Consider the following 72,089-nt stretch of genomic DNA (forward strand, 5'->3'; position numbering starts at 1 on the left):
AAAAATCCTTACCCTTCCATTTGAGAAAATTCTTACCCTTTATCGTCATCTTTTTCATCATCATCATCATCACCATAATCTTTTTCATCTTCATCACCGTCATCTTTTTCATCTTCATCAACATCATCATCATCATCGTCGTCATTGTCATCATTATCATCTTTTAATCCAAATCATCATCATTGTCATCATCTCCATCATCATCGTCATCGTCGTCGTCATCATCGTCATCATCATCATCATCATCATCATCATCATCATCATCATCGTCAACATCATTATTGTCATCGTCATTGTCGTCAATATCAACATCATTTATATGAAAAGAAATGGTGCCTCAATGAATCAGACATAATTTATTATATGTCTCTTATGCTCCTACTTCCAATCTTTAAGGATATGAGTCCCCATGAATGTAAAAATTATGGCTAGCTAGGAACCAATTATCATTAATGTCAAGCTTATTGTTACTTGTTGTGGGCCTACCGCTATGTACCAATCCACCACTTAACATTTACCAATTAGTTGAAATTATGCTTTAATTAATTGAACCCACACAGAGTGACCTGTGAAAGGGGCCAACATTGTAATTTTTTTAGTTTGTGCTTGCATGCATTGAAATTAGAGGGTTTCAAGACTCATATATGAATCACACAAATAATTCAACAAACAAATGGTAAAATTATAACATAAATGTCAAGGACATGAAATTATCCATCTAAAATATCCATGTTATTGGGTGTTTACCATGTTATACCTTGAGACCTATTGTTTGTTCATAACTAACATATTCATGGTGGCTATATCCCTCCTAGATGTGAATTTTAAACTACAAATCATTTGTGTTGGTTCATTGAATTATCGATGGTTCTTAGCAATTGTGCTTATGATATGTTAAATTGACTCCTACATGTTTAGGATATTTGGTCATGATAACAAATCAGCTTATAATGTTCACCTTGTTACCTTATCTCCAAAAGCCTAATATATGTTGAAATAGTGGCAAACTTGCTAGTAAATTTTTCCAAGCACTGTAGATACAAATTTGGATTAGTCTATGAGTTTAGATTCTTACTCACTTAGTGAATATCTTCTTTCTCCTTGACCTGCTCATCATGCATCGCCCTTCATAATGGAAAAGTTGGAACGGACATCACATGTTCCATTCATGTTTCCTGATAAATCCTCCCATTTAAATGATGGGAACTACGATGCCTTGGAACAATAGTTTTGTTTGTTGTCGTAGTTAATGTTACTTGGAAATTAGAACATGATATTTCATGGAAAACCCTTTTATATACATTTAGAAATTAACTATGCCAATTCTTAACCATACAAACCCCTTTTTGAACCTAGACATGTGACCAATAACTTCTTTCTCCTCAACCCACTCATCGATAGCCTTCATTGTGGACAAGTTAGACTCAATATCTTCATTTTCCATTCTCATGGATTGAGAAATAATCCTCCCATTCAAAAGACAAGCACCAAGATTCAGATTCAGCCTAGGTTTATCATTGTAGGATGCACAAATCATTGGATCTCATACCATATATATTTATATCATTTCCACATGCTAGTGAATACTATAGTGAACAATCGAGACTGATTCTAGTTGAATACACTTTCTCAAAGTCCTAGATTTGATCTAGGTCTCTTCTTGACTTTCGAATGTATGAAAATAATGAATAGGGTATTATGCTTGTGACAAATCCAATAGGAGATCTCAGATCCTTCAATCAAGGATACTATAGAGCTTGCAAGATGACTATGCTTAGAATTTCGATAGACAGCTCCTTTTATGTGGCCCATTCTTCATGCACAGGTATCGAGAGAATCTTCGTGCTCAAAATTTCCTTTATATCTTGCATAGATGTGAGGTATTGTAAGGTGGACAAATCTCGTTTGTTGGACAAGACAAGATCTCCCTAGACTCAATCGTTGAATCTATTAAAAAAACAAACAAACCAGTAAATATTTCCCCAGGTTCATCTATTGAATCATAAGCAAGATTAATGGAGTATGAAATCCATACCTTTCCAACAAAATGATTGATGAATATCCTCACTATCGTTTGATGTGGCTTTCCAATTCTTAGAATCCACACTTGCAAACACAATAACAACAAAGGATCAAAGGAATATGATAGATAAATGACTCAATAAAATCCATACTAGTGATCAAGGAGACTAGTACCTAATATCATTATCAATGGAAAAATGGAAGTAAACACACAATACATCAGCTCCATTGAATAATATAGTGAGAAACAAACACTCTTTTTTATTATAACTAAATGAAAAGGATAAATAAAAACTTAGCCTTGATGTTGCAAACCTCCTTCCAATAGTCTCCAATCCTCCCTTAAGTGACAAGCTTCCAACCTCAATTTGACAACATAAGTTTACATTCCCAATTCCTCCTTTACCTTCTGGTATGTGATGAATTTATAGGCCAAGAGGAGGTTTGAGATCCTCTTCTCAAGGACTAAGATCCATAAAGAGAGGTATTAGGGTTCCCAAAAGAGAGGGAGTTTGATCCATGAACCAAGGGATGAGGCCCAAGTAGGTAGGGGCTCGAGGCCTTTTAGTTGAGAAATATTCACCCAACAAAGTTTCTAGAAATTTCTTTTTATTTTTACCTTCGTTAAGAGGATTGCGCACTTTTCATTGGATAACAAAGCACATGATTACATAGGCCACAAGATAATAACTGTGATTGCACAAGTAATGACTAGGAAAAGTGCGCAAGTTCTTGAAAATATGTTTTTTAACAATGTAATCCAAGATTCTTGCTATCTTTGGGATTGTTTTTCTTCCAAAATTTTAGGGGAATGCTTGGAACACTTCATTGAATAGCGAGAGATATGAATTGGCGATCATTTTCCTAATGTTGAAAAAATGGCGTGTAATAGATTTCCCCCTAAACTGCAAATTCAGAAAAGTTGGCTGAGGGCTTAAGTGCTTTATCATGCAAAATTTCGAATTAGAGACCAATTGGTTGGAGACCTAAAACAAACAATCAAGGATTACAATACAATATCTTCATATAATTGTCACTGAGGTAGGAATTCCCATACTTAGAGAATAAGTATTTCAAAGAAAAAGTACGAAAATGTGCAAAGATCCATGTCAAAGTAGAAACAGTATGGATGTAGCCATCAAATATGGATCTATATTTACAATCATGAATATTTATAACTCCACGTAGCCTGGATGGATGAAACTAGATCCAAGGTCTTGGTCTCCATCTCTATCGATCCATAGTACGAATCTAACCATACGAGTGAATGTCTCAAAGTCGAACAAGGTAGAAACCACCTGATTATCGGTCAATGATGTGAAACGTTAACAAGTGCAAAAGAAATCACCAATAATGAAAATGGCTCTCAAGGTACCCTAGTTCAATCTATGGAGTGTGAATATATGTCTTGAAGTCAAACGTTCATAAAATCATCTGATCGAAGGTCAATAATGACTACCTATCGTCAAAAGCCAGAAAAATTCCATTAAGGCATGCAGGCTTCAAGGTACTTAAGGAGGTTTCTAGATCAGCTTCCTAGATAATAAGCTGAAGTTGATAGGAAGTGATCTGTTGCAGGAGAGCCTACGACATGAAACTCATGTCAAGTTTTGAAGAAAAAATTTGGAGTGATTCAAGACTGACTCAGGGATGGCCGATGCTATTGAAGGCTATGAATTGCAAGGTAATTTTTACTGAGGTCGGACTTCTCTTAAACATATTGATGACACGAAATTTTGACTTGGTAGCATTTGACTCAAAAGTAAGACCAAGAACTAGTTTGAATACTTTCAATGAGGTATGATCAATTGAGAGGAAAATGGATTTCCCAACCCAAACACGAACGTGACAAAGTGTCATGTTCAAGAGTGACATAGTGCCTTTTCACAATACAAGAATAAATGTTTCTTTCCCATCTTCCCCCACCATTACTAGAAAGTACCTCTTTATTTTTATGAAAGCTTAAGGAGGATAACATATTCTTGTCTAGTAATTTCACCCTTCATATGATTCCTTTGGATTATTTTTAACGAACCCTAAGAAGGAGTGGTTCTGTCTCATCATGATTGATGAGTCCTACATTGTTTATATTTTACGAGTCCAGCGAAGGGCTAACTCGATGTCATTTTCATATTTAAAGAGTTTGAAAAGACTAAAGAGGAAATTCATGCAGTTCTTTCAATGTAAAATTTTAATGAGCCCAAAGAAAGTAAAGCTCGTTGTTTTTCATGTTTAGGGAGTCAGGAAAAAAAACACAAGTAAACTCCAAAATGTCATTTTTCATAAATTAAGTCTCTCAAGCCAGTAAAAGGGTAAAATGATGCAGGAGATAAATCTTTTAGCCATGATTGACTAAAGTATACATTTTTCATAACTAGTCTACTTGGTCTCTAAAAGGAATAAACTTATACCAGGTATACATCCTTTCATTTACTTTTACGAGTTCAAAAGAAACAAGTGTACTCAGTAATATTTTCATGTTTTGAAAGTTAGAAATGAGATTAAAGATAATTCCTCCTGGAGGAACGAGGGGTATAAAGGGTAGCAATTGGTTCCAGACAAGATGGAACTTCTCAAAACATGTAGAGTTTAAGAGGCAAGGTAATAAGTGAAAGGGGAAAAACACCAAGTGAAAGAGAATGATCAACCAAAAAGATGGTGATAGTGGAATGAAAAAACCAAGGCTTATCTGGCAGAAATAGGCTGATAAAAAATGGCAATCATGAGGATAAAGTAAGAGTAGTTTAATTTTTACATAAGCTTGAAATAGAAGAAAAATATGCTTGAGAATGGTTTCATTTTTACACAAGGTCAAAACAGAGAAATAATTGTGCTTCAGATAGGTTTTAATGCCCCCAAATCATAACCTATAGAGGCACATACCCCCCAAGCTTCATTTGATCTGGCTAAGTAGACTATTAGTTACTAATAAGAAAATGAAATGAAGGTTCATTTATGAAATCAAGTAAAAGACTCGACTTAATATTTACAAAATCTATTTAAAGACTCGAATCAATTAGGGGAGGATTTGTTTCATTTTTCAATGAACTTGATGCAGAAAAACAATTGTGCTCATGAAACCTTGTTTCATTTTTTAACGAGATTGGCATAGTAAAAGAACTATGCTCATGGGAGTTGTTTCATTTTTTAATAAGGTTTAAATAGTAAAAGAGCCATCCTCATGGAACCTGTTTCATTTTTTAATGAGGTTGACACAATACGAGAACCATCCTCATGAGGTCCTGTTTCATTTTTTAACGAGGTTGTCACAGTAAAAGAACCATCCTCATATGGACTTATTTCAATTTTTAATGAGGTTTACACAGTAAAAGAACGATCCTCCTAGAACCTTATTAAGGATTCCAAGAGAATGATTCTCTCGAAGGAATACATGCCAAGTGACACATCTATATCATGGTTTCCAAGAGGTCTTCATCAAAAGGAAGAACAATTATCTTGAAGGAACACATGTCAAAGGAATCAATAAGGATAAGAAAATAGGGTTCAAATGCCCACATTGAAGGGTTCACCATGTCACCTACCATATCTAAGTCAAAAGAAGTCGAGCAAACAGTGAGAGGTTCATTTCTATTGGTAAGTGAATGCATGGGACTAGTTGCCACATAATTAACCTGTGGTGGGGTAGATACCACTTCCATATAAGGAATATTTTTGGATGTCAGATGGTTGGTAGTTGAATAAAGACCAATGAACGAAAGTTGGTCAATTCCCACAATGTTTCCATTATGATGGAAAGACATCACACATAAGAGTGTGAACACAACAACTTTCATGGCATAGACATAGTCTCACCCAAGGAGAAAATTAAAATCCAAGAGGCCTTAGACTACCATAACATTAATACAAATAGTTTTACCTTCCAAGGTAATGGGTAGCTTAGGAAGGATCCCTAAAGGTTAAATGATGGTTCAGTCAAAATCCAAAATATTATGTGTAATAGACACAAGGTGAGGGGAACCCAAGGCTTTCCAAGCGGTTGAGGATAAAATACTAATAGAAGCACTTTCATCTACATTTTTGCGATGCACATTCTTACCATGAGCCTTCACAATGATTTGGAAAGGTGTGGAAGAAGGGAGATGAGGCTCTTTCAGTCTACTCCAATTAAAGGAAATAACCTCATTACTTGGAGGGGTTTTTGTGGAAATAGATGAAATGCCCCTTTATGCGGTGGAATATGAAGTAACAAAAGAACCTGAGTGATATTATCTTCACTCTCTAAGGGGAGAGTGGGATTTTCTGGATATGGAATCGATTCAACCAATGATTCATCAACTTTAATGATATGTGTTTCACTCTCCAATGGAAGAGTCGGATTGACTATACTTGGAATTAGATCAACCACTTTGTCAACTGATGGTAGATTGGGAGAAATTTTACAGTAACCAGTTGGAAGTTGTTGTTGAGAAATAGTAAGGTTTTATAACATTTTAGAGGGTCCATCCATGTGAGGAAAAAGGTGAGTTTGATGAATCCCTTTGCATAATCTACAAGGAAACCTAACTTTACCCTATTTCCCTGAAACTTGACAATCACTGGTTGATGGATCAACAGTAAGTTGATGAGAATATTTAGACCACACTTCTAACCCCTTTGGAATACCAGGACCATCAATAAGAAGGTGGTCACCCTTACAAATATTGCAAGGGTATTTGGACTTGTGACATATGTTAGACTATTCCTCAACATTATCCATACTCATAGCAATGGTTGGTTGGTTATACTCTTTCTTATCTTTCTTCTTCTTCTTTTTCTTCCATTTTTTCTTCTTCTTACCCACCTAGTTACTAGCATCAAGGTTTTTACCAAGAGAATAAGAAGAAAGGAAGGAAGACATGTTGGGTGAAGAAGGTAAAGGGTCAACATGAGGTAGAAGATTTGGTTGAGGTTGAGGAGATGGAGAACTTGGTTGAGGTGAAGAACTTGGTTGAGTTGGAATCATTTGGGTATTTGGGACTATAGAAGTTGAAAACAACCACACCGATTAACTTATCGTGAATCTAGGAAGTGACAATGTAGCCATATAATGAGGACCAACATTTCCAAAGCAAGGGAAAGGACTAGGATTCCCTTTAAAAGAGGTTCCTTGATTGGTAAATCATGGAACTATTTCCATTAGATTCAACTTTAGTGAATTTTATTAAGAATTTTAACAATATTAACAATCCAAATTCACAATCCACACCTAAGGTCTGCAAAGAGTAAAAAAAATAAAATAACACATGTTAATAAATCTAAGGATTCAAACCATCCAAAAAACCTTTTCAGATCAAAATCACTAGTTAATGATGAAACCTAACGTCGCAGAGATCAATGTGAAAAGTGGTTAGAGATAGAGTAGGTAGAATTTATTACGTTGACAACCTACTTAATGACCACTATCTGGTGTAAGTAACTTCACTTATGCCATATCGAATGAAGAATACCCTCCAAAAAGTTCCAAGTGATTCTAATCAATGTCTTCTCCGGGTACAACAGGGAATCGAACCCCCCCCCCCCCCTCCCCCTCCACCGTCACCTTGGGTAAAAATCCCTAAGATAACGGCCTCTAAGGTTATGTTGTGGTAAAACACAACCCCCCCCATTTTTGACTTGTTTACTTCAAATAATGGGGACCCTTTCTATAAAAAATTTTGGTTAAACACCTTTTAGGACTTTTATTACCTTACGATTATCTTAATTTTTCATTTTCTTTAGATTCTTGTTTTGATTGCTTTGTTAAATTCGATTTTTTATAAGCTTTCCATTGATACTTGTTCTACCTCATTTGGACAACTGGTTTGTAAATGACACTACTTTGAAGTTTAATCAATTGTGTCGCCTCAATTAAAAAATGTATTTATTGTAAATATCAATCTTTAGTTGAATCTTCATTAATTTTTTAATTTTTCTAACAACTTTGCTAAATAGCCCAGCCAAATCATAGAACACTTAACCCCACTTTACTTCATTTTAAAAACTTAACTAAACTTTATTAATTTTAAACCAAAAAAATAAAATAACATAAAATATATATAGAAAAAAAAATTATTATGCAATCAGAAGATCGCATCGAGAGTTCTTTTCATGAAACCCGATAGCCCCATTCTTCCGATCTCTCGATTGCGAAAAATTCAAAAGACATTAAACCTAAGTCTCGTATGAGCGTTGTAATTTGTTTTTGAAGTTTCAAATTCACTCATACGTATGAGTGAAATGGTAAGTTAATGTAGTTTAATATTATAATAAATATTTAATATTTAAATATTAAATTTAAATTAATTAATATATAAAATATAATTAATTAAATTAAATTAAAATTAATTATTAATTAGATTAATATTAATTAATTTATAAATAGTTAATTATATATTTTAGTTAGTTAGATTAATATTAATTAATAAATAGTTTATTAAATAATTAGTTTAGTTTATGATTAACAATCAAACTAGAGTTAATTATTAGATAATTAGAGTTTAATTTACTATTAGATTTTTTAATTAAAATTTTGACTTTTAGCACAGCGATAGAATTTCCAGTATTATGCCAGACTTGACTTATAAACTTTGGAGACTCATAGATTGAGTTTTACTTGGCCAAATGAGGCCCAGGACGGCTCATTGGAAAGATAAAATCAAGGGGAACATTTCTGAGGAGGTTTCACTAATAGATTTAGTCATTTGTTGGGTCTAAAATTAGACAGAATATCAAGCTCCGAATTTTAAACAAAATCAATTTTCTGAGTTTTATTCTCTTCATTTTCATTTGCCTAAACCTCTTCTAAGTTCAGATTCATTCATCAATAATATCCTTGGCCAATTAAAATTATCATATGCATCAATAGAAAACTCAGATTTCCTTTTCAATTAATTAATTGCATTTGATTGGATTTGTTTTAATGTCAGAAATGACATCTTGATTTTATTGTTGCATCTTAATTTATTTTGATTTTTTTTGCAGGAAAACAGTAGAAGAGATATGGAGAAAAGATCTCAATCAATGAGAATGCTCCAGCAATTAAAAATTGGAATTTTGAGCAAATAAAATTGGATTGGGCAAATTTATTCTTCAACAAACTTTCTTCTCAAAAATACCTTTGGAAGTATTATAAATGGCAGATTGCAGAATGCAATTAGGGGCTGCTCTCCTCTGCAATTTTGGACTTCTAAAAGCACTTCTGCAATAGGAATTTAGAGTTGTAAGAGGGAGGAGAGAAAATCTCAGATCTGAGGATTATTGAGGATTTTTCCTTTGTATCTTGAATTATGTATGATGGGCAGAGTTTGCACTATTGAAGCTCTAGTTTTGAAAGCAGAAGTTCAAGCAATGTAAAAAACTGTTGGAGACTAGGGTCAGAAAAATGGATTCAATAAATTGATATTTCTAATACCATTGTTTCAAATACTAGTTTCATTTTTATGATAACAAGAATGTGTCATTTAATTCATGTTTGTGCACTTGTGTTGATATGGGTAATTTGTCTCAATATTGTTATTATGTATCTCTGCTCTTATGGATTAAATTCTTATTTTTGAATAACTATTTACTCATAAATCTATCTTATAAAACTGATTTATTAAATAGTGATGTGTTGTGAACTATTTCCACATATTATTGTTTAATTATTGGATTTACTGATTTGACAATCAATATCATTTTTGTTAACTACTCCCTGAATGTTGTTGGTTTATTATTTCAGTTAAGAGGTCTCAATAGGATGTGTTTCGGTATTCACAAATGTCAATTAATTGAATTACTTTGTTAGCTTGATATTAAATAAAAGCCAGACATATTTAAATCCCTACCATTTAATTATCTTGCTCTTAGTTGGGTTAGATCTATATCTACCTAATTGAGATAGGATTAAGATTAATTTATTTTGTTTGCATTATAGAATAAATTTGCATTTAGATTAAGTTCTACATTCTTTTAAGTTCTCTTCTCAAAGAGGCAAAATTTTAGTTGTGGCTTGGCTAAACCCAAATCAGCTTAAGGGTCATTCTCTTGCCCGGTCAGTAAGAAGAAGTGATCGGATATCCTGTCTATTGGTAGTTAAAGATACATCGTAAACCAATAGCGATAGGGAAAAGACAATTGGACCTAGTTAAACCAGTGGGAGCTACTACTCCAAATGGAAAAGGAGTTGTTTTAAGGTCCAGATCAGGTGGTTATCCCCCAATGTTGAGGCAGACATTTTTGGCCCTTAACATTTTTGATGCTAAAAGGAGGGCTTGAAACTTGTTGTCCATTGAAATATTTTCAATTTTAACATTTTATTTAAATCACGATGGCTCCTTTTAAACTTCCAATTTGGAGTTGTATCCATGGACGTGCATCTTCCAATACTCCACCCAAAGTGGTAAGACTCTTGTCTCAGGTAAAGTTTAATGGTAAGAGAATTTCTTCTGCTTTTAATCATGCCTTTCAATTTATTCAGAAGGTTTCAAATTATAGTTTTCAAAGAATTGATGAAGGCATTTTATGCAAAAATTTTACTCTCACATTTGCGGCAAAAGCCAGAAACTAGTGTAGAACTCTTCCAGTTGCCTCAATTCACAGTTGGGATCAATTTGTTACAATTTTCATTTGTAAATTTGACGGTTATGATTATGAACAGGTATGTGACAAAATTGAATATCTATGAAGATTTTAAAATGCGTCTGTTAGAGATTTTAATATTCGCTTTCATTTGAATTATTTAAAATTTAAAGTCGAAGATAAACCTACAGAACAAGAATCACTAGATTGGTTTGAACATATTTGCTCTCTTCCTCCCATTCCCAATCCATATAAAATTAGTTCAAGCTTTGTTTCATTCCCTTCCAACATAAATGAGAATTTCAATATGTATGTGCAAATAAATTATGATGAAGTGATCTCACAAAGCTTAGAAAATATTTCTAACCAAATGCAAGAAGACAACAGCAGCAATTTTGGAGAAGGCGCTGCCTTGAAATCTGAGAGTTACTCTGAGTGAATTCAGAAAATTAGATAGGAAATCATCAAGTACAAGCACCTATCAAAGTAAATAATAACACACAAAATGTTGTACAAATTTCTGAATTTTTTCATGATGAGAAAATGCCAAATTCAAAGAACCAAAGCACAATTATTCAAGAAAGCACGAGTAGACAAATGAATGATCTACAATCTAAGATTTACAATGAGCATAATGTACAAGAGTTCTCAAACAAAGACATTTTTAAATGCATTATTTCAGATTCACATATTTCCCTTTATCCTGATATTTTTACTGATGGTAATTTTCCTCATCTTGTTAGTAATAATATTTTAGAAAATAAAGAGGTTGATCTAAATAAATTACCAATAAGTTTTTATCAAGATAGAGAAACAATTATTGATCCTCCTTTTGCCATTAATGAACATGAAATTTTTATTCCTCCTTGTTTTGATATATTAGATGAGATCGAAGGGAATTGTAGAGAATATTGTGAAGTCGTTTATGATAATTACTCTGACCTTGAGGATGTTGATCTCTATTTTTCTCAAGAGAATCCACATGAGAAAATTCAAATAACATCTAAAAATTAGGAACGTTTCAAATCAGAAATTATTCCAACCAGTCTTCATTCTAGAGCAGCAAATTATCTTCATGATTTCACCATTGGAGAAAACATTCCAAATTACGATTCATATCATAATCAAGCTCTCATTCCTACTCATAATCATAATTCTCTTTCTAATTCACAAGTTAGAATTGAGAATTATTCAAATTCCATTATTCTGGCCAATCCATGTGAAAAGGAAATTATTTCAAAACAAGCCCAATTGTGTTGTACATTAATTGTACCAATAGTGATTTCATTTTATTTTTTCTTTTACACTTATTTTGTTTAAAATCATATTTAACTTCTGATTTTATTTTTCAAATTTTTGATACTTTAAGCTGGCATATTGAACATTGCACTATCAAACACTCAATTGATGCATTTCCCTATTGGGAAATTGAGGTGTCATATTATAATCATGAACATCAAAAGATATCAATATTCCAATTTCAATCGATGCTAATTTTTTATCAAAAGCTTCTACCTTCTCAAAGGCAGTATCAACAAGAGAGTGTATTTTTACAATCTAACCAGCAATCTAATTCAGTTAATAATCTTCCATTGTATCTAACATATTTCCATCCATTTTTCATTAACTCATTTAAAAAAAAAATTGAAAAGTTTTCCTTCATGGAAGATTGTTGACAGTTTAACACTTACACATAACACTAACAATATTTTTCAGGCCTGTGAATCTAAAACCTCATATCCACAATCTGGCATGTTATCTTCTCTTTTTAATCTCTTCCAATCATTAATCAAAATCCATTCAGATTTATGTGATCCAATTGAAACCCAGTTGGAAAGGGCATTTGAAAAGAAGGAGATGTTAAATAAGTTGTGAACAATAACTGTACATTCTGCTTTCATATTTAGTTTTATTACTTTAATTAGATTTGTATTTCTATTACTAAAGTTTGAACTGTACATATATGCAAGAATTAAAATGAGGGAGTGGGTACATTGGAAATATGACTATACCTAGCCATTTTTATGTATATAGTTAGGATAGGAGTAGAATTAATGTAGTTGATTTGCTTATATAGTTAATTTATTTTTAACAATTTTTCAGATAAAAATAAAGCAAGCAATCAATTCTTTTCATATCATATACATGTTCAGAGAAATATTTTCCTCACATAGGAAACTTTTTTATTTTTGCTTCCCATCTTTAAATCAAAAATTTCTTGCAGAAATACCTCTACCCATGACTACATCTCTGCCTATTTCAAATAATGTCTTGACTAAATTTAATTGAGAATGCACTTGGCACACATCACCTCAAAGTCACTTTTCTTTGTTTCAACATTTCCTTCTAAGATTTTCTTCTTAGATTGTTATGTTGAAAATTTCGATGATGCAAAAGCTTCCTGATATCATTGTTCCATAAAATATATGACTTTCTAAGCTCGCAATCTTAATGGCAATTCAATTATAATTAATCAGTCTTACTTTTAGCTGTAAACACATGAAGTTCATGTTATCTTCCTCAAAATTTGTTAAAATGACCTTAAGGGTGTCAATTTTGCTGTGTGCACACATTTGAATCTGTGTTGATATTATGTCATAATCAGTGGCTTTATTATATCCTGATCTTTAGCTTATTATTTGATGTTGCAATAAGCATCATATTTATTTACTAAAAGGATTATTGAATAGTCACTATAATAATACAGATTCTTCTCAAGTTAATTCGTAATGAGCAGAGGTAATAAATTGTTGTTGCAATTCAAAAGGGAGCATATTCTCATTTTCGTTTCTGATGAATTCTATGAATTTCAAATTTTCTAAACATGAATAATTGATTTCTTTTAGCTTGATTTCCCATTCTAAGTTAGAATAAATAATGACATGATTTTGAACAAAGTCAAAATTTTGATAAATCCAAGGAAGAATTTGAAGATTCGTGAGGTAAAATTTACAGACAATTTCCTTCTAGGTACGCACTTACAAGTTCATTCTCATTTATTTTCTATTTTCTTAGTTTATTTATGATTCTTGTTCTGTTTCATTTGCAGGTTTCCATTTATTTTCAAAACTTGAAGTAAGCAACAAACCCATTTCAAATTTGCAAGAAGTTCAAGGAAATTTTATTTGTGATTCATTAGAATTTGAGTATTCTTTAACTTTGCTTTCATTCATCAGAAAACCCAATAGACATTTATAACAGTATCGGAAGATTCATATTAGAACATTTCATATCGCTGATACTACAAAATCCATACATCTCCGATGTTCTTTTTCGCTCATTCTCCGATAAAATGACTTTACCAATATTGTGTTGTTCACACAATTCTGGACCCGATATGAAATTTAAATCAAGTTCATAAAAATATTGCGTCCATTCAATCGCAATAATGGTAGGGGCATAATTTTAAAAGTATCGATGTCTTGGATCCGATATGATATTAAATTCTCATAATAAATTTATCGGGTCCATTCTTCATCGCATATCGGCATATCAAAATTATTACATCGTGTACTTGAGTTTGTTGATCACCAATTTCTTTTGCGATCCAAAGCTGGTCCTACCTAAGAGCCACGTCATCCATTGCATTCTTGCTATCACAAGAATCATATTGGCATTTCCGACATGACTATTTTCCAATATTCCGATATGCCAATATCGCAATCGTTTCATCACATTTTTATTTATGCTCATATCACAATTCTGAATCTGCGATGTGTGATATGTGATATGCGAAGTATAAAGTGCGATGTGACTATTCCCCGATCCTCGATATAACAATTCTTCAATATTGTGATCGCTCCATCTCATCGCATGTTCTCATATCACAAATTTGCCATTGTAACAAATATATTGCATCGTAGAGTTAAAATGAAACCTTATCTTAATATTTTCCGATGTGATAGACTCCAATGCATGCCTCTATGCCATTAACATTTAATCAATATATGGCATATCAACAAGGGTGAAATTTTGCAAATTGAACTTTAAACATGGTGAAGAAACATGTAATGTGAATCATCTGATAAGGCGTTGTATTGTATGGAATATTTTAAAGTGATCTTGAGTAACCACTATGGTACTAAAGCCATTGATAACAAATTTGCAGCATATTTAATCATTTCGATTTCTCATATATTTCAATTTTAAATAATTCCATAATTAATATGAAATTCAAAACCTCTCTATCTTCACATTTAAATTTCATTATCTTGGATTTGGTCTTAATTCTAAACAATTTATAAAAATCATGGAGTTTATATGAAACTTTTAATATTTTGAGAACATTCATCACTGCATATTCTCATTCTCATTTCTGATGCATTTGTTTTAATTTCGATTCCCTTGAACACAAAGCATTCCATTTTTTATATTTTACTGCTTGCTTTAGTTTAAATAAAATAAATAATGATTTTGGGTTAGAAGATTTTAGTTAGTTTGACTTCTTCATGTTTTTAATGTTAACTAAAAGAAGAAGTCAGCTAGTATTGGAGAAATTGATACCTTTCAAGTAAGATCAAATGCAATTATCCAATGGTAAGATTCATGTACCCACTTTCATTAATTTTCATTTCATTAATTTAGTTTCATTTTTGTTTTTAAATTCTGTTGATATATAAATCTGTTTTGCAACTCTTCATAAAAGCTTTCAATCTTCCGCCAGATCATATTTTGAAGTCCTATACTCTTTTCCTGGTTTGCTTCTAAGAAGCAACAATAATCTTTGTTAAAACAACTACACTAGGAAGTTTCTGAACATTTAGTTTGTTTCTTTAAGCATTCCTTTTATTAGAAAATGATTAAGATGATGCTTGGAAACAAAAAGATTGACATCAGACAGAAAGTTTTCATTGTGGCTAAATTTTATCACCGCTGCTATCAAAACCCTGAAAATTTTACAACCCTACAAGGTATAATTTATATTAATCTCGACATAAGAAGGAATGGTTACATGATTATTTTCTTTTACTTCATTTTGTTGAGACATTGGTATAAACATTCTTGTTAGAGTTCATCTTTCAAAACTTGGATTTTCATTTATGCTCTTACATTTTTTTTTTATTTTGTATTTTTGTTTGTTGATTTCTTTTTCAAATTAGGAATTCTTTTTCTTTTTAAGTTCTGATTTTGGTGACTCTGCCATAATTTACATGAAAGGCCTTTTTGTTACCTAATAATGGTCGGCATACGCAGAAAAAGAATGATTAATAGTCAACTATTGGATTTTTCTTAAATAATTTAATAAATTTTGTTTTTCTTGTTATAAAGGTAGACATACTTAGGGAAGAGATTACAAAACAAGAGAAGTTGAGAAAGTATCATAAAATCTGAGAAATTTCTTTTTTCATCAAAATTGTAATTATTTTGAGATTTCAATATTTTATTAAGATCTTTCAAAATTCTATTATTAGTCAAGAAAATTTATTTTTAACCAAGTAAAGACACTTTACAGCAAAGCGCCTTTAACTCTGAAATTGTCATTCTTAACTCTTAAGGAGTCAATGATTTTCCCTGTTCAAAAAAGTCTTATTTTCTAGAGTGTAATCCAAAAATATACTTAAACTTAAAAGACAAGAGGTCTCATCATGACCCTGCTTACCATGATCATAGGGGAAAAATACGCTGACATTACCAACACTGCTAAACAAACCAAGGTAATGGCTTATGATTGTAAACAATTATACGACAATGGGTTTCATCACGAGCCGGTTTGATCAGTCCAATTATAACCAGTGAATGACATTGTCAACTATCTGGCTACCAAATAAGGACAATGACTTTTAAGAACTAAAAAAAAAGAAAAAAACAAACAAACAAACAAACAAACAAAGAAAATAAACATATATAAATGGATTTATCTCTAGGTCAATAATTCTTAAATAGATGGGATTTTGAATCATTGATGATTAAAAGGTAACCCTGTCGAGACTATAGAAATTTGCTGGCAACAGTGGCTCTACCTGTGACAAATGAGTATATTTTAAGAAGCTAAGTTGTAAAGTGACCACTGCTTTATTTCTACAACTAATTAAAGATTGATATAGAGTTTTGAAATATTTTAATTTATGAGGAATTTTAAGAAAATTATAGTAAGATGATTCTTGTTTTTATTTAGACTAATGAACCTAGTCAAGCATTCCAAAAATAATTTTTTCTTCTTTAATTATTTTTACTTTAATTTTAGGAAAATCTCATTCATATCAAACAGAGATAATTGGTTCTTCTCCCGTGTCGCCATTGTTGTGGTAAAACACAACCCCTTCATTTTTGACTTGTTTACTTCAAATAATGAGGACCCTTTCTATAAAAAAATTTGGTTAAACGCCTTTTAGGACTTTTACTACCCTACAATTATCTTAATTTTTCATTTTCTTTAGATTATTGTTTTGATTACTTTGTTAAAATTGATTTTTTATAAGCTTTCCATTGATACTTGTTTTTACCTCATTTGGTCAACTGGTTTGTAAATGACACTACTTTAAAGTTTAATCAATTGTGTCGCGTGGGTTAAAAAATGTATTTATTGTAACTATCAATTTTTAGTTGAATCTTCATTAATTTTTTAATTTTTCTAACAACTTTACTAAATAGCCTAGCCAAATCATAGAGCACTTCACCCCACTTTACTTCATTTTAAAAACTTAACTAAACTTTATTAAATTTAAACCAAAAAATAAAATAATGTAAAAAATATATATAAAATAAAAATTTATTATGCAATCGGAAGATCACATCGGGAGTTCTCAATCGAAACATTTTTAAGAAACTCAATAACCCCATTCTCCCGATTTTCCGATTGCGAAAAAGTCAAAGGACATTAAACCTAAGTCTCGTATGAGCTTTGTAATTTGTTTTTTAAGTTTCAAATTCAGTCATACGTATGAGTGAAATGGTAAGTTAATGTAGTTTAATATTAAAATATTAAATTTTAAATTAAGTAAATTAAAATTAACTATTAATTAGATTAATATTAATTAGTTTATAAATAGTTAATTATATATTTTAGTTAGTTAGATTAATATTAATTAATAGATAGTTTATTAAATAATTAGTTTAGTTTATGATTAACAATTAAACTAGAATTAATTATTAGATAATTAGAGTCTAATTTAGGATTATATTTTTAATTAAAATTCTGATTTTTAGCCCAACAATAAAATTTCCAGAATTATGCCAGATTTGACTCATCAACTTTGGAAGTTCATAGATTGAGTTTTACTTGGCCAAATGAGGCCCAGGATGGCTCATTGGAAAGATAAAATCAAGAGGAACATTTCTGAGGAGGTTTCACCAACAGATTTAGTCATTTGTTGGGTCTAAAATCAATCAAAATATCAAGCTCCAAATTTTAAACAAAATCAATTTTCTGAGTTTTATTCTCTTCATTTTCATTTGCCCAAACCTCTTATAAGTGCAGATTCATTCATCAATAATATCCTTGGCCAATTAAAATCATCATATGCATCAATAGAACGCTCATATTTCATTTTCAATTAATTAATTGCATTTGATTGGATCTGTTTTAATGCTAGAAATGGCATCTTGATTTTATTGTTGCATTTTAATTTATTTTGATTTCTTTTTGCAGGAAAACAGTAGAAGAGATATGGATAAAAGATCTCAATCAATGAGAATGCTCCAGAAATTAAAAATTGGAACTTTGAGCAAATAAAATTGGATTAGATAGATTTATTCTTCGACAAACTTTCTTCTCAAAAATACATTTGGAAGTATTATAAATGGCAGAGTGCAGAATGTAATTAGGGGCTGCTCTCCTCTGCAATTTTGGACTTCTAAAAGCACTTCTGTAATAGGGATTTAAAGTTGTAAGAGGGAGGAGAGAAAATCTCAAATCTGAGGATTATTGAAGATTTTTCCTTTGTATCTTGAAATATGTATGATAGGCAAAGTTTGCACTATTGAAGCTCTAGTTTTGAAAGCAGAAGTTCAAGCAATGTAAGAACTGTTGGAGACCAGGGTCAGAGAAATGGATTCAATAAATTGGTATTTCTAATACCATTGTTTCAAATACTAGTTTCATTTTTATGATAACAAGAATGTGTCATTTTATTCATGTTTGTGCACTTGTGTTGATATGGGTAATTTGTCTCAATATTGTTATTATATATCTCTGCTCTTATAGATTAAATTCTGATTTCTGAGTAACTATTTACTGAGAAATCTATCTTATAAAACTGATTTATTAAATAGTGATGTGTTGTGAACTATTACCGCATATTATTGTTTAATTATTGGATTTACTGATTTGACAATCAATATCATTTTTGTGAACTACTCCCTGAATGTTGTTGGTTTATTATTTCAGTTAAGAGGTCTCAATAGGATGTTTTTCGGTATTTACAAATGTCAGTTAATTGAATTACTTCGTTAGCTTGATATTAACTAAAAGCCATACATATTTAAATCCCTACCATTTAATTATCTTGCTCTTAGTTGGGTTAGATCTATATCTACCTAATTGAGATAGGATTAAGATTAATTTCTTTTTTTTGCATTATAGAATAAATTTGAATTTAGATTAAGTTCTACATTCTTTTGAGTCATCTTCTCAAAGAGGCAAAATTTTAGTTGTGGCTTGGCTGAACCCAAATCAGCTTAAGGGTCATTCTCTTATCCGATCAGCAAGAAGAAGTGATCTCTATTCCTACATTATTTATGGTTATAGATCTCTATGCTTTGATGATATTTTGTTGCCTTGACTCTACAGGTGTTCTTTGAAGCGGGACAAGTGAGAAAGGAGTGGCGAAAGCTCTATCAAAGGAGAGAGGAAACAAGCAAGGAGACTAGCGAAAGACTGAGGTTGGTACTCTTTGCTTCTCTCTCATCTATCTCTCATAAAGGAAAACACAAGTAACTTTAGTTTGTTTGTTTCTAAGATAGCTACCCATCTTAGTGGGACTAGCAACTTTAAATGGACACTAGTTTTCCCGATAACAAAATGGCAACTCCACTGGGGAGCGAATAGTTTGTTTGTTTTGTTACTGTTTTTTGCTTTATAAACCACAGACGGACCCTGAAGTTAAGCCAAATAGCCTTCGAACTACTTTTGCTATGCAACTGCAAAGTAGACCAACGCTGCTTCAGTCAATCTTCAGGTTGGTTTATGAACTGAACATCTAGCTTGCAAACATCCTAAGTGCCCTAGTGGTAGCTCAGATAACCTCATTAGATCAGCCCCTATACTTTGTGTTTACTGACAATCATTAGCTCAGCCTAAATCCTTGAACTTAGCTGCAAACTGTGAGTGAAAACCAAGCTCAGTCTCGTCCCTGGACCATCGCACTATCTTTTCTTGGCAACCTGGATGCATCGCACCTCCCGTGTGTTGCAGGTGAGATGCATCCATGTTTCCCTGTGTTACAAGTGCGATGATTGAATGACACTGTTTCTGCCTCCAGATTTTGGTTTTTTCTTCATGGTCTTCAGCTTTATTCAGTAGTTTGGCTGTCTATGATCAATATATCTCTGTTGAAACCATCTTCCTTTGCATTATTTATCCTCCATCATAAGGAATTGTGAATGTTTTTTTTTTATGTATTTTTCATCATTTATAGTTCTCCTTTTTAAATAGTAGCTTAATCGAACTATCATCTTTTGATTTGAAAGTGTCACAAGTGTCGTTTTCAGTCAAGAAAAAGAGTGTCGCAAAGAATTCCTCTTTTAGATAGTCGATTACACTTTTGCCATTATATTTGATTTGAATCATTAGTATTTCAAGTGTCGAAAGCAGTTTTAAATTCAAAATCGCAAAGTTTCGTCTTAGCCTTACTTTCGTTTTTTGGTACTGTCACTTTGAAAGAAGATAGTTCAAATCTATATTTAGTTTTCTTTTTTTTCATTCTTACATTAAGGAAACTGAAAAACAATACATGCATGTGCATTTGCATTAACACTGCATGTTGAAGTTGATTTAGGAAAAGTGCATCTAGTGTGTGCTCTCTACTCTATGTTGAAAGAATTTCATTTCTCTTTCCTTAGTAGCTAGGATTTTCATTGCAAAAAGAAAGTAAACGACTGTTTATCATTTTAGATTGCATATTTAGGAATTGTATATCTACATCACGCGGTGAACCTTAAAGGTAAACTTCTTAAGAAAGATCAACTGTAAAATAAACTTCAATGAAAATAAAAACGCTTTGGAACCTAATGCACAACATTTAGAAGTCTAGGCTAGAGACGTATTCTGGTGTCGTAAATCCTAGTAACTATCGCTTTCATCGTAGGTTGGGTGATTCCTCCTCTTTGAGATGACGAGTGCCAGTACAGACTTGTGCTCCTACGTACCATCAAGTATATATTAGGAGACCACAATAGGCTACATCCTTTATCCTTAGGAAGCCTTTTCTGCTGCCCTATCGATCGCAATGCACTGAACACAGCATTTGGGAAGATTGACTGTCATATCGTAAAAAGTATTCTGCAGTTTTGCGATTGGTTTGGTAATCCCTCTGTCTAGATTTCCAGAGTAGTCACTTTTGTTCCTTTTCAGACTCCTTAAAAGAAAAGGTCCATCTGAGCACTTGTCACTTCAGGCTCATTAAAAATCGAAGGCGACTAGAGTCATCTTTAGCTTTTTCTCGACTCTTAAAAATTGAAAAAGCAAGTTGTGTCAAAGTGTCATAAAATTTATTTTAATCAGAAGAACGTCACTATTCCCTTGTTGGTCTTAGGTTGAGAAAATGGATTCTACCAATCAAGGATTTCCCCTTGGGGGAAATCCTAGTCCTTTCTCCTCTTGGGGGGATGTTGGTGCTCCACACATGGCTACATTGTCCCTTCCAAGACTCACAATTGGCCCGCCAGTATGGCTTTTCTCGATCTCTGTCGCTCAAAACACCGTGATTCCTCAGCAATAAAATCAGAAAAGTAGGTGACCCTGAAGTCGCTCCCCCACCTTCTACTTCATTTGTTTCTCCCTCTCCTTCTTTCTCTTCGCTTGGCGAAGCTAGTAACGCTAGAAACCAGGTAACTAAGAAGAAGAAGAAAGGAAAGGAGAAGAAGAAGAAGAAGCCAACGGCGAAAGTGGGCAACCATGCATCGTCTGGAAAAAATCCACACACTGCACCATCCAAGCCTAAATCTCCATGTGTCATTTGCAAGGGAGACCACTATCATCGAGATTGTCCCTGTATCCCATGGATCCTGAGGGACTGGTCTCCCCCTTGCACAATCTGGTGTCTTCAACCTCTGACGATCATGTTGAGAGCACACTGTCAACTAGTGAAAACGAAGTCAATGGACAAAAAGGAATATCTAAATTTCTTTGTAGACTGTGCGAAGGCGATCATGCCCTCCACTATTTTCCTTTATTGGACGAAGCTAAAAGAGTCTTGGATAACCGTCCTGCCTCACCGCAGCGACTTCCTTCTGGATACAAGAAACTCTTGTTGAGTCCATCGCTAGTTGAAAATCTGACTGACACACCATTATTGTCGGTCGAAGCACCTATCATTAAAGATAAACCCTCTAAGTCCACACCGGACCAAAGTCAACAGGTCGAGACGGTAGTCGACCCAATCTTGTCTTCAGAGGGTCCACCTTTAGATGATATTGTCACCAAAGAGAATGAGAACAACACCATTCAAATTCTTTTCGTAAACACAGGCTCCGATGAACATGGGGGCAATCTACCCATTCCTTTACCACAGGAAGGAAGTTCGTCAGAGGTTTATTCGGCCATTTATTCGGTCCCACCTCCAAGAAATCTAGTCGTTTCCTTCAATTGGAATCTACTAGGCAGACCCCGCCTACCATCTAATGTACCATTCTAAATCACAGTTCAAGCTTACAGAATGATCATGGTTGGTACTATCATAGATGAAGGGGCTTCTGTGAGTATCCTTTCCTCAACTGCTTGGAAAGCACTTGGTTCGCCATCACTTCTGCCTGAGATTCGAAATCTGATAGGCTTCAACAAAGGAACTAGTCGACCGTTAGGGATCCTTCCAAATTTGCCTATAACTTTGAGAAGGAAAACCGTTCACCTAAATGTGATGGTAGTCCAAGGACCTCTAGATTACAATCTACTCCTTTGGCGTGACTACATTTATAGCATGGGATCTATCGTTTCCTCACTCTTTCGAGTGATGTGTTTTCCACATGAAGGCAGAGTGGTCCAGTTAGTTGACCAACTTTCATTCCCTGGTTCAAACATAGCTATTAGTCAAATGCCATCCCTAACTAGTATTTTTGCACAAGGAATTTCTAATCAATATCTAGTCCGTCCACCTGATGATCGCAAGTGATTCGATGATTGTGACTAAAACCCAGGAGGCATGCGCCCTGGTCTTCATCGGCAGGAAAACCCCAGATATAAGGTAGGTTTCCGCGTAGGAATATGACTAGTCTGATACCCCTGTCCGTTTAGGAAAATGGATTTGGACTGGAAAAGGATTCCCTCGTCAAAGGTTACGTGATTGGAACTGACAACAGTCACCTTTGTCCATTTCGATGAACATCGCCAAGGAAGTGTTTTGTCTGCGATGCGGATGGAACAATCTTTCTAATGCAAGAACTTCCATATGGTGACCTGGAAACTCTACTTTATGCCTGGGGGCATGCAAACCTTTTTTCATGCAAGTGAAAAGCGACCATTTATTTTCTTAGTTTGTAGGCTCTTAACCCTTTAAACTCGTAGGTTGGTCGTTCCTAGTTTGCATAACGAAAGGCTCCAGAAGCAAAGTTGCCCATGGGGAAAGCTCCCTAAAAAATGAACCTACTGATGAGACATCCTTATTATACGACTGGCATGAGCAGTTTTACGTGAAGTTCAAGCTCGTAAAAAAATAAACCTAGCCACGAGTAGTTTTAAATGAAGTTCAAACTCTTTAAAAAATAAACCTAGCCATGAGCAGTTTTACGCGAAGTTCAAGCTCGTTAAAAAATAAACCTAGCCATGAGCAGTTTTACGCGAAGTTCAAGCTCGTTAAAAAATAAACCTAGCAATGAGAAAATGTTCCCCCAAAGTTTAAGCTCATTAAAAAATGAACCCACCTTCAGTAAATAATCTTTGCGATCGCATAATTATCAGCTTTCGAACCTTGGTCGTGTTCTTACCATCACCTCCACTCTTTTTTAGCCAATCATACTCCTCCATTTGATTGTTTACCCCTTTTGAGGAACAGCTGCGATGAGTGATTCTGTTAGCCACCTTCTTTACACTGTCGTGATTGAAAAAAGATCCAAACCTTACCTGGAACCAGTTGCTATCCAAAAACATCACTCGTTCCTCAAAAAACGAGTCTCCTTTAAGCTCTTTTCATCTGACTCGTAAAATATGAAAATATTGCTGAGCAATTGGCCTCTCCAACTCGTTAAAGCGATCGGAAGTGCCATCCCTCCTCTAGATTTTAATCTTTTTGGACCCTAGGGATTATTACACAAAAGGATTGAGCGCTTGTCTTGTTCGGCTCGTTAAAACTATTGAAAAGTCATCCCTTTCGTATTATTTTATACTTTTTCGGACTTAAGGGATTACATTACAAAAAAAGACTACTGGAGTTGCCTTTCTATCCCTTTTTAAACTCTCTAAAATTGAAAAGGACCGAGTTATCTTTGTCGTTAAACTCGTTAAGACAATAGCGACAAACTTGCCCATGCAGACAAGATTGAGTTTGTCGCTAGGCTCGTTAAAACATAGCGACAGGTTTGCTCGAAGGGCAAATTATAGAACAAGCATATGTTATCCTCCTCAAGCTTGACAAAAATAATGAGGTACTGGTCAGCAATGACTAGGGAAAAAGGGAATAAAACTTGAATAGCTTCATTGGTAGCAGGTTGCTCTTGAACATGACACTTTCACTCTGTCACCATGATTGAGTCTGGTTGGGTTATTCCGTTCACCAGTCATATCACCATTGGTCCGCCCTACCATCCACCTTGGGGTTAATGCTACCAATCCATTTCAGTGTCGCCTGTATGTTCAAGAGAAGTCGCTCAGAGAATTCACCAACCTAGCTAACACCTCATCCGCTGCAATACCTTCACTCTCAATTTTTCATGACCACCACCCTGAACCTTATATCATCAGATTGTTTTCACCTCCACAAAATCATTTGCTCCATTCCGTGTCGTAGATATGGGATTCATTAAGGCCCTCCTACGACGGGTCACTTCTTGTCGACATCAGCTCATTATCCAAGAAGTTGACTTAGGAACAACCCTTTTAGTACTTTGAAGCTTGCATGCCTCAATGGCAAGTTTCTCACTTCCGACGACAGGTTTACATCAATGGACTTCGACCGAAAGATTTTACGTGGTGTTTGACATCAACTCATGTATTCACACCACGTGAATTGTACTGCAGTGCCTTGATGGTCATCATCATTATCGGTGATTCCTCTCGTGCATGTTAACAGCTTACATCATTGGCTTGTAATCAAGCGATGTCTTTCCATGTTTGACATTAGAACATCTTTTCACATGGATTGACTTGTACTTCGGGCGAAGATTGAACGAGTTTGAAGACACCAGATCTATTTTCATCAATCTGGGCTGCGATATATTCAGGAGAATAAAGACATCAAATGTACATCACAGCTGCACAGATAATCATCCAAACTAAAGGATGATGGCTCTACCAGAATCATCAGTCTGCCACATAGACGATTGTCTGTCTTATGTACATGAATATGAATTTATAAAGCTGAGCATGCGAATGCCCGCTTCAGCTAGATCATGAAAATATTATGAAGATAATGTATTATATTGTATCTTATTACAGGTCACCTTCCAGTTTGAAAAACCTCGGATCCTCATTATAAAGCATTTCACCCGACATCAAAAGATTTACAACCTCATGCTTTAGGGGGCAACTGTTATAGACATATTTGGGCACTGCAACCCAAATCACATATGTCCATAAACCAAGGGATTCTAAACCCCTAAAAGTGTTGTTTCATACCCTAAAGGAACAAGGTCAGCTGATTACATCATCTCCCAGAAGTTCTCCATGAAAAACTACTCAGAACTGGTCAAAACTGGACCATACAGACTGCTCCATGCATAGGGTGTGATGCATCTCACCTATTACACACAGGGGGTGCGATGCATACTGGAAATCCCTTCTATAGGGTGCAATGAGCGAGAGCATACAAATGGCAAAAGAAGTTTGCTAGGTGGAAACCCAGAGAATCTTCTAGAAACTGCTCATATGACACTTGCCTCTCTGAATTTTCCTAGGGATGAGTAAGAGATCTGAAATCTCCAAGTGGAACCAAGAACTATCAGTGAAATGACACTAATCAAAATCCCAGAAGCTGACTCACTCTCCTGTAAACATCTATATATGGGTCCCTCATCCTAGGGATCCAAAGGCTAGAATTTTGTAATTTGCAAGGAAGTGTTGTTTGTTTCTCTTTGAAGACATTGTTGGGTGATCTTGATTTGTATGAGGTGAAGAGGGCTTTCATGTTGGGAGGATGATGCTGGATCAGACAGCTTGGTTGTAATCCTCTCTTCTACTACTTCTATCAATAAATCTATTTGAGTTTTCCTCCATATGTTTGTATATCTCTGAATCTTGTATTTGTATATGCATTTGTATGGTTAATGTACATCTGATCCTACATTATTTATGGTTATATATCTCTATTCTTTGATGGTATTTTGCTGCCTTGACTCTATAGGTGTTCTTTGGAGTGGGAGAAGTGAGAAAGGAGTGGCGAAAGCTCTATCAAAGGAGAGAGGAAACAAGCAAGGAGACTAGCGAAAGACTGAGGTTGGTACTCTTTGCTTCTCTCTCATCTATCTCTCATAAAGGAAAACACAAGTAAATTTAGTTTGTTTGTTTCTAAGATAGCTACCCCTCTTAGTGGGACTAGCAGTTCTAAATGGACACTAGTTTTCCCGATAACGGACACCATTTGTAATGCGAGAAAATCACACTACCATAACCAAAGAAGTGGGGTTGATCACTTCACTAAGTTTGATATGATCTCATGCTTAACTCCTATGTAAGAGGAGCTTCCCAAAGTCAGACTGTAATAGATGTATTTAATCCCTATCATGATATTATATTGTTTGTTTGCATCTTTCAAAAGTTAACTCACTTTCCTATTCCAAAGCCTACAATTTGATCTAATGTAGGTGTAATGAGCCCTAGAAATACAAAATGTCTAAATTATTTTATTAGTGTTGTTTTTTAAGTTGTTGTTTACTTAGTAGGTTGATGGATATGAAACTGGTGGTGTTATAACCTGACTCAAAACTGAATGCAATCGAATATGATAATGTAATCTTTTCACTTTGATGAATCCTAACTAAAGTAAAGAGAGATGTTTCATTCACTTTTCAACAATGCAAGAATCAATGAATCATTTTCAAAATGCAAATAAAAGAGAATATAAAATACACAATTCTTTCCCCCACCTGACCATGAAGAGGAATTTTTTTAGAAAAATGCAACCTAATTCCTTAAAATACAAGCTAAAAAATGCAAAATTTTAATCTCAACAACTTCTTGTATACCCAAAATCAAACAATTAATTCCTCCTTCAAAAGACACAAGCCATAATTTCAACTTGATGTAATGAATTACGAATCACTGTAAGCACAATTTTGTGTTGTCTTATAAAAAGGAATAATCACTATTCACTTCAATTCAACAAATTCTAAATCAAAAGTTCTCACCTTGAAAAACACTAACTTTTTACCAATGCTAATGATTTTATGCAATAATGTATACGCAAGTATTTAATCTTGCCTATTTAAAGAAGAAATATACATACAAACTATTCCAACAATGACCAACATTTCTTTTGATAAATTGTTGGCTTAAGTTGGGCTGACCCAGGTTTGATTCATTATTGTGCACCAACAAAACCCTCAATCACTAGCCCTTTAAGAAACAACCTGCAAACAAGTCGCAGTCTCACCCAAAGTGACTATGGGAGGTTGCAGAACTAGGTTTCTACAACCTTGAGGCATACTGTGATGTGTAAATTTTGTATTTTCTTATGCTTTAACAATTATAAACTACTTCTCATTCATGAACTACTTCCTACTTATATTACTTTTCAGAATTACATTCATCACTTAAACATATCATAACATCCATAAACTTCACAGTACTGAAATAAAGTGCAGGTAATAAGAAAATAAACACATGAAGGGACAGATTTTATTGTGGTTCATCCCAATGTGGGACTACGTCCACAAGAATTGTTTCTTATAATAGAGAATTTTTACAACAAACATTTCTTTATCTGCACTCAAAGTTGTCGGTTGTTTGTGCACTAAGCTGCAGACGATTTGCGCACTAAGTTGAGGACCCAAGCCTCCGTGCACTCAGTTGTGGAGCCTTGCCCCTTTATCTGAAGTACAGATCATAAAGATAAAGCCATAAACATAGATATGGATCTAATTCATGATGCCTTCCTTCTTTATTATTCATCCCTATATATACTATTACATTGAGGGATTACATTACTACATTACCATGGACCCAATACCATGGTTTCCAAAATACAAGGGACTATGGTCCAAAACCCTTCAACTTTAACAATATTATATGCTTTTACAAAAAAGGGAGGGGCTTCGCCATGAAGCTCCTATACTGCGCGGTGAGTTTGTTATGTGGTCCTCGTTGTGCTCCGCTTCTCTGCTGCACAATCCACTTCACCCTGCGACATCCTTTCTGCTGCACGCTCTATCCACAAAATTTGGATTCCTTGCCCAAAATCTGGCCAAGTTGGGTTGTGCCCAACAAGCCCCGAACACTCACATGTGACTCGTCCCAAGTCACTCAACTACTTTGCCTTTGATCTTGTCTGCAATGTTGTTGTATGTCTTGTTGAATTGTTGTAGAATCTCTACCAGTTGCTTTTCCTCGTTGCGCACTTCTTCTAATAATGCTTCTATGACATGTTCTACAACCTTCTTTGTTAATTTTGTCTCCCTTTGTCGAAGTTGTTGAAGCTTCTCATCCACTGCCCGTGATAGATGAAGGGCCTGATCCTACCAAGGCTAATTCCTTTCTATCAAACCTTGCTCCTACTTCTTCAACTCTTTGATTTTCTTTTGTAGCTCCTTTGACTCATTAATTTTTGCAAGCTTTTGCGAGATTGGCAAAGTATCTATAGTTTCCCGACTCTCCTCCAATTTATGCTTCTTTTGCTGCATTTCCTCCTGCAGTTTCTAAACATTTGGATCTTCCTACATCGAAGTCGAAATTTGCATGCTCTCATCTAGCAATTTTCCATAGTTTGCTAATGTTGCAAAGATGCTGACCATCCCAGTATCTAAGTCAATATCCCTTAGTTCCCACACTTTTGGTGGCGTGGCTGGCTACAGCTTTAATTGTAGCTCACTGATCTTTACCTCATATTCAAATTTTACAACTGCAATTTTCTTCTTGGATTCCTTGACTGCAAGGCTGAGCTTCGTGGCCTTATCTTCTGTGGATTCCTCCTCACAGACATCCATGTCTAGAATTTCCCTGCAAGTGGCTTCAACCACCTCTTTCAGTCTCTGTTGTTGTAGCTCTGCCTCTTCCTTGTCCTTGATCGCATGGTCTAGTTGTTTCTTCAATGCAGCGCGCTATTTTTTATTCATATTTCGTCATTAAATGCATGTCTATCCTTAAATTTTTCCAATTTTTCATCTTAAATGCAATTTTACACATGTATTTTCCTTTTTAACGGTCATATTTCTACTTTCCCAATGAACTTACGTTCCCTATTGTAGTGCACCTTTATCTTACACCGCAGCTTCCTGCGAACTTCGACATATTCCCAACTATGGCGACGTACTTTCTTCGTCGAATCTCTCTCTACAACGTAGTTTATAGTCCAGTGCCCACTTTCAAATGTATGTGACACTAAGACTTTCCTTATTTCTTCTTTGGGGCGAAGCTATAGGGGTAGAGTTACCCTTATACAGCTTCACCTAGTGCCATTTACTTTTCCCTAAATTAATTCTCCATTTAACCTGGCTAACTGCACTGCGCCTCCATTAGTAATATACTTAATACCATATGGGCCTAACCAGTGTGTTTTGAATTTCCTTAGGAATTTCACAAACTTACTGTCATAGAGGAGAACAAGATCTCCTACTTGAAACTTCTTTTGCTTAATCTGCCTGTCATACCAAGCCTTTTCTCTCGCTTCTTGTACTTGTTAATGAAATCCTGCTATAAACATGTCTTCTTCTAGAGAAAGTAACTACGACATCCCTTCTTCCATTATGTCGAGATCTTCCATATTTTTAAAAGCTACAATTCTTATACTAGGGACAATGTATTCCATGGGCATCATAGCTTCTTGCCCATAAACCAACCTAAATGGTGTCTTACCTGTCAACTTTTTGCATGTAGTCCTATAAGACCATAATACTATTGGAATCCTAAGATCCCAGTCATCCATGTTTACATTACATACCTTGGTAAATGCATTCTCCAAAATTTTATTGAATGCTTCCACAGTTTCATTTTCTTGAGGATGATAAGGAGTGCTCTTTTGGTGGTAAAATTGAAATTCCTTAGTTAATGCTTCAATGGTCTTATTCAAAAAATGTGACTGTTGGTCACTTATCAATATCTTTGGACACCCAAATCTGGACAGTATGTATTCAAATATGAACTTCGTAGCAGTTTTTATGCTGCAATCCTTCATTGGCTATGCTTTAGCCACCTTGTCAAATAATCAGTCACAGTGATTATATACCTCGCACCAGTCCTTTTTCCTAGTGGATTGATAGGTTCAACAAAATCAATAGCCCATTTATCAAAATAATGAAATTTTACTTGTGGCATTGGTGGCATTCATTTCTTCTTGAAGGTTTGCTTGTTCTTTGGAAAACATCACAAACTTGACTATACTCCTTAGCATATTTGTGTAGTGTAGGCCACTGTAATCCTGCTCTTAAAATTTTCTGTGTAGTAGCTTTCCCTCCATAATGTCCACGAGTTGTGCCACTATGAGCTTCTATTAAAATTATCTATATTTCGTGCTTAGGAACATACCTACACAGTATTTCATCTAGTCCCATCCTATAAAAATGTCTTGCTATTAGTGAAAAATATACTACCCTAACCACCAATTATTTCTTCTACTACGTAGCGTATTCTGAAGGAGCCATCCATGTGGTTAACAACTGAATAATATTAGTGAAGTGATTATCTACTATTCTGATCACAAACATATGCACATCACGAAGGTTATCCTCTATATTCATTGGTTGTTCTCCTGTTTCCAACCTTGACAAATGATTAGGTTCAAAATTTAGTCTTCCTGGCTTAACAACAACATCAAAGTCATACTCCTGAAATAATAATAGCCATCTGCAAATTTTTCCTCCTAAAACAGACTTATTGACCAAATAATTTAGTGCAGATTGATTTGTGAAAATCTTGAAATGTGATCCCAACAAATAATGTCTAAACTTATGTAAAACATGTACCATAGTCAGTCCTTCTCTTTCTGTAGTTGTATAGTTCTTCTCCACTTTAGATAGTTTCCTACTTTCAAAAGCTATAGGGTGATCGATTTCTCCTGCACCAGGTTGTGCCAATACCACTCCTAAAGCTATGCATGAAGCATCCACGTGAACATGAAATTCCTTATTCCAATCTAGGAATACCAATATAGGAGTAGCTACCATCTTTTTTTTTAGTGTGTCGAGGCTCTTTTGACATTCTTCATTCCATAATAATGTTACATCTTTCTTCAACAGTTTTTTCATAGGCGCAGTGATCTGTGCATATCCTTTGATAAATTTTCTATAACATCTTGTATGTCCCAATGTGATGCGAAGATGTCTCATTGTCTTTGGTGGAGATAAATTCACAATAATAGAAATCTTCGCAGGATCCACCATCAATCCTTGCTTGTAAACAACATGTCCCAACAATATACCAAAAGGTACACATAATATGCACTTTTTGATATTCAGAGAAATATCATACTGTCTGCATGTGTCGAGCATCAGTCTTAAGCTCACAACATGTTTCTTCAATAACGCAACTATTGTCCAATCATCTAAGTATACTTCTAAAAACTTGTGAATATGTTCTTTGAAAGCTGCAACCACCACTCTTGAAAATATCAATGGGGAATTCTCCAGTCCAAAAGGCATCATTGTATACTGATATGAACCCCATTCTATAGTGAAGATGGTCTTATGTTGATCCTCTAGTGTAATTCTAATCTGATGGTATCCTGAAAATCCATTTGTAGATGAATAGGCTTCCTGACCTCCTACATTGTCCAATACTTCATCGGTGAAAGGAGTAGGGAATGGGTCATGTAGACATGCATCATTTAGATTCCTTAATTCAACACAAAGCCTGATTTCTCCTTGTGTTTTCTTTTCGTGTACCACCATAGGACTTACCCACTCTGATTCTTCCATAGGTTCAATGATTCCATCTTCTATCATTTTGTCAAGTTCTTTATTCACTTTTTCTTTATGCTTTGGATTCAGTTTATAAGGCCTTTTCTTAACTGGCTTTGCATCAGGCTTGAGAGGAATATTCATAACTCCTAAATCTCTTACAATGCCCTTCATATCTAAAAACTTAGTGGGAAATAACTCTTGGTATTCATGCAAAAGACCTATCACTTTGTTGATTATTTCTTCATCCCAATAATCTCTTATCGTTGCAAACTTCGTCTCCTCTTTTGATCCTATATTCACCTTCTTTGTCTTCAATGGCTTTGTTATATCAAACATTTCTAACTCAAGTCCATTCACTTTGTGGTAGCCTTCAGATTCTGCTATGTCAATATTGCGAGGGTCTTCATCTTCTTCTGCAGTGGTGTTGTAGCATTCCAATACATTTTGTAGTTGTGCAGCCCAATCAGGTTGTCAAGTGAGTGGAATTTCATTCTCAAAAATATGTTGGTTAACTATCTAAAGGGTTGAATCTATATCTGTAAAATCATATTCAAAGCTAAATTTCAATATAAACCCATCAACCATCTCTATCCAGTTTGTAGTACCATGTCGAAGTTCTGTTTCCAAGTACCATTTTTGAGGAATTGTCTCCAATGTATGGATGAACCCATGCACCCCTTCTTCTCATGGAATCTCCTTCCATGTTGTCATGTAAATCTGGATGTGCTCTCTAGGATCAGTTTGACCATCATATTTATCTTCGAACTCTATTTCTACCTGACCAAACCTTATTCATATCAGCCTTCGAAATTCTTTCCAAGTTCCTATATTTTTCTTATGTGTGCCCCACAATCTAGCATGAGTAGCTCTTAGGGATATATCCAAAGCTAACAATCTTTGACACTCTGGTACATGTTCTTCATATTCTTCAATAAAATTATTTATATCACCCAAACCATCATAAAAAGGTAAGTCACGTACCTCACATGTCATACAATGAACTGCATTAGTGACTCTTGCACATTACCTTGTAGATACTTCATGTAAAGTTTTTTGCCAATTTTCCAATTCTTCTTCTAAATCAGAAGCACACAAACTTTCATGCTTCCAACTCAACTTTCCTTCAGTAGGGTTAACACAATCTTGTTCATTTTTTATCATCTGATAGATGTTATCTATATCAGCTTCGTTTTACTCCTCTTTAACTGGTTCATTATACCTTTCTCCTTATGATGGATCCAAGGGAACGATCACTCTCATATTGTTGCTTTCAAATATCATTTGCCTCTTCTTTAATTTGATTATATCCATGTTGGAAAATGCCCAATCCATTACAAGCAATGCACAATAGGTGTTACTGTCATCCACAATTTCTATTACTTCAAAATCAGTAGCAGTGCGCAGCCCTTAAATGTCCATTGTAATGCCTAATAATATTCCTAGACGAATAATCTTTTGTTGATTCACCATTGTTAGCTGAATAGGTGATCATTGCAACTTCGATTTACCCATTAACTCCCATGTTTGCTTTGTCATGACATTAGCTTTATATCCCAGATCTAAAATAACTTGGTCCATGTCATATTCTCCTATTTGTGCACTAAGCCTCATTTCCTTTCCAGATCTGTTTTGTCTATGTAAATTGTTAACTTCGAAGATCTCACTCCGCAGTACTTCTTTAGATGCGCGGGAATTTATCGATTCCTGAAGTCCTTCTATAGCTCTTTGATCTTGCAAAAATTTCATACAAGTTTGAAGAAAATATTTTAAAGTATCTACACTATATGATGCATCATGTTCTTATATTGTCAAAGCTTGCCTTTGTGTCGAAGATGATACACCGCCGCTATTCTTTTGATTTTGTTGTGCGCTAGATGTCAAAGCTCCTGCATCCATAAAGCTTCACTTAGCTTCCATAAAGACTTATTTTGCCTTTTGAATATAAAACACAGGGGATTTTTCAATAGTCTTTTTAACCCATGTAGGTTCAGCTTCCTTCTTTCCATCTACTTTATCATTTCCAGTTGCAGCTCCACTCCTTGTTACAATATTAATGTGAGGTTCATCGGTAATTGGTTTCGCAGTCGTTATCTGAATGTTTTGTGTCAGCTGTTGATTTTTATTTTATTTCATTTTTGCCATAAGTATCAGACACCTCAATTACATGATCAAATGATTTGCAATAATTACATGTTGTAGTAGAATTCTGACAATCTCCTACAAAGTGACCTGCCTAGCCACAGTTATAGCAAATAATCGATCCTTGTCCTCAACCAGCTCCACCACTTCGACCAACACCTCAACCTATACCTTGATAACCACCTCGACCACTGTGTTTTCCATGTTCCTCATGTCCATTTTCTTCATCTTTCATTCTATAGGAATCAGTACTTTGCTCCATCATTAGTTCATAAGCTCGACAGTTGTTCTCATCATGCCCTACTAATTTGTAGAATTTGCAATATAAGTTTCTTGGAGTCTAGACATACTTCTGCAATAGGTAGAAATATTTTGCATGATGTTCACCTCTAGTTTTACATATCTTTCACCATAAGCTGGATCCAGGATTCAAAGGATTCAGTGCTCCACTAGCCATGTATTTTCTGAAGAGAGGTCGATGTTCTTTAGAATGGCCTTCTAATTTACACTTTGTACAATACACTTCTTCTCTGACTTCCTTACTTTTCTTAAAATCTTGTATCTACAGAGTTAAATTTTCCAGCGAACTCTGGATCGGATACATACCTACATTGGTATCCCCTATAGGTGCAGATTCTAATTTCAACGCAAGTTCTAAAGCTTCGACTTGAGTTTCTATCTTCTGTTGTGACAAAGGAAATATTATATGTGGAAGCAGCACAACTATGAACCATTTCATATGCTACTTTGTAGCTATTTCTAAGCTCACCTGATCCAATAATATCCTGAATATTTGATCAAATTCCCAAACAGAGTCAGTAGGCTTTTGTTTGATTTCTTTTAATTTTGTGATACACTGCGACTCAGACTTCAGCTTCTTAAATTATTTTACCAGTGTTGTTTTAATGTCTTCAAATGATCTAATATGATTTCTTGAATACTTCATGTACCACATCAATGCTCTATCTCAAAATTTCATGACAAGCTACACTTTCTTCATATTTTTGTCATGGATCTGCTTCCCTGTCCATACCGCTTCGCATAAAAACCAGAGCCGCTCTGGATCCTCTAATCCATTCCCTTTAAAGCCAGGTAGCTTACTATCATCGGCCATATTTATTCTAAAAAGGGAAGGGGGAGGAGGTGGGGGAGGGGCATTCGTAAGGGGAGGGGGATGGGGAGTATGGGGACGATGAAAACCAAAAGCACCCTAATTACTACTTGATTTTGGCTTCGACGAACTTTTAGGCTAGAAGTGTGAATAATGCGGAGTTAATTAGGGGTTTCCGGGGAGGTTTTCTTCACTTTCAGATTCAATTAACTGAGGGTTATAGTTAATTTCTATAAAAAAATTTGGATCTTGGCCATGAGATATTTTCCTAGTGCCTATTATATGTCTTTTTCCACTTCGTGCTTTTTCAATTTCTTCTTCGGATCTTCTCCCAAACATAAGTAACTAATAATCTGACTACATTCGTAAAATTCCCTTTTCGCAAAAAAGCATCTTAATCCAAAGTTTTAGAGATCTCAAGAACTTACCTCGCGGTCCTTTGAAAACATTTTGTTATGCTTAGTTATAGGACACAATTGAGTCTATCGTGAACTCAGTAATGAATCCTCCCAAGATGCTATCAACAACTCTTGAGATCATATTGTTGGTGTTCTCGAGCCATTGTACTAGTTCAGGAGTCCACTCCTTAGGTTCGTCTCCTTTAAAGAAATTTTTTCTCTCAGTCAACCTTGATATCCACTCATATAACTCAACATGAAACATACCGAAGAATATTTTGTATTGATATTAAAAAATATACTTCTCCAACAACCTTTTAGTTGATAGATGAGGGCTTCTATTTTCTTATTCTACAAATTCTTGTTCCTTCTGTTCTACCCAATCTTGAATTTCTTTCTTGGGCAGATGCCACATAAACATATCACTCAAACAGATCCCCGTCCCGGAAATGAAACCATTTTTTGGCTTAGGTTGGGCTGACCCAGGTTCCATTCTTTACTTCACACCAACAAGACCCTCAATCATTGGCCCTTTCGGCAATGACCTGCAAGAAAGTCACAGTCTCACCTGATATGACCATGGGAGGTTGTAGAACCAAGTTTACGTAGCCTTGAGGGATACTGCGATGTGGAAATTTTGTATTTTCTTATGATTTAACACTTATAAACTACTTCGCATTCATTAACTACTTCACAATTATATATTACTTTCCATAATTACATTCATCACTTAAACATATCATAAACATCCATAAACTTCATAGCACTAAAATAAAGTGCAGATAATAAGAAAATCAACCCATGAAGACACAGATTTTACCATGGTTCATCTCAATGTGGGACTACATCCACAAGAATTGTTGCTTATAATAGAGAATTTGGTACAACAAATAGTTCTTTGCCTGCGCACATAGCTGCATGTTGTCTTTTCACTAAGTTGTAGACAGTCTGCACACTAAGCTGCAAACCCAGGCTTTCGCGCACTCAGTTGTGGAGCCTTGCCCCTTTCTCTAAAGTACAGATCACAGAGATACAACCATAAACACAGATCTAGATCTAATTCATGATGTCTTCCTCCTTTATTATTCATCCCTATATATACTATTACATTAAGGGATTACATCGCTACATTACCATGGACCCAATACCATGGCTTCCAAAATACAAGGGACTATGGTCCAAAATCCTTCAACTTTTACAATATTATATGCTTTTACAAAAAGGGAGGGACTTCATCGCAAAGCCCCTATACTACATGGTGAGTTTGTTGTGCGGTCCTCGTTGTGCTCTGTTGGTATGTTGCGTAGTCCAATTTGCACCTCACGACATCCTTTCTACTACGCGCTTTATCCACAAAATTCATATTCCTTGCCCAAAATATGGCCAAGTTGGGTTACGCCTAACATAAATCAACAAATCAAACCTTGAACCCAGTTTGCAAAGATAAGTAATTGTTTAAAAAGGCAACTAGAAACATCAAATCTAATTGAAGTAGGCCTTTTTAGAATGTAAACAGACCCAAGAAAATACAACAATAAAAAATTTCTGGATGCAGAAGGTAACAACCCTAATTTTTCAAAATTTCAAAAACTTACACAAGTAATTAGTGAGGTTTATTGCATAGTCACACTATTGCTAAAGGAAAATTGTACAAATCGTGCACTATTACTAAAGGAAAATTACGCAAATCGAGAAAAAACTAATAAAAATAAAAAAATAAAGACACAAGTCCAAATATTTGAACTTTCAATGTTTTGAACACAGTCAATCAAGGTAAAAGAAAGTAACCAGAGATTGTAGAAAGGCATAATGAAGAATAAGACGTTCTCCAGTATGGTCACCAATTTATTAGGGAGACAAATCTCGTCTTGCGGACAAGAAAAGATCTCCCTAGACTCAATGGTTGAATCTAGTAACAAACAAACAAACCAGTAAATCTTTCACAAGGTTCATCTATTGAATCATAAGCAAGAGTAATGGAGTATGAAATCCATACCTTTCAAACGAAATGCTTGATGAAGATCCTTGCTATGCTTTGATGCAGCTTTCCAATGCTCACAATCCAAACCCGCAAACACAATAACAATAAAAGATTAAAGGCATATGATAGATTAATGACTCAATAAAACCCATACTAGTGATCAAGAAGACTATTACCTAATATCATTATCAGTGGAAAAATGGAAGTAAACATACAATACATCGGCTCCATTGAACAATATATTGAGAAATAAACACTCTTTTGTATTATATCTGAATGAAAAGGATAAATACAACCTTATCCTTGATGTTGCAAACCTCCTTCCAATAGTATCCAATCCTCCCTCAAGTGACAAGCTTCCAGCCTCAAATCGACAGCATAAGTTTACATTCCAAAGTCCTTGTTTACCTTCTAGTCTGTGCTGAATTTATAGCCCAAGAGGAGGAGGTTTGAGATCCTGTTCTCAAGGAATGAGATCCATAAAGAGAAGGATTAGGGTTCCTCAAAGAGAGGGATTTTGATCCATTAAACAAGGGATGAGGACCAAGGAGTTAGGGGCTCGAGGCCTTTTAGTTGAGAAATATTCCCCTAACAAAGCTTAGAGAATTTGATTTTTATTTTTACCTACGTTAAGATGCTTTTTCACTTTTCAGTGGAGAATAGAATGTAGGATTGCACATTCCACAATGATAATAATTGTTTTTGCATAGGTAACAACTAGGAAAATTGTGCAAGTGCTTGAAAATAGGCTTTTTAACAATGTAATCCATGATTCTTGTTATCTTGGGGATTTTTTTTCTTCCAACATTCAAGGGGAATGCTTGGAACACTTCATCGGATAGTGAGAGATCCAAATTGTTAGTCATTTACCTAATGGTGACAAAATTATGTGTAGCATATATGAATTTTTCTTAACAATAAGACTATGCTTCAAAAATTTAGTACCTTTGACGAAGATCTTGTTCTCAAAGTATCCTTTTAATGATTCTGATTTAGGATCTAATATGTGCACAGGGGTGGAGACAATTTTGATCTAAGGGTTTTCAGGTAACACTTATGCACATAATTTCAGATCATAGACAGGGGATTTGGCTCCTTTCTAGAAGTATGGTAGATGCTAATAAATAGGCCTTGAATTCCTTGTAAAATTAGAACAATCCTCCCACAAAATTCTTAATAAAAACATTGATTAACAATGACTATAAAGTACATACCAGAGATGTGAGAGTTTCTTCAGAAATTTAGAGGAATAGATGGATATTGCAAACCTTGTGGTTTCCCCTTTTGACCTTCGCTCCACTGTCAATAATTGTGGCTTTCTTTTGGCTACTATCCAATCCTTTCATCCTTCAAAAATAATCTTCTAGTGTCCTATCTCCTACTACAGTAAGTCTGCGACCTGATATAGTGATTAAGGGATAATAGAGATATGTTCCTTTTATTATCTCTTCTTTATATGTTGAATTAAATTTTCTAATATATTAGTTATTGTGATTTTTTTGTGAAATTCTAATTTCTTGAGGGGTAATTCCTACCTACATCACACCAAATAATAAATCATATGTCTTGGCTCATATTATATTTCATGTTTGTTCCATAACAAATGTCTTGTCTTCAACCTTCAATAAAGAAGCCAAGATTCTCACTCATGGTCCTATTTCCACATGTCTGTGTTATTGAATTCTCTTGAATGAAAATAGAATGTATCAAATAACTCATGTCCTTGGTCACCTATTCAACTAACGAAGTGTGCTTGTCAAACTATCTCCATGACTCATAGCTAAGTCAAAATTGTGATTATAACCAAACAACATAAAAACACAATTGAGTTTGCAAAACAAAAAAATGTCTGTGTGTTCCTTTGAATGGCCTCTCAATTGTTGGTCTTATAATTATTATTCCCAATATGAATATTTCCCAATCTTAATAAGATTCAGACTCTATCCAATACAAAGAGTCTTACAAGAACCCATATTTCTTAGATTTTTGTCCAATCTAGGAAAATGCTCCAAACTTAATATTAACCTAATGTAATCATGAATAATTTATGTTAAAGTGAAAATAAATGAATAAAAAAATAATATCAATATCACACCATTGAAACAATTATACATAATATTGGAATGTAGGAGGAATGGGCACAAGTTCTTGTTTTGCCTACATGTTTAAATGTTGAAGGTTATGAAGTGTGTTGAAAGTTTATAAACACTGCAACCTATATCTTCTCGATGTGAGGTTCAATGGGTTTTATTACATTACCAAACATTAATGAATTTAGTTTTTAAACAAATATGGATAGTTTCTGTGTTAATAGTAAAAAGAGGGCTTTGTGATCATACTGTCTCGTCCTAGCCATTTGCATATTTTCATCAATGATGTTCTCTTCCATGTCTATTTCTTGGTGATGTCCAAAAGAACCGACTAAAGTTAGGGAAATTTTGGCTTCATACGAACAAAAGTTAGGGAACTTTTGGCTTCATATTTGGAGATAACACTAGGCCAAATCTAATTTTTTCTCTCTTATCGAATGGGTTTCCATTTCATGTTTAAGTTGGTTGGAACACTTGTGGGAAATGTATAATATTCCTAGAAATACACCCTAAGTAGATTTTCAACTCATGTATCTCCCTTAATTATTATCCTTAAACAATAGTTCCATGTAGGTTTGGCGATTAGCGAATTGAGGGAATGCATTTTTTAATACTAAATTTTGTATGGTAATGAGGGTACTAAAGTCATGTGTATGCTTCTTCAGGAATTCTTTATTTCTTGTATGGAAAATGTTTAGTTTTTAGGTTTTAGTCTTGCCCAAAAGGTCTAGTTCAAGGAATGTAGGAGGAATGGGCACAATTTCTTGCTTTTCCTACATGTTAAAATGTTGAAGGTTATGAAGTTTATTGAAAGTTTATAAAAACTTCAACCTCTATCTTCTCGATGTGAGGTTCAATGGGTTTTATTCCATTACCAAATATTAATAATTTAGTTCTTAAACAGATATGGATAATTTTTGTGTTAATAGTAAAAAGAGGGGTTTGTGATCATATTGTCTAGTCCTGGCCATTTTCGTACGTTGATCAATGATGTCCTCTTCCATGTCTATTGCTTGTTCATGTCCAAAAGAATCGACTAAAGTTAGGGAACTTTTGGCTCCATATGAACTAAAAAATAAGGAAATTTTAGCTTCATATTTGGAGATAACACTTGGCCAAATATAAAATTTGATCTCTTGTTGAATGGGTTTCCATTTCAATTTTAAGTTGGTTGGCACACTTGGGTGGGAAACGTATAATATTCCTAGAAATATTCCCTAAGAAAATTTTCAGCCCATGTATCTCCCTTAATTATTATCCCTAAACAATAGTTCCATTTAGGTTTGGTGATTAGCCAATTGAGGGAATGCATTTCTTTAGACTAAATTTAATATGGTAATGAGGGGGCTAAAGTCATGGGCCTGCTTCCTCAGACATTTTTTGTTTCTTTTAAGCAAATGTTTAGTTTTTAGGTTTCATTCTTTCGCACAAGGTCTAGTGCAAGGAATGTAGAAGGAATGGGCACAAGTTCTTGTCTTGCCTACATATTTAAATGTTGAATATTATGAAGATTGTCGAAATTTTATAAACACTACAACCTCTATCTTCTTGATGTGAGGTTCAATGGGTTTGACTACAATACCAAACATCAAAAAAAAAATCTTTTTAAATATATATGGATATTTTTTGTGTTAATATTAAAAATAAGGGTTTGTGATCATACTGTCCAATTCTGACGAGTTGCATATGTTTCTCAATGATGTCCTCTTCCATGTATGTTACTTGGTCATGTCTAAAATAACCAATTGAAGTTGTATTTATACTAAATTTGTTTGGTTATACCATCCTCCTCCTCCAGCTTCTCTTTGGTTCTTTCCCTAACCTCCAAAAGAACAATTTTCCATTTTTGTTTTTCCAATTTGCTTGTCAAACAAACTTAGGGAGCTTTTGGCTTCATACGAATGAAATATAGGGAACTTTTGGATTCATACAAACTTCTTGTGTCTGCATTAGGAAATTCTTCATGCAAAGCACTATATCAATAGTTTAGACACTTCAATTTATTCAAACTTAGGTATTTGTAGTGCTTTATAAAACATATAATAATATTTTAGTTGCAACACCTACTGGTAGTGGTAAAACTATTTGTGTTGAGTTTTCTTTACTATGATTGCATCAAAAAGGCCCAGATAATGTATTTTGATGTGTCTATATTTCTCCTATAGAAACTCTTGCTAAAGAGAGATATCAGTATTGGGAGAAAAAATTTGGAATAGAGACAAAACATATGCAAAAATGCCTCCTACTTTGCTTGACAAGACTCCTTTAGGCTGCAGCTATTTCATATGCTCTCCACTTATGATGAATTGCACTTGGGTTGGTGAGAATGAGGCTTTTACTCACTCTAATTTATATAATTCTCAAGGGATTCAACTAATATTACCTTGTGGGCTTCACAACTCATAAAATTACACCAGCCAACTTGAACAAAACATGTGGAAACCCAACATCCATATAGAAAAAACAAAATATCACAATAGAAAACTCAGATTTTGGTAATTTTCATTACCTCGAGTTTTTCTCGAAGTCCTCTAACACCTCCATGTGTCAAATCATTAAAATTCCTCATGGTTCCACATGCACCAGCTTAGGTGCAAATCCCACAAACTTGGGTTCTTAGCCCATAAGTCACTTTTGTGTGCCAATTCATACAAAACCCTCTAGCCTAAGGTTTCAATTACCTCCCAAGCTACAAATCCCAACAGCCTTGACATCCAAAAACTTTCCTTTTATTTTATTGAAACTAGTTACAATCTTCAAAATATTGAAGAATGGGTATTTTTTTGTGATGGAAGATTAAATGATATCAAATTATGTTGAGTTCTCAAGTTATCGAGTGATTTTAGTTAACATTGGTTAGGATTAATAGGTTCTCAATTTCTCAAGTTTTAAAATATTACTTGAATATTTAAAACGCATAGAATTTTATTGTAACTCACTTGTACTATTATAATGTTCTTGTGGTTTCATCAAGACGTTTCTCAACATACCTTATGACACTCGCTATCAGTTTCTCTCATTTGATGGAGTGTTATAGGATTTTCAACCAAACAGATGTTTGTTAGATCTATCTTCATCAAGTGACAGAAGTTTTGATAAGATAGAATAAATTGATCAAACATCTGTTATGTCGTCTAGCATGTGAAGATCAAGTAGAGGTGAAAAGATTAAAGAAAATTCCATAGATGCATGGATTTTTTTCTCGCTAAAGGGGGGTTATGTTCTTATGATAATGAGAGCATAGATGACATCTAGGTGTCCTTGAGGTATAGACATCTAGTGAAACAATGGGCACTCAAGGGTCTTCCTGAAATAAACATTGTTTCCTCTGTCAATGAAAGGATATACCGCATTGCCCCATCGTCATTACATGGTTTGGGGCTATTTTCCATGGATGAAATAAAGGTTTGTTATGGAGGATTAATTGAATTGATGGAGCATGTCGAACCTTATTCAATCTACAATTATTGGGTACAACTAGTCCAATATACCAAAAGTATGTGAAGATATGGAGTGGCCACAAATTATATATAACTAAAAGACAATGATCAAAATAAATGTGCAACTATGTATATTTATGGAAGGTCAAAAGAAGTAGGTAATATTGCAAGGTTTATAAATAGTACACAACCCATGACCACAAATAAGAAACCCAATTTCATATTCGAGCGGCATGAAGGAAACCATGTATTCATATGTGTCATTAAATCAAGAGCTCCAGGGGAAGATTTGCTCATTGATTGCAATTTGAATCAAATAGATACAAATATTGCTATGATCAGTGCAGTCTGTATTCACTTTTTACCCAACTTGAAAGAAATGTCTATTATATGTTATGATTTTCATTTACTACAATATATTGTCAGGCATCTTGTAAGTTGAGGAATCATTTTAATAAGTCATGGTTAAAATATTTTGGCAGGTTGATCAACGTGAAAGGGCACCAACTTCATAGTAGGTAAACATGAATGTAGTTGTATGTAAAATAATATAACCATGAGATTTATTCTATAGTAGTAATTTATCCATTATAGAGTAAGTCAAATTCATATTTTTAGGCATCATATAACTAAATGAAAGATTCAATATACATATGAACAACTTGAGAAAATGCATTCCTTCATCCTTTTCAAAGTATTATTTCTATACAATATGGAATATATATTGATCTTGTCATAATGCCTCTTCCAAGAGCCTTCCAAGATGATGAAGTTTTTATCAATTTAGAACCTTTTATATTGGCCATGATATAATGTGAAGTTTCTATATTCGACATATGTCAGTAGTGGTTTTCTTATTAATATAATGATGATTAATTGTGTATGAATTGAAAATTACACTTATTTGATAAACAGGGTGATAAGGGGAAGGCACCAACCTTAGAGTAGTCCACAAATGCTCCTGAGGAAGAGCTTACTGAAGAGGCAATTTTTATGTCTGTCAATTTGATCCAAACAATTAAGAAGCTTCAAATGAACGAAAACAAGAAAGTTGGTTCTTTAGTTCTAATTGAGCCCTGGACAGAAGAGATAAGATGCCAAATCAAAACCTTGATGCATCAAATTCATTAGTATGGGGTGAGAAACTCATTTAATTATCCCATTTATTTATTTATGATTTTAATTATCTCATCCTTTATTAAATAAAATAAACTCTTTATTTCACAGGACTTTTTGGTGGAGTACAATCCTCATGCTATGACTATGGGGGCTGACATTGGTCGTAGTGTTGATGCTCTCCCTGTGAGTGACGCACTGGTCATTGAGACCAGTACACCTGCTCAACCACACACGACAAGATCTACACCTCCTAAACAACATATGTCAGGATCTGCAGATGATGTTGTGGATGCGGAGCATGATATCATTACATAATTTGAAGTGATATTTCTTGGATCTTACCGTGTTACTATCACGGGAACACTACCAATTACATTTTTGGTATATCAGGATAATGCCCCCATGAAAATAGAGAAATTCTATGTATTTAAAAAGTGTTTTAAATATTAAGTACAATCTAATTGAAATTAACATATATTTTGTGATACTTTTAAACTAATGATAATATCATTTGTAGGAAATGATGTATTCTATAAGAATTTGCAAGACCTAAGATTGTAAATATTAGGGCCCACCATTCACACACACTGGAAATCCCAAAGTTTCAGGTTGAAAGTGTTAGAGAATTATATATTACAGAGCAATGGAACACATAAAATATATTTTAGAAATATAAACACAGAAAATGCATAAAACAAGAGAGACACAGAAATATGTGGTTCACCCAATTTGGGCTACGTCCATGGAGAAACAACCAATCCTTCCTTTTATATTATCCAGCAAATTGAAGAGATACAAGCTACAACAGATACGTTGTAATTCCCTCTTCTCTCTCACACAATATCCTCTCTCTTTCTCACTCAGAATACAGATCTACATAGACGCAATGAAATTCCCTTATATATAGGGAGGGGTTGCCTTCTAGGGAAAAGAACCCTAAATTAAACATAACTTCTACCGTCAGATCTCCACCTAATGAATGGCCCAGATTGACTATGAAATTACAACATTTTACAAGGAAATTTTACATCTATTTTTAGCTTCGGGGGGGCTCCCAAAGATCGCAGTTGGCCCCCCCCGGACCCCCCTTGCAGCGCAAATATTACGGGCGGTGTTGCCACCACATTGCGAACTGGGATCCAATGCGGTGATAACTTTGAATAAAAAAGATAATCAAACTCCACACCCAACAATCTCCCACTTGGAGACTGATTATAGAAACTCGACCGCTACTTCATTTGCTGGACAATGACTCCACTTTGGACATAGTTGTTTCTCATCTTCCTCATTATACTTGAATACCAATTGAAACTGAGCATAATCTTAGTTTTTCCCTGGTTTCAACTTTTGATAACATATCTGCAGGATTCTGGCTAGTATGTATCTTTTCCAGCTTCAACTCTCCATCTTCCAACACTAATCATATGAAATGGTACTTGAGCTGTATATGTTTAGTCTTGGAATGAAATGCAGAGTTTTTTGCAAGATGTATGGCACTCTGGCTGTCACTGTATAACCTGCCCAACTCCTACTTCTTACCCAATTCATCCAGAAACTTTTGTAACCAAATCAATTCTTTACTAGCCTCTGTAGCAGCAACATACTCTGCTTCCGTTGTTGAGTGTGCAACAACACTTTGCAGTTTTGAAACCCAACTAACAGCCATTCCACCTACAGTAAACACATACCCTGTTGTGCTCCTCCTGTTATCTCTATCACCCGCCATGTCTGCATCAACATATACCTGTAGAGCAATGTTTGAACCACCAAAGCATAATGCTTGATTTGTGGTACCTCTTAAATACTTGAGAATCCACTTCACCACCATCCAATGTTCTATTCCTAGATTGTTCATGTACCTGCTTACAACTCCCATTGCATGTGCAATATCAGGGCTTGTGCAGACCATTGCATACATTAAGCTTCCAACTGCTGATGCATATGGAAATTTAGACATATGAGCCATTTGTTCCTGAGTCTTGGGACACATTTCCTTACTTAGTTTGAAATGGCTAGCCAAAGGTATACTAATTGGTTTTTCATTCTACATATTAAACCTTTTCAACATCTTTTGTATGTACTTTCTCCGATACAATGTTAATTTGTGATTCTTCCTGTCTCTAGTTATTCTCATACCAAGGATTTGTTTTTCAACACCCAAATCCTTCATTGCAAATGAGTTTGCCAATTTTCTTTTGAGCACATTTATTTCATGCATGTTAGAACCTGCAACAAGCATGTCATCTACATACAATAACAATATAATATAGTTTCCATCATTTTTCCTATTGAGATAAACACAATGATCAGAGTGACATCTAGTATAACCTTGTTCAGACATAAACCTGTCAAATTTTAGATGCCACTCCCTGTTACACTAAAAAATGTCACCATGACCACTTACAGTTAGTATGGCTCAAATCAACAGTCATGCTACCCTCTTAGGCAAGTCTTATGCCTCTGCTATCCATCTGAAACTCAAAGAAGAGAGAAAGTCTTGTCAAAAATATGTTTATCTCTGGGGTCGCAGGTTCTCTCTAGCCTCACCTGCGGGGACGCTGACCATGTTCACAAAAGGTGCGTCCTTGGACGCTCTGTATGTTAAGGGACAGGTGCGTCCTTCTGTAAAAGGCAAAATGTGCGAGTTTCATTTTTAAAAAGTTACTTGTGGTTACTTCTAGAACTTTCTAGAGGTCGGTTTGATGATTTGGACGCGCCTCCAGTTGGTTCATGTATCTCTATTAAGGGGGAACTTATCCCATCAATGAGGGAGCTATCCCACCCAAAGAGGGGGATTATCCCATTGATGGTGGACCTGAATAACCTCTTTACAGCACTATAAATAAAGACATTGAGCCAGAGGGAGGGGAGGTTGGAGCTATACATTTTCTTTGGGTAAATGCTGCAGGAATTAGGACTCCCATTTAGAACCTTGTGAGGAGAGATTGTCTTTGCTTGATTCTACTTGGAAGTGGGTGAGCTTTGTCAAAGTAGAGGAAAACCCTTGATGGACCCTGGGAGGAACTTGCACAACACCAAGGCCAGGTTGTAAGAGTTTCTTTGTTTCGTTATTAATACAAACTGGTTTATTTTTCTCAATAGCTTGTGTTAATGAGTTATTTCATGTGTTCCTTGGTCTGCATGTTGAATATATGTTTTATTATATGAAATGCAAGTGCTTGGTATTTGTTTGATTGTTTGTGGTTGCAGGAATTGACTTGAAGGAGGAGCTCATCCGGATCGGCAAGGACGGACTACAACAACCGCGTTTTGGAATAAGGTAAGCCTAAACACTTGTAGTTTTCATGTTTTAAAAGGTATATTTAGAGAAAGATCACTCCATTTTGTCTTGTTTGTCGCTAGAGAGTTTAGACTCCTAGGGAGGTCAGTTGTGTCCGCACAAACGACTTTTTCCGCCACGACAAATTGGCGACTCCCGGTTTACCAGTATCAACCGTATCCTGGGTACACTTATCAACAACCTCAACAACCCCAGTACGGTCCGGTTAATCCTGGTTTTCCAGGAGGATATAATATCCCAAATGCGACTCCTGTTCCTAGTTATCCTGGATATCCTCCTCCTGGGGCTGGTATTGTGACCCAGAGTTTTAGAGATCCTAACCGGCAGTTACCGTTTATTGCAACTTTAGATTTACCCGACTTGACGCGCCTAACGAACGATCCAATTCAATATCTTCAGTTCTGGCCGCCAATGCCAAATAAGTTGCCCAGTGATATACCCAAGTTCGAAGGTAAGTCTGGAGAGGATCCGTCCAATCATGTGATGACTTACCACCTCTGGTGTGCTTCGAATTCTATCTCAGATGATTCTATCCGCTTACGTCTTTTCCAGCGTACACTCATTGGTCTCGCGGCCAAGTGGTACATTGAGTTACCACGGGCCTCTTTTTACAACTTTAGCCAGTTAGCTACCTCGTTCTTAACTCACTTTCAGTTGCCGGTCAGATACGATAACGGCACGGAGTTATTAACTTCACTAAAACAATCGACGTCCACGTATATTTCTGATCACATTCATGAGTGGAGACGTCGAAGGCGATTAGTGAAAGTTTTTATCCCGGACCAAATCTTAGCTGAATGGTTTGTCAAATCATTATTACCGAAGATTACTGAAGATGTCGCTAAGGCCGGAGTAGTTACTGAGGAGCAAGTCATTGCTCAAGCACAATACCTTGACTTAGTTTACACTCAGTCGGGTACGTTACACGAGAAGATTCCGGATCTTCCAAAGTCGAATCAAATCGCTGCTGCTCCTTCGGGATCTCATGCCGCTGATGGTATGATTGGTATCGTGACTACGAAGAGTAAGAAGAAGTCTTCCAAGGCCTCCAATACTCCAATTATCACTTTGCCTGATTCTCCGACAGGAGAGTCTTCTCCTCCTGAACTTACCGCCGACATTCACGCTGTAGAGTCATCTACGGCCAAATCAAAAAACGGTGGAAAGAAGAAAGGAAAGAAGAAGGCTAAAGCAGACAAGGCTCCAAAGGAGAAAACTGAAAAGTCGGAAACCAATGACGAAAAACGCAAACCTCGATATCCTTGTCTTATTTGTGAAGAGGATCATTTTACGAGAGATTGCCCTCATCGGGCCGAGGTTGTAAAAATAGTCAAAGGTTCTCCCACTCCTGCTGTGTTAAAGAATCCATTTCCAGAGCAGGAGAATAAGATGATAGGTTCTTCTTCGAATGCCAGTGAAGAACCCATTTTGATGATGTCTCATGTGAGGATTGCGACTCGATCGCAAGATTACGGTAGTAAGGCTCCTGTTGATGGCAAGGAAGCAGAATCTTCTCACTCTAACCCATCAACCTCAGCTCCTGGTTCCGATCCACTACAGATCGAAAAACCTAACCCAGACTTAGTGATTAAGCCGCCCGCCAAGGGTGTACTTCGAAGGTCTGCTTTCAATCCACATGCGAGAGCAGCCCAGAATTACAACATTGTTGAGGACTTAGCTGTTTCACCTTCAGCAATGTCGGCACTCGAAGTGCTGCAATCATGCCCAGCACAACGGAAATTGCTTTTGTCGGCTATCGGAGCTGTCGATGTTCAGGACCCGAACCTAATGATCTTTGATCTAGAAAATAGTACACCACGTCTCCCCCATCAAATGGCTTTCCAAATTCCAGTGATAGTCAAAAACAGGCCTATTCATCGGACTGTGATTGATGAGGGAGCTTCTACGTGTATTATGTCGATTCAATGTTGGAGATCGCTTGGTTCTCCTTCGTTGAACCAATCCCCCACCATCCTTAAGGCCTTTGATGGCCGTGGGTTCCGTCCGTTTGGTATTCTACAAGAATTGCCTATAGGGGTTGAAGGTAAAACCGTTAGTCTGGATGTGGAAGTGGTTGATGCCCCTCTAGACTACAACCTTCTTTTGGGTCGAAGTTGGTCATATGCTATGACAGCGGTCGTTTCATCGGTCTTCAGAGTAATTAAATTTCCACATAACGGTAAGATCGTGACTATTGATCAGCTGACATACTTTTCATCCGACCCAGCCTCTTCAGAGAGCATCCAGCATGTTGGTAAAACGACAATCCCTTATAGGGATGTTGGTGTAGGTTTAGTTAAGGATTCCGGTTTACTGGGAACTTTTCCTCTCCCTCCACTCAGCGCAGATCCTTCGTTTGCAACCATTCATATGATTACATCAGAAAACATTATTTATGACGATCCTTGGTTCGTCCCATCTGACTCTGAGATAGACTCACTCGGTGATGTTATGCCTTTGAGTCCATATGAAATTGCTTATGAAGCTCTCATGTCTTTTACTGACTTTCATTCAACCGAAGTCGACCAGATGAATGTGGTCAGTGAAGAGTCACTTTTCACCTCACCCTTAGAACGGATAACGTTTCCCGAAGTCGTGTCATCTGACGAACAACTTCGCGAAATCCTAAGTGTAGACGATCTACCATGGGAAGATCTCCATCACAGATCTTCGTTTTTACCTAAGGATGATGCATTTGAAAATGATTTTTCATCTATCTTTACCGCTGAATATGTCAAAGACGCTCAGGATCCAACGAAACATTCTGATTCAGAGCTGAATTTAGGGAATATTTCTCGTACTATTCCCATTGATATTTCAGTGAAGCCCGGAATCGAGGAAAACATTCATATAGGTGCCGCATGTACTGAAGAAGAAATCCAAACTTACAAGGCCCTATTCCAAGAATTCCGCGACGTGTTTGCCTGGTCTTACGAGGAAATGCCAGGAATTGATCCTGCCATTGTTATTCATGAAATAAAGACCTACCCGGATGCTAAACCCGTCCGGCAACGGTTGCGTCAAATTCACCCTCGAAAAGCGGCTGCGATTAAAGCAGAAGTCGAAAAGCTGTTGAAAGCAGGTTTCATTTATCCGATCCCGTTAACGGATTGGGTATCGAATATTGTTCCGGTCAACAAGAAACAAGGAACAATAAGAATCTGTATCGACTATAGGGATATAAATCGAGCTTGTCCAAAAGACAACTATCCTACGCCTTATATCGATCAAATTATTGATGATTGTGCCGGAAGTGAAATGTTTTCCTTCATGGATGGTTTTTCGGGCTATAATCAAATCAATATTCTACCTGCCGACCAACCAAAAACGGCATTCATTTGTCCATGGGGGACATTTGCTTATTGCAAGTTACCTTTTGGGCTTAAGAATGCCGGAGCCACTTTTCAACGGGCGATGTCTTATGCATTTCATGATATCAAGCACATTGTGCAACCCTATCTCGATGATTTGCCTGCTCATTCTTTACATCGAGCTGATCACCTTGTCCACCTACGAGCAATCTTTATGAGGTGTAGGCATTATCGAATTCGGTTGAATCCCCACAAGTGTGTTTTCTGTATAGAAACAGGTCGATTGCTGGGATTTGTTGTTTCAAAAGCCGGCATTCGCGTCGATCCCTCGAAAGTCGAGGCTATCATCAAATTGCCTCCTCCTTCGAGTTTGCGCCAACTCCAAAGTTTGCAAGGGAAAGCGAACTTTTTACGCCGATTCATCCCAAACTACGCCGAGGTCACTAAAGGTTTTACACGGTTATTGAAACAGAATGCACAATTCTTTTGGGACGAGATTGCCCAACAATCTTTTGATGCACTTAAACACGCGTTGACCCATGCACCGTTATTGCATCCTCCCAACTACAACCAAGACTACTTCTTATACCTCGCAGCTTCGCATTCCACCATTGGAATGGTGTTAGTTCAAGAAGATGAATTCGGAGCGGAGCATGTGATATATTATCTTAGTAGGACCTTGAATCCAACTGAGCTAAAATATTCGCATGTGGAGAAATTGGCCCTGGCAGCCGTTCAAGCTGTCCAGCGTTTCCGTCACTACATTCTTCTCCGCAAAACTACAGTTATTTCGGATTGCAACCCTATGATTTATATTTTGACAAAACAACTGCTAGGGGGCAAGTACTCTAAATGGATTGTTATCCTGCAAGAGTTCGACTTGGAGTTCGAGAAGTCCAAGTCTAAGAAATCCTTAGTTTTTGCGGAATTGATGTGTGATTTCCCGAGTGCTGACACAGAGACTGTGGCAGAGGAGTCCATTGCGGACGAATCTTTGTTTCTTATCAGTACTATAGATCCGTGGTATGGGGATATAATCATTTATCTCCAAACCCAAACCTTTCGGCCTGAAGCTTCCAAAGCGGAACGTCGAAAAATTCGGTTTCAATCCCAGCCATACAAAATTATTGGAGATACACTTTATCGCCGGGGGGCAGACTTAGTTTTTCGACGTTGTTTAACTCACGAAGAGGCTGAGAGAGTTTTGAATGATTGTCACTCTGGAGCATGTGGCGGTCATATGTCTGGGTATGCCACAGCTCAGAAGGTGTTGCGCGCTGGTTATTTCTGGCCGTCTATGTTTAAAGATTGTATCATTGCAGTCAGGAAGTGCCACAACTGTCAAGTGTTTGATCGCAAGACGCGCGCTCCACCTGCTCCTCTCCACCCTATAATTGTCCGTTGGTCCATTCGCCAAATGGGGTATCGACTTTATTACTTGTAACCCTCACTCGGCCGGGGGGCATGCGTATATCATCCTTGCGGTTGATTATTTTACTAAGTGGGCCGAGGCGATGCCTACATTCGACGCAAGCGGCAAAACAGCTGCAGTTTTCGTATTCAATCATATCATAACTAGGTTTGGTGTCCCACAAGCAATCATTACTGACCATGGGAGCCATTTTCGAAATGTCATGATGACTGAGCTTACAAGCCAGCTTGGTTTGCGCCACGATAGCTCTACTCCTTATTATCCGCAAGCCAACGGTTTGGTTGAGTCTATCAACAAAGTTCTAGTTACCATGATCCGACGAACCATTGGTGTTCATCGGTCGAATTGGCACAACATGTTATTTTCAGCGCTATGGGCATACCGAACCTCAGTGAAAAATTCAACAGGGTTCACTCCTTTCCAGCTAGTTTATGGCTTAGAAGCTGTGTTACCCATTGAATGCGAAATCCCATCACTTCAAATGGCTGTCGAATTACTTCCAGCTACTTCCGAAGAGGAGACACGTTTATTGTACTTGGCTAAATTAGATGAGACTCGACGTGACGCTACATTGGCAATCGAGACTCACGCGAAACGAATGAAAGCTCAGTATGATAGAAATGTAACCCCTCGAAGTTTTTCGGAAGGAGACCTAGTACTATTATATGATCAAGCTAACGATAAGCTAGGTGCCGGAAAATTCGTTCCCATGTGGCATGGGCCCTACATTGTAAAGCGAAAGCTAGCAAAAGGGGCTTATGAGCTAGTTGACTTTGATGGGGACTCTTTGGGTAAACCCAGAAATGGACTTTACTTAAAGAGGTATTATGCTTAAATGATGGGAATGGAGAAATTTTTAGATAGGTTAGATTTTCTTTCTAGCTAGCAAGTGTGTTAGTTTAGTCAGTGTGCTTAGCTTAGAGAGTGTGGTTTTTCGTCGTTATTCTGGCTTATTTTGGTTTTACTCTTGATATTGCAGATGTCGACGCCTCTCCAAACATATATTGGATTTGCTGATGGTGCTTGTCGTAGTACACGGAACATCTCTTCCGCAGCTTGGGTTATCTATTCGCCCTCTGACGAGTTAGTTTCTATGCATGGGGTAAGCCTCGGTCAAACAAAGAACAACATTGCAGAATACAGTGCAGTGATTGAATTATTATCCGAATCTATTTCATTTGGAATTCGACGTTTGACAGTGAGGTTAGATTCTGAACTTGTTGTATTACAGCTTAATAGAGTTTATGCCATTAGGAATCCTGTGTTATTAAGGTTGTTTTTGAGAGTGCGTCTCTTGGAACGTGAATTTGATTACATTGAATATCAACATATTCCAAGGTCTTTGAATACATTAGCAGATGCAATTGCTTCTCGAATGTTGGACAGACATTTACGATAATCATGCAAGTAAATTTAAAAACATTTCATCACATATGTTAAACAAGATAAGCCGGTAATAGTGATATATATAGATAGAAGTGTGTCAAAAAATATATACATCGTCTTCGATTATAGGTTGAAAACACCTTATGATCGGCAAAATGATAGTACAAAAAGTCAAAATGTCACATGTGACTACAAAAGTGACTAGTCAATCACTGGTGGTGCTCTCTGTATGACACCACTGCGCGGGCTACCTTACGCAAAAATCTCCTAAACGGTCCAGGGACCGCGACTACAAAACGCTGAAGTCTGATAGGAATGTCGTCCATAGTAGTCTCAGGTATGTCTGCCGTGAGACGCTCTAGATCATGCTCCAACTCAGCTAGTACGTCTGCAGCCGCGTCCTGTGGGGCCGGTACCGGTGCAGCTGGATGTAGTCTATCAAAAGGCCGGAGGTTGGCTGGACGCTGTGGACCAACATCTGCATTTTGAAAATTTTACTGTTAGTTTTGAGACGATATATATGAAAAATAAAAAATACATAATTAGAAAACTTGTGAAAATAAAAGTACCTCTGTCGTCCCATTGTTCTCCCTGTGGAAGAACCATGTCCGGATCACCTCTGAAATCCATTCCGGCATACGGAAAGTCCTGTATCGAAAAAACCTGGTCCTCTAACCAGTGAAAGTAACTATCTGAGAATCGAACCACTGTCGCACCCTCGTCAGGATGCCGGGCCATCACCGCAACCCATCGTATCAGCTTTGGCTGCCGAGGACCCAAGATATCAACAGTGAGTTGCTGAGGGATCAACATTGGAACTCTCTCCAAGGCAAAGCTCACGACTATAGGCCCATATCCAAAAGTCTTTAGTCGTCCGTTCTTTGCCTTGGTCAGTTGGCTCTTCATATGAGCCGACACAGCTTCACACCAGTTGAAAATGGTGCCTTGGTAACAGTCAATTGCCATCCGCATTTGGGATCCGGAAGCAATGTGTAAAGCGGCCGCGCCGCAAATTCTGGTAACCGTGAACGCTATGACTTTGAGTTCCGGTAGAGTGATGTGTTTTATCTCTATGCCTTTTGAATGGTGAGCCCCACGTGTGCACCAATCCTCGCGGAGACTATCAAGGGATTGGCCACCCGGCCTAGTCCCCGCAAGACTGAGTTGCTCACCTCTGTTCGGCAAGCCAGTGAGAAAGTATACATCCGAGGGCTCTATCTCGAGCTGGTGCCCTCCTATGTAAAAGCATTGTTCTTGAACGTTCCATCGCTCAACCAGCCATTCCAAGAATCTTACCTGGCCCCTCATGCCCGGTATGGTCCAATATTTGTATAACCCGCATGCTCTTAGGGCATCCAGAGAAGGTTGGTGATTTATTGCAGCTTCATCTTCCTCTACATGCTCTCTTTCTCTCCAGTCTAACATGATTAATGCCCTGCATATCAAAAATAGCAATTAGAAATTGATTTGGGAATTTTTGGTGGTTTTTTGAGGGAGTTGGGGTTTTGAAATGCGCACTTCTCGGAAGACGCACCCCGGCTTTGTAGCACAGGGCGCCCGGACGCAGCTTGCCTGAAGGCGGGCTGCGTCTTCCGACCGTTTTCCCGTATGAGAAAAAGTCGGGGGACGCAGGTCACCCGAAGGGCACCTGCGTCCGCCGAGAGGCGCATTCCAAAACCAAAACCCCCCCAAAAAATGAAACTAAGACCTAAAAATTAATTCTAAACGGATAGAAATGCAGAGTAGGATGTGTAAAATACCTGGATGAGACGGCGTTCGATTCCGACGGTCAGATTTTCCGAAGCGACCACGGGAAGTTTCTTGTCAAAAGCTCCTTTTTCAACCTCCAAAGTCAAACGGTAAAAATGATATGGTAAAAGGTCTTTTTATAGGTTTTTTGGATGAATTAGTTCATTTTTTACCATGAAAAGATGTTTTTCGATGTATTTTTGCCTATTTTAAACAGGTATGAGTAATATGTTGCTTTTGTGCAGGACAAAGGGATTTCAAGGGAAATTGTCTTTTTTCACAAACAAAAATATCAGAGTCATCTTTTAAGCCCTTTTCTGACTCCTAAAACATGAAAAGATTGCCGAGCGTTTCTTTTACACTCGTTAAAACGGAATTAAAAGACGGTCCCCTTTTAGCTCTTTTCTGACCGTAAAATCAGGAAAAGATTGCCGGGTTTTTGTCGTTTCAAACTCGATAAGGAAATAAAACGACGTGTCCTTGATCGCTTTTTACTTTTCAGGTCAACGACACTATTATGAAAGTACTCCTTGGTCGCAAGATCAAGCGGTTCCCCCAGGTATTATTTTATACTTTTTCGGGCTTGAGGGACACAAATTTACGAAAAAGTTCAACGTGGAGTTTCCTTAAGTTTTTCAGACTCTCTAAAATTGAAAAACGCCGAGTTTCTCCTATACTGGGCTCGTTAAACTTTTACGGTAAAGGACCTGTTCAATTACAAACAGGAACGAACCACTCCTTCCTAGGGTTCGAATTTAAACTAGGTTGGACTCGTCCGAAGGATGAGCTTATAATCAAGCATATGTTATCCTCCTCAAGCTTGTTAAAAATAAAGAGGTACTTGCCAGAAATGGTGGGGGAAAAGAGAGAAGAATGAGCCTATTTGTTACCTTTTATCTCAAAAGAAACTTTATTACCACTCTTGAACACGACACTTTTCATTCACCTGGGTTGGGAAATCTTTTACCTCACAGTTGACCAAACCACTTTGAAAGTCTTTAACCGGGTTCCGGGGATTAACTTTGAGTTATTCGTCACCAAGCCATCTGTCGTGTCGTTATGTGTTCAAGAGGTCTGCAAGCAAAAACTTTCATCTGCAAAATACTTGTCATCCATTTGACCATCCCTGAGTCAGTCCTTACAGCAACATTTCTTCAACTTGAACAATGATTTCGTGTTGCGGGCTTGCCTGCAACGGGTCGCTTTCTATCGACATCGACACATTATCTAGAAAGATGACTTAGGAATCGACAGTACCTTGAAGTCTGCATGCATCAAAGGCAGGTTTCTCGCCTTTGACGTCAGTTTACATCATTGACTTTCGATCAAAGGATTCCGTGAAGTGTTCGACATCAAAACATCTATTCACATTTCACGGGTTGTGTTTGGTACTTTGAGAACCATTGACATTACTGGTGGTTTCTCTCACGCTTGTTAACAGTTTACATCATCGACTGGTAATCAAGTGGTTTCTAACATGTTCGACATCGAATCATTTAATCACATGGCTAGAATCGTACCAATTCGGGAAGTAGAAGTGAAGACCCTGGATCTAGTTTCTACCATCCAGGCTGCGAGGAGTTTTGTATTCATTATCTATGTAGACTAATCATAAACAGATGGCTGCGTCCATACTGTGTCTACAAAAGTCTATAAAAAATGATGTACTGCAAGATCATTCCTGTATCAGAATAGTTAGTCCATTAGTTAAAGTTTTGAATCTGAGTATGGGAATGCCTACCTCAGTGATGATATAATCTTATCCATGTATTTTGTGTTGAAAATTGCAGGTTCCAACCAGGCCATCCACAAGACAATCCTTGAAATGATAAAGCGCTTCACCCTTCCTAGAATTACAAAACCCTAAATCTATTCCAGGCTTCGCACTTTAGGGGGCAATCTGTTACACTAAAAAATGTCACCATGACCACTTACAGTTAGTATGGCTCAAATCAACAGTCATGCTACCCTCTTAGGCAAGTCTTATGCCTCTGCTATCCATCTCAAACTCAAAGAAGAGAGAAAGTCTTGTCAAAAATATGTTTATCTCTGGGGTCGCAGGTTCTCTCTAGCCTCACCTGCGGGGACGCTGACCATGTTCACAAAAGGTGCGTCCTTGGACGCTCTGTATGTTAAGGGACAGGTGCGTCCTTCTGTAAAAGGCAAAATGCGCGAGTTTCATCTTAAAAAAGTTACTTGTGGTTACTTCTAGAACTTTCTAGAGGTCGGTTTGATGATTTGGACGCGCCTCCAGTTGGTTCATGTATCTCTATTAAGGGGGAACTTATCCCATCAATGAGGGAGCTATCCCACCCAAAGAGGGGGATTATCCCATTGATGGTGGACCTGAATAACCTCTTTACAGCACTATAAATAAAGACATTGAGCCAGAGGGAGGGGAGGTTGGAGCTATACATTTTCTTTGGGTAAATGCTGCAGGAATTAGGACTCCCATTTAGAACCTTGTGAGGAGAGATTGTCTTTGCTTGATTCTACTTGGAAGTGGGTGAGCTTTGTCAAAGTAGAGGAAAACCCTTGATGGACCCTGGGAGGAACTTGCACAACACCAAGGCCAGGTTGTAAGAGTTTCTTTGTTTCGTTATTAATACAAACTGGTTTATTTTTCTCAATAGCTTGTGTTAATGAGTTATTTCATGTGTTCCTTGGTCTGCATGTTGAATATATGTTTTATTATATGAAATGCAAGTGCTTGGTAATTGTTTGATTGTTTGTGGTTGCAGGAATTGACTTGAAGGAGGAGCTCATCCGGATCGGCAAGGACGGACTACAACAACCGCGTTTTGGAATAAGGTAAGCCTAAACACTTGTAGTTTTCATGTTTTAAAAGGTATATTTAGAGAAAGATCACTCCATTTTGTCTTGTTTGTCGCTAGAGAGTTTAGACTCCTAGGGAGGTCAGTTGTGTCCGCACAAACGACTTTTTCCGCCACGACACTCCCTTGGAGCCTGTTTTAAGTCATACAAGATCTTCTTCAACCTGCACATTAGTTTCTCCTTCCCTTTTACCTCATATCCTTGTGGTTGCTGCATATATATCTCTTCCTCCAAATCCCCATGGAGAAATGTTGTCTTTACATCTAACTGCTCAAGATGCAAATCTTCAACTGCTACTAGACTTAAAATAGTTCTGATTGAAGTCATTTTAACAACAAGAGAAAATATCTCATCAAAATCTATACCCTTTTTCTGTGCAAACCCCTTCACCACAAGTCTATATTTATACCTTTTTCTACCTCCATCTTCTTCCTTCAATCTGTAAAACCATTTGTTCTGCAATTTTGTTTTACCTACAGGAAACTTGACTAAGTCCCAAGTTTGGTTATGTGCTAAGGGGTCCATCTCTTCTTTCATGGCTTGCTCCCACTTCTTCCTAGTTTCTACATGCACTGCTTCTTCATAACATTCTAGTTCACTACAATCAGTCAACAATACATAATATAATGAAGGAGAGTATCGTTCAGGGGGTCTACTTATCTTGGTAAATCTTCTAACACCACTTTCGGGTGTTTGAGGTGCTTTTTGTTGTTGTGGTTGCCATTGTTGTTCTGGGTGTTGATCATTATGATTTTCAGGCACCATCACTTTTTCTATGATCTCATCAAGCACTTTGTACTCTTTGTTTTCCTTTTCATGTTTCTTTTCCTGCAGCTAATCCTTATACAAAACCTTTTCATTGAATATGACATCTCTGCTTCTAATGATTTTGTGTTTTTCATAATCATAAAAGCAATAACCAAAATCGTTAACACCATATACAATAAAGGTACATTTCTTTGATTTTGCCTCAAGCTTTGTTCTATTTTCCTTATTAATGTGGACAAAGGCTTTACAACCAAAAGTCTTTAAAAATGAGTAGTTTACCTTTTTACCTGTCCATGCCTCCTCTAGAATACCACCATCCAAGGAACTTGAAGCACCTCTATTTATTAGATAAACAACAGTATCTACAGCATCTACCCAAATTGTAAAGGCAATCCTACATGCAATCTCATACACCTTGCACGCTCCATGATTGTCCTGTTCATCCTTTCTGACACACCATTTTCGTGTGGTGTTCCTGGAAATGTCTTCTCTCTGTGAATTTCATTATTTGAACAATACCTATCCAACTCTTTGTTGCAATATTCACCTCCATTGTCTGATCTGAGACACTTCAACCTTTTTCCTGGCTCATTTTCAACCAAAGCTTTCCATTTCTTGAAAGTATCAAATACATCATATTTATTTTGAATACAATAAGTCCAGGTTTTTCTGGCTGCATCATCAATAAAAGTAACATAATAACGAGAGCCACCGAGAGATGATACCTGAGCAAGTCCCCATACATCTGTATGCACAAGATCTAATTTTTCGCTCTTCTTTTCTTTCCCAACTCTGAGGAATCTGACTCTCTTCCGTTTTTCATAAACACAATTCTCACAGAATTTTAAATCAGCATGCTTCAAACCTGGCAACAAATTTCTTGAGTGAAGAATTTGCATCCCCTTCTCACTCATGTGCCTAAGCCTATGATGCCACAATGATGTATCTTCTCCTGTAGATGTTAAAGCATTAACAGAATTAGAAATACCATTGCATAAATACAATGTACCAACCTTTTCTCCTTTTGCTATCATCAGGGCTCCTTTAGTGACCTTCCAGGTTTTATCTGTGAAAGTAGTTACACATCCTTCACCTCCTAACTTCCCTATTGAAATCAGATTTTTCTTCAAATCTGGAAAATGCCTTACCTCCTTCAATAGAAATTGATTTCCATTCTGCTATTTTATGAAAACTGTACCCATTCCAATGATTTTACAAGGTTTATCATCACCCAAACGAACCTGTTCAAAATCTCCTTGAATATAATCATGAAAATGTTTCCTATCAAGTGTGGCATGGAATGAGGCCCCTGAATCTACTACCCAGGCATCGATAATATTTTCTAATGGAAGAATCAAAGCATATTGCAACACATCACCTATCACATTCGCTTCATGATTGCTTTCTTGGTGCGCATCTCCTTCTTTTCCCTTCTGAGACTTGTAGTCTTTTTTCAGGTGTCCTTTCTTCCCGCATTTCCAGCACACTATCCCCGATCTCGACTTGGATCTGCCTTTCCTTCCTGTGATATCCTAGGTTCTTTCCTCTTTCCATTTTTCTTCCCCTAGTCTCTGCAGTCAAAGAATTACTTGATGTATCACCGGAACTTTTCCATCACATTTCCTCACTAAGGATTGCACCGACAACATCATCAAACTTTAAAGTACTAGATCCAGAGATAGAGTTACTAATGGCCATAACTAAACCATTCCAACTTTATAGCAATGAGCATAGAAATAACAGAGCCCTAACTTCATCATCAAAAGTGACCCCTACAGAACTTAACTGACTGGTAACTCTATTAAATTCATTTAAATGATCAGCAACAGATCCACCTTCTGACATCTTCATATTAAATAAACGTTTCATAAGAAATACCTTGTTTGAGGCCGAGGGTTTTTCATATAGTTTCACCAATGCCTTCATTAAATCCTCTATTGTCATTTCCTTTGAAATATTAAACGCTACCAATGCCGCTACGCATAGCCGTATTGTTCCAAGTACCTTTTTGTCAAGAATATCCCATTCTGTGTCTGTCATATTCGTCAACTTCTTTGCCTTTCCGCTCAATGGTTGGTACAAATCTTTCTGGTACAAATAATCTTCCATATGCATCTTCGGCAGCTAGTAATTTTGGCTGTTAAATTTTTCGACCCTAAACCTACCATCTTCTGCCATTGCTCCCACTCGAACCAGGAACTCTTCTCTCCTGTGAGTTTATCAGTCAAATAGACCTTCGACTCTGATACCAGTTGTTAGAGAATTATATATATTACAGAGCAATGGAACACATAAAATATATTGCAGAAATATAAACACAAAAAGCACATTAAACAAGAGAGACACGGATATATGTGGTTCACCCAATTTGGGCTACGTCCACCGAAAAACAACCAGTCCTTCCTTTTACATTATCCAGCAAACTGAAGAGATACAACCTACAACATATCTGATGTAATTCCCTCCTCGCTCTCACACAATATCCTTTCTCTTTCTCGCTCAGAATACAAATCTAAATAGACATAATACAATTCCCTCATATATAGTGAGGGGTTTCCTTCTAGGGCAAAAACCTAAATTAAACATAACTTCTACTGTCAGATCTCTGCATAATGAACGACCCAGATTAACTACGAAATTACAACATTTTACAATGCAATTTTACATCTATTTTTAGCTTTGGGGGCACTTCCCTCAATCCCCTGCCGTGGGGGGGGGGGGGGGATCGAGGGCGCTAGGGGGGGGGGCTCCCAAAGATCGCAGTTGCCCCCCCTGGACCCCCCTTGCAGCACAAATTTTACGGGTGGCATTTCCGCCACATTATGAACTGGGGTCTAATGCAGTGATACCTCTAAATAAAGAAGATAATCAGGCTTCACACCCAACAGAAAGATGAACTTATAACCAAGATAGTTCACCTGTTCGGTGAGTGTACCTTGAACAAAACTAGAGTTACCTCCAAGGCAGGCTTACATTTAAAATATATGTGGGACCATTATAGGTCTCATTTGGAAAGGACAAGGTCGCATGAGCTCCCTCCAATGATTCCAAAGATGGAGTGGAAAGCACTTGTTGCAGATGCAAACGAGAAGGCATTGCGAAAATCAAGGAAGACACCACCCAGACTAGGAAGGTATGAGGCACTTTTAATAATGTAATTATGATTCTTTATCATCATTGCGACATATAATTAGGTTTTTCAATATTTATAATATAGGATTCTAGATACATCCAAAGCCACGATCACTAGAATAGCAAAACATGGGTAGCATCATCTTGGCCTAAATGGTTACTCAAAACTGGCCAAAAAAATTGTAAGTATATAAAAAAATAATTTGCATCCAAATTATAGATTCTTAAAAATTTTATTTTAATATCAAAGAAGAAGAAAAATTCATGTTTTCATGAAAAATTGCAAGGTTCACAATTCAAAGAGACTCCCACGGAAGAAGACCTAAAGCTTGCTTTCAAGCACGGTTATCAAGTTATAGTTGAACGTAGGAAAAGCTTGGCATATTCATTGTCTTCTAGACCCATCCTAACACTCAGGCAAATAAAAGCAACAAATATCATTTATAAATGATTACTTGTACAATCTATTGGTTATTATTTTTTTCCATAAAGTAATGTGCTTGATTGTAAAAAACATGAAAGCAATGTAGATACAACACATCAACCTATTGACGGTGGAGTTCCTCTAGAGACTGATGTTCAGCTCGATACTAGAGTTATTTCATGTGTTATAATAAAATTGTAGTATGGAATACAATTTAAAATATTTAAATGAAAATGGTGTATTAATTATAAACTTTCTTGTTTCTACACCAGAGCATGTATAGGATGAGGCCAGAGAAGAGGAGAAACATATGGCCACATTCAAAAGTATTTTGCTTCCCCCACTACCGAAGAAAGTAAATAACACTCTACTACTCTTTTTATTAATAAAATATTTGTAATAATAATTACTATAAATATGAATTTAAAATTTCTTTCTTATTGTAGTTCATGCTTAACCCTGTAGAAATTTTGAATAATATGCCACATATTCACAGAGATTATCCTGATTATACACTTATAAGAAGAACATGCATAATACATAACCTCCTCTACGTTGATCATTAATTTACAGAAGCAGAAACATTCATAGGTGTACATAGAAGCATCAATCAAGCATATCAACACAGTATTTTCCTGGGGAAAGCATCTTGCTAAAAACCCCAACTATCTGTATATTATAGTGATTGAATCATGTAACAATACATAGTACAATACTCCTCACAAGTGCTCAGTACTATCTCCACATGCTACACACAATACAGCTCAGGTCTGATCTCCAAATCTATTCCACTGCTTGCCTGCCTCCACCGCTCAATACCTGCTCAAGAATAAATGAGAATGGTTTACCAAACTCGTATTTCACCTCCAAAGAATCACTCACACTGTGTTAGACGTGAGAAGAGGCTATAATACTGGGCAAATACATGAGAAAACTCATTGGCATACTCAATCCCTTGATTGTGCAAGATCTGATGCACAACTATAGTCACAACTGATAGCAATCTGATTCTCTAACACCTGTCCTTGCTGAACTGAACATGCACTGACATGCAACTGAGTTAACTGATGTATTCTATAGTTTTATTATGAGTTAATAATTAGTTTAACAACTCATCATTAGTCTATTTGCAGTTATACTAACTACAACTAGTTTAACCAAGTCAAACTGAACACAACTCCATCAACTCCACAATCAACTCCACCAAACTCAACTGATTGAGTTCTAACTGAAGTCATGCATGCAACAACTCAAATAACTCGTAAGAAAAGAGAACTTCCTTCTGACAGCTGCATGGGCCACATCTGTAGCTCAAACTGAAGTGCTCCAAGAGAATAAGATCAAGTTTATAGTCCAAATATTATTATGAGACAATAATATTTGACTTTTCTATTTTGGACAGCCAGTCTAAAAATAGACTTTGATCACTCCTGCTGTGATCACTCCTGTTGTGGTCACTCCTATTGTGATCACTCCTGCTGTGGTCACTCCTTCTGTGATCATCCCTGCTGTGATCCAAAAATAGAACTTGCGCCATAATTTGCCTGCGGGCCCACTTAGTGAAGGCGACTCTTTTCACTAAGCTCCATCATCTTGTTGCAATCTCAACAAACCCCACTTGTAGTTGTATAGTCATAGCACTAGGTCAGCAACAAGCCATACATTAGACCCCACAACAACTGAAGGGGGGAAAGATCAAGACTTCCTTTCTAATTACATATTTAAAAAGAGGAAAAAAAAAAAAAAAAAACTGATAAAAAGTGACTGCACTTGTTTATTTGGATCCTGATTTTTTTATTACCACAATTTTTAGAGAGAGGTTGAATGCCTCATGGCATGTGCACATGTAAGTTTTGACAATTTTAATAAAAACTTATGATTTTTCCATTGGAAAAAAATTGAAATACATTGTTTTATATTATGTAAACACATTTTTTGTGATAAAATTTATTAAGATAAAATATTTTTTTAATGAACGAATGAATGATGACACCCTTTAAGTCATCATATATTTGTGATATTTCTTCATCCAACTCTGGTTTGAGGTTATGATTAAATTATAATGCAAGAAATTGTTTATAAAGTCTCAACCGAAACCCATGTAAATTGAATAATAGGAAAAATCTAGAATACACGTTCTAATATTTTGTCTCATATCAACTTTGTGGATTTTAGAAATCTTGGTATGAAAGTTATTTTCAAATATGTACAACTCTTATGACTACTAGGCAAACCAAGGAATCTTTCATAGGTTATATCACTAGTTTCCATTAGCTTTATAATTAGAACTACCATGCATTGACCTTGTTTCTAACGTACCAACATTTGTTAAATCAACAACCCACTTTGGTCTTGGGGATGAGATACTTATAAAAATTTCCCTAGTGAAGGATTTGAGTAACTCCAATTCCGAGTTTGTGGATTAATGGATTATTATAGTGAAACATACATGACCTTTAGGATTTTTCATCCACAATATTGTATTACAATATTTCTAATGTTCTTGTTAATAAAAGAATTGATGCCTTCCTTTCCTTGAATAATACCCTTCTTCTCTTCTCCCTAAGCTTCTCCCTTAGCTATGATGTGTCAATCAACCTTCCAAATGAATAGTTAAGGGTTTAATCCTCTAAGTTTCAGTGATTAAATTTTTCATCTTCTTGTTCCCCTTTCAATTACATAATGGTTTCAACTCATGTGATAATTAACTCAACTATCCATTTGAAAATACATGATCCATGAAAGATATGTTTCTCATTGAAATATACCATTGACTCGCTTAGTACTACTAACTATGCCTCCTAACATACAACTAATCCAATGCAATTCAATTAAAAAAATATTATAGCCCATTTCCTAGTCACCTCATGATGGTTCTCAGAGAAATGATGCCCATTCCAATTGAGCCAACTCATTAAATTGGAATTTTTTATTGATCTAAAATGTTTCATCAAATTCAAATATTTGAATTTTTATAACTGAGGATGGTGGAATAAAATTACAAATTACACTTATTTGATAAACAGGATGATAAGGGGAAGGAGAGTAGTCCACGGATGCTCCTAAGGAAGTGCTTAGTGATCTTGATTGGTTTGATGATGATGAGTTGTACATGTCTCCCAACCCAATCATAACAATCAATAAGCTTGTGGTTAGAACGAACAAATAACTTTCTCGTTTGATTTGCATTAGAAATAAAAGTCCTGAGATTAAAGATAGGATCAACATTTTCAACCAACATCTTCAGAGATATTAGGTAATAACCATATTTTAAAGTGATTTTTTATGTCATAAGTTCAATTATGAATGTTTGTTTTTTAACTTTTACATTGTCTAATCGAAAAACAATTTTCTTTCTTATATGGGATGTTTTGGCAAAGATCACACCACAACATACAAAAACCACAAGCCATCTTTCAATGGTAGATAGTTTCATACATGAGGATCTTGTACCAGAAGAGGAGCATAGGGTAGTCATTCCAACAATGTCGACTAGTGCACAAGGTAAAGAAAACTCTAATGTTGTTTTTGTTAATGAATAATAAAATAAAATATCAAATTAACATTTCTTTATTGTAACAACTGATGATCCACCCTTCTTGTGGCAACCTTGACAATGTCATGTGTATATGACCAAGTCCTCAAAAATAATGAAAATAAAAATAAATGATTGTACTATTTATATCAATAGAAACATCATGTATCATATTATGAAAACATATTTTTTATGATAAAAAAATTTGAGATGAAGTATTTTGTGTCTATGATTAATGAGTGAATGAGTGAATGTTATATGTTAATGAATAATTGTTATATGTTTCTTTATGTACATGACCTTGTTTCATATTATGTAAACATATTTTTTATGATAAAATTTATTGAGATAAAATATTTTGTGGATTTACAAATGAATGAATGATTTGATTGCTGTTTATTTTTTTATGTATCTTGATGTCTTTCTTTCAACTATTTCCTATATAGTATATAGATTAGGTACTGGCGAATTGACAATGATGTGAGGGGTGGAGGGGCCATGAGATCTTCCACCTTCATGTGGTCAGCCCTATTCATTAGAAAATAAATTAGGATTTGGATAATCTTGGAGAAAAACACCCTCGATCCATCAAAGCAACAACAAAGTCAACGTTGACTTCGTGGTTGCTTCATCGTGTGGAGGGAGATTTTCTCCAAGGTTAAACTACTCCAATAATTTATTCTCAAAATAAAGAGGATATCATTAAAGTATTAATGCACTCAAATCTGTTTAATTATTATTTATTCATGCAATTAAATTTAATATTTGGTCAAATTTAATCCATGTTTGCCTCATTGGTCTCATGAATATGTGTAGGAGAACTAGTATCAATTCGGATGTTGAAGTCGAATAACTATTTGAAGCAAGTAACTCTAAATGGTAAGGGTTTAGGTGAGACAACAAAATTTGTTTGATATTTGTGTTGTATGTCTTGGATGAGTGGGAGTTACATAAAGGTTTATAATAAATAAGAAACTTTTCCATGAAAAAAAATCAGGTAGTATTTCTCTTTCGTTGACCAATGTCTTTGTATTTGAGTGAAAAAACACAGATTGTCATTTTTCATGCAGGGAAGTAGGAGAAACTTTTACTCTATTAATTGGGCATAAGTCACTAGTATGATTTTTCTTCTATTTTATTAATTATTTATCTCATCTAACATCTCCTCCTCCTTCTTTTTTGCAGGTACTTTCATTCGCATATCTGAATTTGAAATATTAACTAGGATTGGAGTCATATACGTGAAAAAAAATCATCAAAGTATTGTTCAACTTTAGCCCACCAAGTACTTCTCTACTGGGTGTGTGATTTAGTTTTGCGTTGCATTTTATTTCAAGCAATTTTTTATTTCTACATTGAAAATCTTCCAAGACCATAGACCCAATGACCAGCACACCATGTGATCACTTGAAGATTTGGTCAACCTGATTAGTTGGTGGACTCCAAGATACTTTTTACACTATGCTATGAAACCGGCTCACAAAAATATAGAAAAGATAGATAAACGACTTATAAATCAGCCTCTTCGAGGGGGAAACCTCATTTACATTACACAAATGAACAATTCGTGGATGATAAAAATGACAAAACCTCCTTTCTATATATAGGAGTCTAAGGGGTCACAATATAACCAAAGTCGACCTAACAAATAATAATATAAGGGCACAAAAATAACAATAATGGGCTTCTATGGGGCACAATAATAACGATATGGGGACAATAGGGGCACAACAATAACAATAAGGGATACAATGACAATAGTAATGGAGGAATCACTAGTATTATAGGGACCTAACATGCCCCTCTCCGTCAAAAAAGTGTTGTCCTCAACGCTTGAGTAGGTATGGATGCTTCTAAATAAAATTATCATCCTCCCATGTGGAATATTCAGCGAGTAAGTTCTTCCACTTGATGAGATACTTTGAAATTGATCGATTTCGTAGCTGCAAAGTTCTTGTTTCTTTGATTGCTTCGGGTTCCAATATGATTTTTCCTTCCTCATCAAGTTCTGGAAATATTGTTTGAACTGGGAGCTTGTCACATATAACCTTCTTTGAGCATGAAACTTGGAAAACTGGGTGCACTCAGGAAGCTGCAAGAAGCTCCAATTTGTATGTCATAGTACCTATCTCTTGCAACACCTTGTATAGACCATATTACTTTGGTGATAATTTATTATCCTTCTTAGCTTGCTTGAGGGACATTTTTTCATATGGTTGTAGTCGTAGGAATACCCAATCACCTACATCAAAACTTCTTTCGCTGCGATGTTGATCTACCTACTGTTTCGTTCTATTATGCGCCAAGGTGAGGTTATCCTTTAAGAGTTCTAAAACTTGTTTTCGATGCTCAATGTGATCTTCCACTGCTTGAACCTTAGAATTTTTTCTTAACTACGATGTGATGTATGGTGGATGATATCCATAAAGTTCCATAAATGGGGTCATTTTTGTTGCAGTATGGAAGGAAATGTTATACCACCATTCAGCCAGAGGCAACCATTTGACCCATTATGTTTGTTTATCAGATACAAAGCAACGAATATATCCTTCCAAACATTTGTTTACTATCTCAGTTTTCCCATCAGATTGAGGATGATAGGATGAGATATGAGCTAACTGAGTACGAAGACAAGAAAATAATTTTGTCCAAAAATTTCCAGTGAAAATGGGATATCTGTCAGTTACAATAATCTTTGGGTTTCCATGTAGCTTTTGAATTGTTTCCATAAATGCAGTAGAAACTATACTCGCTTTAAATGGATGCGATAATGCACAAAAGTGTGCATACTAGGTAAGTTTGTCAACTACCACCATGATAACACTCTTTCCTTCAGACTTGGGTAAACATGTGATAAAATCCATTGAAACCTCCTCCCAACGTTGGCTTGGAAGGATAAAGGTTTGTAGATGTTCTATGCTAAGATCAATTTCACTTTTCTCACAGCAATCATACAAGTAGTTAAGCAAAATGCAGATAGAACATATAAGCAGATCTTACAGAAGACAAATCAGAAACAAGAAAAATGTGTGTGTTCGTTTCGGCGGTCAACAGGATGCTTCAACCAGCAAAGTCTCCTTTGGTCAGCCAGCCCAAATGTGTCACAAGATCCCTCCAACTAGTAGATGAGTCAACCCAAGTCAATTCTACAAAAAGTCAATGCTGTCTTGAAAAGTCAACGCAGGGGCAGCAAGCTAAAAGTCAACGCAGCAGCAAAACGGTCAACCCTTTGACCTTGATTTTTGTGCCAGATAGTACGACCTTCAAAAATCGAACTTTCCACCAATTTTCAGCTTGATTGGACCAAGCGTTGACCAAAGTCAACGCTGGTCAAACTTTCTGCGAAACCCTAGCAGCAGAAAATTCGTACGGTCTGTCCTCTTCGTCCTTCCCACGTGTGGCTGAAATTCGTCCTCCAGGTAGCGTACTCTCTAAGATGAGAGAGGAAGATGTGAGTTGAGTTGTGTTTAAATTCTCTCCAACTTTTCCTGTATATATATCCATCAATGAGGGGTGTGTGACACATCTGTTGGGCATGTGAGCCTACATTACAAAACTGGCTGACCTTGCACATATAATTTATTAAGAATAATAAATTCACAATATAAGTTCTGCTCATCGGATTAAGACTATTTTTATATGGATTTTACACCTCTCAGAAAGAGGAATCCAACAAAAATATTAGCCTCTTAATCTGAGCATCAGAACATGGAGTTTGGACCTAGTTGTCCAAATTTAACACTCCCTCTCAACTAGGGAGAACTCCATTTATTAGTGCAATCAACATCGTGAGTCATCCCGCCGAAACTTGCTTTGCTGGCTTCTTTATTTCAAAACAGAAGTGGGTCAGTCACAAAGACATCATTCCCCGACTGACATAGTCAGTCCAGAGGTCCCAGACCTCACAAATCTTGATCCCAGATCAAGTGGTTGGACCATGCCATCCTAGATAGAGAGTACGGCAATCTCTGATGCGTCCATCAGTCTTTGCTAATAGTCTCTAACTTTTCCACACCTCATTGGCCAAATGAGAGGTACTTCCCATGAGCCCTGAACTCAATGGGTAGGATGCATACGGGGCACAGATAAATGAGTGGCGAACCAGCTCAATAATCACAAGGGTGGGGCAAAAGCATTATGAGTGCTTATAGCTCCGAGAAGCTATCCCCAAAGCCCCCCAGAGCTCCCAGAGCTCATCGTCCAACAGGACCCACATCATAGGGTCTTTCCACGACACCAAGATTCTCACGGAAGGTTAGGAACTTGACCTTCCCTAGGGGCTTAGTGAGAATATCCGCGACCTGCTCATCAGTTCCTATATGATCGAGCCTTACGGCGCCTCGCTGTACCATATCCCGGATAAAGTGGTACTTGATATCAATATGCTTGGATCGGTCGTGGAACACAGGATTCTCAGTCATACGAATCCCACTCTGATTATCACAGAGTATCACAGTGGTATCTAGCACATGTTGGAACAGCTCACTAAAGAGCTTCCTCAACCAAACTGCTTCACAACAGGCCATACTAGCAGCAATGTATTCGGCCTCCGCGGTGCTCAAAGCCACCGACTTCTGCTTCCTGCTCATCCATGAGATCGAAGCAGAACCAAGATTGAAACAGCATCCAGATGTGCTCTTACGATCCACCACACTGCCAGCCCAATCGGCATCAGTATATCCACGGAGTATCACACTCCCGGCAGTGTATCTCAGCCCATGGTTTATCGTGCCCCGGAGATATCTCAAAAGATTCTTGGCACCAACCCAGTGAAAATGATGAGGCTCAACCATCTGTTGACTCAAAGTATTCACTGCAAAACATATGTCCGGACGGGTGTTCACTAAGAACATCAAAGCTCCTATGAGTTGACGATACTCAGTAGGATTGGCCAAGATAGGCCCTGCAGCGCTGCCACTCAACTTCTTAAAGTTGAGTTCCATTGGTGTCGACACGGACTTACAGTCCACCATCCCAAATCTTTCCAGAAGCTTCACAATATATTTTCCTTGAGAAAGGAAAATCTCTCCAGGTCTCTGCCAGACCTCCAGGCCTAGGAAATAGTGCATCAGTCCTAGGTCTTTCATCTCGAACTCAGCAGCAAGCTCCCTCTTACATTGATGAATGAGAGGGTCATCACCTGTCAGGAAAAGGTCGTCCACATACAGCACTAGAATGAGAGGCTTTCCTTCCACAACCTTAAAGTAAAGGTTTGGATCAGCATTGCTTCGAGTGAAGCCCAGCTTCATCAAGTAACTATCCATCCTCTCATACCAAGCTCTGGGTGCTTGCTTTAACCCATAGAGGGCTTTCTTCAACCTGTAGACATAAGTGTCTCGATCTTGAACTTCAAATCCCAGAGGTTGTTCTACATACACCTCTTCCTTTATTGCACCATGCAAAAAAAGCGGTCTTGACATCCATCTGATGAAGACTCCATCCTTGCGTAGCAGCAAGGGCTATGATGGATCGGATGGTGGTATATCGAGCCACAGGTGCAAATATATAGTCATAGCCAATTCCTTCCTTTTGAGAGAAGCCACGGGCAACAAATCTTGCCTTAAACTTTTCAGCACTCCCATCAGATCCATATTTAATCTTGAAGAGCCATTTAGCGGTGACAACAGATTTGTCCTTCGGTCTCGGGACCACATCCCAGACATCATTCTTCATAATAGCCTCATATTCTTCATGCATAGCATCCTTCCAGACTTGATGCTTGATGGCTTCCTCAAAAGATCCAGGTTCAGATTGAATAATAGTACTCATGGCAGCTAGATACCCTTGGTATCTACACGGCTTCTTGCTTTCTCGGAATGTTCCCCTTGGGGCAGCATGACCCTCAGCATCTTCGAGGGTGTCCCTGAGCCATGATGGCCTTTTTCCTAGAGAAGGGGAAGGATCAATAGGGTCCATTGGCCCTTCAACATCAGGCATAGTCTCATCCTGGGATTCTTCCAGATTTCCAGGTCTTTCTTCATGGTTTTCTTCAGATCTAGGAAGATCTACTACTTTCTTCAGGGA

The sequence above is a fragment of the Pinus tabuliformis genome, chromosome X, assembly GCF_031772625.1.
Source record: "Pinus tabuliformis cultivar Carrire ecotype Pingquan chromosome X, CPIR1, whole genome shotgun sequence".
In the NCBI taxonomy this organism is placed as follows: domain Eukaryota; kingdom Viridiplantae; phylum Streptophyta; class Pinopsida; order Pinales; family Pinaceae; genus Pinus; species Pinus tabuliformis.